Source organism: Harpegnathos saltator, unplaced genomic scaffold, assembly GCF_003227715.2.
Source record: "Harpegnathos saltator strain DR-91 unplaced genomic scaffold, Hsal_v8.6 scaffold179, whole genome shotgun sequence".
Taxonomy (NCBI): Eukaryota; Metazoa; Arthropoda; class Insecta; order Hymenoptera; family Formicidae; genus Harpegnathos; species Harpegnathos saltator.
This window is the reverse complement of record NW_020229960.1, coordinates 65867-137955: the sequence shown is the minus strand read 5'-3', so window position 1 is coordinate 137955 and position 72089 is coordinate 65867. Positions and strand designations below refer to the sequence as shown.

General features: G+C 47.4%; 2 protein-coding genes and 2 pseudogenes across 3 annotated transcripts; 3 read left to right on the top strand and 1 right to left on the bottom strand.

Annotated features, from left to right (window-relative positions):
* Window positions 1–2256: 2256 nt before the first annotated feature.
* Window positions 2257–3767, top strand: LOC112588250 (uncharacterized). 2 transcript variants are annotated; one of them, XM_025297485.1, is made up of 4 exons: window positions 2257–2384; window positions 2608–2781; window positions 2879–3064; window positions 3169–3767. In XM_025297485.1, the coding sequence occupies exons 3-4, from the start codon at window positions 2960–2962 to the stop codon at window positions 3397–3399; spliced, it is 336 nt and encodes a 111-aa protein (XP_025153270.1). In that variant the 5' UTR covers window positions 2257–2384; window positions 2608–2781; window positions 2879–2959; the 3' UTR covers window positions 3400–3767. The 2 variants fall into 2 exon arrangements, with proteins under 2 accessions (XP_025153270.1, XP_025153269.1); XM_025297484.1 differs by having other exon boundaries at window positions 2257–2781.
* Window positions 3768–16052: 12285 nt separating this feature from the next.
* Window positions 16053–16691, top strand: LOC112588247 (uncharacterized). The gene has a single exon (XM_025297478.1). The coding sequence runs from the start codon at window positions 16169–16171 to the stop codon at window positions 16574–16576; it is 408 nt and encodes a 135-aa protein (XP_025153263.1). The 5' UTR covers window positions 16053–16168; the 3' UTR covers window positions 16577–16691.
* A 28346-nt stretch (window positions 16692–45037) lies between these two features.
* On the top strand, window positions 45038–46059 carry LOC112588243 (uncharacterized; annotated as a pseudogene).
* Window positions 46060–46226: 167 nt separating this feature from the next.
* On the bottom strand, window positions 46227–50105 carry LOC105187051 (Kv channel-interacting protein 2-like; annotated as a pseudogene).
* Window positions 50106–72089: the final 21984 nt, after the last annotated feature.

Sequence of the window (72089 nt, the reverse complement as noted above, 5' to 3'; positions counted from 1 at the left end):
TAAAAAGTAAATTACGCAGACAGCACTAATGTCCAAAACTGGGACATAAGACATCTTTCAGATCTTTTTAAGATATCTAGTCGTAAGATGTCTAAAAGATGTCTTATTCCCGTTTCAGACATTCTGTCTGAGTATTTTCTTTCCAACCTATATCACATATAAGTTATCTAAACTTTTCTGCAAACCAAACTTAAAGACAATCAAAATTTTTATTATAATACTTACTTTCCATGGAAGTAAATATTTCCGAAACTCTGAATTGGTCTATTAAACTGTATGTTATTTGTCGTGATATGCGGAAGTGCATTATAAAATCCATATCATTGTAATTATGTACAATATTTTCGTACAATCGTTAATTATGTACATAATTAACAATTTTAATATGTGCAATTCGTTGAATTATACCTAAAATTGGGTGTAATATTAATATATTTTGATCTACAAATTTAATATAAGTTATAGTTAATTTTTAGTTTTTTCTTGAAATTTATAATATAAATTAATAATATAATAAAATTTATTGTATATTTAATATTACCGTATATTTCATATTACCGTCATCATTTTCATCTACGATAGGTTGTAACGGTGGTATTATCATAAAATCTTCATCTGAAGAATCAAATAATAATGCGTAATGCGCCATATTGCTTACTGCACTTTAATGTTCTTTTATCATTGGTGCCACTTCTGCACTGATGTAAACCAGTGTTATATTTGATTGCCCCAGTCTGTCCTAGTTCAGTTCAGTACAGATCTAGTGCAGTTTACGTGCTTTGAAAAAGAACAAACCTTCTACCAGACTGTCGTACTGTAAGGCCTCTTGCACAATGCCAGGCAACAAGCAATAAGAATAAAAATAGACCAATCACAATCGACTATTACAAGAATAATCTATTATGATTGGTCTATTTTTATTTTTATTGCCTGTTGCCTGGCATTGTGCAAAGGGCTTAAGAGTTGCGAGATAAATCAATTGTACATGCGATTATAATTTGGCGATCTGTCGAGAACAGCGTTGGAATCAATGCGTCGAGGGAAGGAGGTCTGGCGGGAGATATATAATTTCCGAAACCAGAAAAAGGGAGGACTTTTGTCGTAAAGAACGTGGATAGAAAGATCGTCGTGCGAACATATAAAGGATATCGTTGTCGCTATTCTTGTCGAACTTTAGTTTAAGTGCGTTGTACGATATTAGTACCATTGTGTTATCAATATATCTTTATTATTATTGTACATATGTATTTTGCTCATTTCTTTATTGACACACCTAACCGCGAGAAGAGTCGGAGTAAAAACAGGACTTACAGTACTTTTCGTCGAGAAAGAATTACTTTTGTCTTGATCAAGTCAGAAGATCCGTCTGCGTGTAAAGCCAGCGGCACACGGTGCTTGTTTTCGTGCTGGATTGCTTGCTGGATGAAAATATTGCGTTGTGATTGGTACATTTCCGAAGATGGATGGAAATGCACCAATCAGAACGCAGTATTTTCATCCAGCAAGCAATTCAGCACGAAGACAAGCACCGTGTGCCGCTGGCTTAAGATCACTTCGTAATTATTAGTACTGTAAGAATTAGCAGAGGGCAGCACCGCCTTGGAGCACGGTACGAAGGCGTAATCCGGGAGCGTAAGGCGGGAAGGAGAAAAACAAAGGATAAAAAGAAGAGATCTCCGGTCTAAAGAGAGAGAGTTTTGTCATTAGGAAAAGAGAGAGCTTTGTCGTTAGGAAAAGAGAAAGCTTTGTCGATAGGCCGAGAGTGAGCTGAGAGTCGGAATAGAGACAAGACGTCGCGAATCGAACATAGTAGAGGTAGATAGAAAGATAGTCGAGAGAGATCTTCTTCTTCTTCACAATTGGCCCGGAGCTAGATGTTCCATTAGCCAGTCTTATTGGTGAGATTTCTTATATTATATCTTTTTCCCTATGCTGTCTAGAAAATTTTCCAGAATAAAAAATGCTCTGGGGCCCTATTCTTGAATTCATGCGATAATTATCGCATGCGGAAAATATCGCACGGTCAGTATCGTATGCGACTTCAGAATGGTATTCTCAGCTATCATGCGATATGAGGTGTGCGATAAATTTCATATGCGATAAAAGCTGTGTTCCGAAAGTCACTGCGTACTGAACATCTATAGTTTATGTCGCGTATTTTCTTGAATATTGGTAGCGAATTTCGGAACTCATCCTAAATCTAAACAACGTAGCTCAACTCTTTACAAAAATTTCTGTGATATATTTTATTTGAAGTGCAAATTTGGTTATAGTTAAAAAAATATTAATAGTCAACATTGATTTAAAATGACATTGGCGTCAAATGAAGTAAAGAAACTATGTACATATGTTAATGAAGAACAGAAAAGTTTGCTGGTTGATAAGTATTATTTTCAATATATAAGTCTAATGAAATTTGCTTTAAACTATCAGTCAACTCAGCTTATTTATATTAAATTGAGCTTATTATATTAAACTGAGCTTATTTATATTAAAAATTTGCAACTTGTATTTAAAGACATTTAATGGGTCAACAAATAATGAGTAATAGCTGTTTGACAGACTGATAGTAACTATTATTTATTAATCTTTCAGTACTCTTTTTAGTGCTCTATAATATATATTTGAAGTGCAGAATTTATGCATAAACATCCAGAACTACATAGTGGAAAGTTTTCTGCAATGTTTACTTATAAACATGCTCAAAAATTATGGGAAAAAATAACAGCAGAATTACATGAGATACCTGGTGCACAAAAAGAGTGGAAACAATGGTGAAAGGTATGTATTATATTGACAAATACCTAGATTTCTTTGTACAGAAAAAAGATTATATACTTTAAATAATCTGATTGTCTACTTTGTGTCCATATCATAGACTTGGCAAGACATACGAAGTTCTATTAAAGCCAAAAATATTTTGATCAAGAATCATGCAAAAGCAACTGGTGGAGGACCTATGTCAAGTCAGGTTTTAACCGAAATGGATCAAAATGTCCTGGCAATTATGGGTACAACGGTCGTGGGAGAATATAAGACAGTACAAGAATCCAATGTGCAAATTGTAAGCATCTTTGTTGTATTGTATTATAATATCAGAAATATATTAAGAAATTATAATATTAAATATTAACAGAAAGTATGCGCATACATTGATATTTTTTGCAGGAGTGGATAGATGATTCAATTTTATGTGAAATCGATGATGATGAAAATAGGGACAATTTTCCCATAAAATACAAAAGTCAAGAGATAACGCAGCAATCTGTGTCACAACAGTCATTATCTTCTCAAGATTATTACAGTATATTGGAAGAAAATTCACCAGAAGAAAACTTAAACAATGATAATGACAATAACAATAGGAAATCTTTAAAAAAATGGAAACAACTGCACTAGAAACACCATTAGTGTAGTCAACAACATATCAGATATTTCTGTAACACCAACTTCAAAATCGAGTGGCATACAAAGAGGTGTTAAAAGAATTTTTGCTGCACAAAGATATGATAAATCAATTGAACAAACTGAAAAGTTAGCGAAAATTTCGCAAGAAGATAGCGAGATACGAAAATCGTATTACGCACAAAAATTAAAACTTTATTAGAAGAAAATAGCTCTGAAAGAAAAAGATATCTATCAAAGAATATATATGCACATTGCTGGAGCAATTAGTAAAAAAAAGCAATTAAAGAGTTACAGATATAAGAGGCTGTGAAAATGACATTAGTGTATTCACAAAGAAATAAATGTTCCTATAAGCTGTTGATGTGTACAAATTGTTACATAAGTTAAAAAACTAAGATAAGAGATTTATTTTATGTTCATTTTGTGTATTTGCTATTATAAAAGAAAAACTTAAAGATAAGACATTTATTTTATGTTCATTTTATATGTTTGTTATTATAAAGAACATTGCCAAAACAAATAAAGCAAATGTTTACAAAAATATTATTTTTTGCCAAAACTTGTTACAATAATAAAATACAAATATGTGCATATATAATACATGTATAAAAAGTACAAAATATTGTCAGGAGAAATACTGTCTTATTAGATTATTGCGAATTTTTCGTTCAGCTATCAGTTCGTTATTTCTATTTAACATATTTAATATATCTATCCCGGGTTCATTTACACCATCTATAACATTCATACCAAAATCCAATACTTCATGATCTGCTTCGGGTGAAGGCACGTTGTCGTGAATGCACATATTATGTAACACGGTACAAGCATTGATAATTTTCGAGCATACATCTGGTAATGTAAAATTCTATGTTTCAACAAGCAACGAAATCTCATCTTCAAGACACCATTGCAACGTTCAATAAGTGATCTAGTGCTCTTTTGCCGATCATTGTATCTTCTTGTTCCAATATTAGGATTATTGTCCATTATTGGAGTCATCATCCAAGGTCTAAGAGCATAACCAGAATCACCTGTAAAGTAATATAATGTTATATATTGTAACTAAAAACAATATTGAATAATCACTTTGACGATTATATATTACCTAATAAAAAAAAGCTGTGTCCACGATTGTAAATATCTTGCATAATAGGAAAAACATTACTATTATTCCAGATATACGAATCGTGAGTACTTCCAGAATATCTGGCATTAACATTCATTATCCTAAGATCAGAATCACATATCTGCAAAGAAAGCTATATTTGTATTATTTGTATAATAATATATCTAATTGAATTGTGTTAATGTACAATCTTACCAATTGTACATTAATAGAATGATATCCTTTTCTATTTATATATACAGGGTGTTTGATAGCTGATCATGCAGACGAAAGTTGGAGATAGATTGGGTGTAGCCGAGAAGAAAAGTCATGTACCATAATGTCAAATTGGCAATAGTTATCGAGTTATTAATTAAAACATATGAGCCAACGAGCGCGTAGAGAGCGGAGGGCGACCGCAGTAAGCACGTAGACATTTGATACAGGCGGAGTCAGCGAGTGGCGATAGGCGAGCGCGCGGCGAGGGTAAACGACAAGAGGCGAACGCGCGCGACGAGGAGCGAGAGAGCGCGAACGACGAGGAGCGAGCGAGTGCAAGCGACAAGAGGCAAGCGAGCGCGACGAAGAGCGAGCGAGCGCGAACGACGAGGAGCGAGCGAGCTATAAGGAAAAAGCTATAAAGGAAAAGCTCGCTCGCTCGCGATCGCTCCTCGTCGCGCGCGATCGCCTTTTGTCGCTTACGTTGCCCCTCGCCGCGCGCGCTTGCCTATCGCCACTCGCTGACTCCGCTGTATCAAATGTCTACGTGCTTACTGCCGCCGCCCTCCGCTCTCTACGCGCTCGTTGGCTCATATGTTTTAATTAATAACTCGATAACTATTGGCAATTTGACATTATGGTACATGACTTTTCTTCTCGGCTACACCCAATCTATCTCCAACTTTCGTCTGCATGATCAGCTATCAAACACCCTGTATATATATATATATATGTTCAGGATAATTCTCTCATCTTCTTTAGGAGGTGAAACAATTGCAACATCCGTGTCTATACAATCAATCGCTCCAGGGAAACGATGATTAATCCAAAATCTATATATATGTACACTGTCCGTCATTAATTCGTTTCGTTCCCCTAGCAAATTTCTATAGAATGTGTTACACATCCTATATACATTCACTAAGGGAATGGAATAAATTAATGACGGGTACTGTGCATATAACATAATCTATATATACATATAATATAAATAATATACATAAGTAAATACGTATGATTATATTATAAATGTATATAAATATACACAATGGGTGCTTTCCATTTAGCGACACAAATCAACACAAATATCATTCTATCTTTTTCTCATAAAATGTAGAACAAAGATAAAATGATGTTTGAGTCAACTTGTGTCGCTAAATGGAAAGTACCCAATGTCATAAGTCCGCATTCTGAGCTCTCTTTTTTATCGCTAAAAATGCCTCTAAAAGTGGCTTATAGCCAATCACAAGCGTTATATGCCACTTTTAGAGGCGCTTTTATCAATAAAAGGGAGCTCAGAATACAGGTCATAGAGTCTATCAGACAGACCATAATTATATACACATTATCCTATTTAATTTTTCTGAATATATACTAACTTGTTACGTAGTTGTTGCAGCTTCTGAAGGGTGTTAGGAAAACACACCTTTTTTTTTTGTAAACGCAGAGGAAACCCTTCATGAGTACCCTCTGCCCCCTGGGAGGGGCAGAGGATTATGAGAGACTCTTATTCACTAAAACCTCTGCGGGATGTCTACCAGTCGGACCGAGATGGGGGGAGTCAGGGGAACTGCGCCAGCATTCCCTCCCCGGTACCCCGGCCAGGGCTCGTTGTCGAGCCCCACGCCCACGTGCTGCGCCCCCTTCTCCCTAAGGACAAGGTTCAGGGCGTAGCGCCCCGGTCGGCTAGACCGACCGGGTTGGCCTTCTGGTTACGATTACGGGAGAGAGGGAACACTCACACTCCCTCCCCGCCCTCTCCCGTTCGGAGTTCCCACTCCGGAGAGGGCGGAAGAGTGAAGCCCTTCCCCAGAGGGCCTCGCTCCCCCCTTTCCTACCTCTACCGACACGCGAGGGAGTGTGGGCGGGGTTCACACCCCCCTCCCAACGTCCCTCCCCCGCGCGTCCGAAGCCGGCCCCGAGGCGGCCGAAGGGGCGGTCTCCGGATAACCGGTCGCCGCCTCACCTCGGTCGGCGCCACCTCGGGGTCGCTGCCATCTCCCGGGGAGCGCCGCCTTCCTGCGGTCGGGGTTGGGCCGGCGCTTCTACTCGGCGGCCTCTTTCTGGGACATGACGTCTTTGCAGAAGGAGGCCGCCGCCCCCCATACTTCCTCGCTCCCGCACATGGCCCGAACCATGCGCGGGAGCGAGATATCCTCCGTATTGCATCTCATTACCCGGGCCAGGACTCGGCGCTCCTGGCTCCACGCCTCGCATTCCACGAGGGTGTGCCGTGTCGAGTCCTCCGGCTCCGGGCAGTGATGACACTCGGTGGTATTCTTCTTCCCTATTCGGTGCAGGTACCTCCCAAAGCATCCGTGCCCGGTCAGCACCTGCACCATGTGGAAGGAGAGTCCGCGCCCCCTCCTGCCCACCATTTCCGGTAGGCAGGGGCGGACAGCTTCGGCCGTTTGGCGACCGAATCCTCGCGGATCAGCCAGTTCGGCCGACCACTTGTCGAGGATCCAGTCACTGGCCTGGGTCTTCAGGGCCCTCAGGTCCCTGGCCGATGGTCCTTCCCCCCTTTCGCGGAGCTCCTTTATTCGCCAATACAGGAGATACTTCTCCTTGGCGAGGAGCTCCACTGGGGGGAGCCAGCCAGGGTGGCGGCCGCCATATGTGAGACGGTAGCGTACTCCCGGATCGCCCTCACTAGCACCGGCCGCGTGGCCTGCCGAAGCAGGTCCCGGTTGCGGCGGATTGCCAGGAGTCGGGGCGCCCATATAGGCGCCCCGTATAGGGCGACCGAGAGTACGACGCCCACGTATAGGCGGCGAGCCCGCCATCCAGGGCCCCCCTGGATGGTCTGCATAAGGCCGGCCAATGCCGTGCCTACCTTGCGGACCCGGGGGGCTAGGCGCCTGAAGTGGGCCCCGAAATTCCACCGGTTGTCCAGCGTCAAGCCCAGATATTTCATCGTGGACTCGACGCGGATGCGGACACCGTCCACCAGGACCCGGGCCCGTCGCGGCCTCCCCTGACCCTGTCCATGGAAAAGCATGGCTTGGGTCTTCTGGGGGGCCACTTTGAGCCCGAGGTCACTGATGGTTCCCACCACCGAGTGTAGAGCTGCCTCCACTCTGAGGCGAGCCTCCCCCCAATCCTCCCCCTCGGCCAGCACCAACGTGTTGTCTGCGTAACAGACCACGTGGCAGCCGGGGAGGAGGGGAGTTCGCAGCACCCGGTCGAACGCGATGTTCCATAGCAGAGGGCCCAGCATGGATCCCTGCGGAACACCGCGTTCCATTTGCCGCCGGCCTTCAACCCCGCCTCTTCCCGTGTAGGCGAGGTCTCTGTCCCTGAAATAAGCCGCCAGGATACGCTGGAGATAGGCGGGAACACCGTGCTCCAACGCCCGTCCTATCTCCGGCCAGGGCAGGGTGTTGAACGCGTTAGTGATATCCAACGATACCGCGAGCAACACCCCGCCCCCCTCCTCCACGACGGTACGGGTCAGGTCCCGGACGCACTGGAGCGCATCCAGCGTCAATCGTCCGGGCCTGAACCCGTACTGGTTGTTGTGGAGGTCTGGCCCTTCCAGGGACAGGTACTGGACGAGGCGGTCCGCGATAATGCGTTCCAGTATCTTGCCCGCCTCGTCCAGTAGGCAAATCGGCCTGTAGGTCGGCGGCCCACCGGGCACCTTACTCTCCTTGGGGAGGAGGACCAACTTGGCCCTCCTCTATTCTTGGGGGAAGACTCCCTCCCTGAGGCACCCTTCTAATGCCTCCCGTGTGGTGGCGGGTAGATTTTCGTCGCTGAGGGCGAGAGCCCAGGCGCGGCCTGGAATTCCGTTGGGGCTAAGGGCTTTGCCCTTGGCCCCGAGCTTCTTCCTGGGCCTGGTGAACTCCTCCGGCGAGATCCCCAGGTCCTCGTCCCAGTCCCCGTCCTGAACCTCAGGAACGGGGATTCTGGGGGGGGCCCTCTGCCCTCGGAAAGAGGGTATCGAGGAGCCCCCTGAGGTCCTGGGGATCCATGGACTCCGTCGGCGGGGGCGTCCACGGACGTATCTTCCCGACAGTCCGCTTGTACGGGCGCCCCCACGGGTCCTCGTCCAGGGAGTCCACCAAACGCTCCCAGGCTCTCTCCTTAGCCTCGACAATGGCGGCCTTGAGGGCCTCCCTCGTACGGGTGTAGCCCTCTCTTGTCCCCGCGGTGTCCCCGCCTCTGCGCTGGGCCCGGGTAAATGCCCGTCTGGCTTGGACACAGGAGTCGCGGAGTTCCGCGAGCTCCTGCGTCCACCAGTACGCTGCTCGGCGCCGGCGGGGGTGGGACCGGGGCATCGCGACGTCGCAGGCCGACGTCACGATGCCCACTGCCTCCCAGCCCCTCCAGGGGGGGGGCGGGATGTCCCGTACACCTGGCTCCTGATCAAGGTGCCAGGTTGCCGCGAGGACGGCCGCCTGAAACCTATCCGCGTCGAGTTGACCGAGGGCCCACCTCTTGGGGAGGGGAAAGTCCCCTCCCCAAGGGCGATGGTCCAGCCTCCGGTGGGGGGTGGGGAGTCGGAGAGTCCAAGCCACATATCGATGGTCTGACAATGACTCTCTCTCCTTCTCTATCACCCACCCCCGGAATCCCCGCGCGGCCGAGGGGGAAGCCCACGTCAGGTTTATGACCGACTCGCCCCCCTCCACCCGGCCGCACGTAGGTGCTGGTGGACCGTGTTCATCAACATCCCGCCCAATCCCGCCGCCCAATCGGCCACGGCCTCGCCCCGAGAGTCCCTTTGCCAGGGACCACAGGAAAACACACCCAATCGTTGAATATTTCTGGTAAATTAAGAATGTTAGACACATTTCGAACACATCTGCTAACTGAAGGTTGACTAATAGCCATGTGAATATTTTTTCCTATGCAATTCTGATAGCTGCCTGATCCATAAAAGTGTAATGCAACTAAAACCTAATAATTTTTTAAACCTAATAATAATTTTATTAAATATTTATATCAAATAAATAATTTATATTCTGCATGTGTTGTACGCACTTGAACAGTCGCGTCTAAAGCTGAAAATCGTGATGGTTCTACAAAATTGTCTTCCACAATATTAATAAGTCTGTTTGCTGTTTCTTTTTTCAATCGAAAAAGATTTATGAACTGTCGTTCTGATAATTCAAATGGATCATCCCTTATATGAAAATGCGGTCTTTCATTATAACCGAAAATATTTTCCAATTGTTCAGCGATATGAAGTTGTACAGCATTTTGATATGCCATATTCATTGCAAAATAATTAATTTAATTCACCTCACTAACATTGTACAACCTCACTTTTGTCGAAAACAGCGCTTTTATTACTAGATTTATCGTATGCGACTTGCATATCGCATGGGTTATACCACTCGATATAAATCGTTCGATATTTTCTCGCATGCGAGGCATCTCATTCATTCAAGAATATCATTTCTGCTATCGTATGCGATATCGCATGCGATATCTAGGATCCTCGTTTCAGGAATAGACCTCCTGGTGTTGTTTGAGAAGGCAATGGCCGCGTTCAGCAGACTCAACAGTTGGACAACATTATTAGATTTACCACTGAATCTCGCTCCTGATTGCTAAATATTTCTGGGTCTATGAAGAATCTAAAAGAATGCTCCAATCACAGACAATAATCACTAAGCGCTATCTGATCATTTTGTTTTACTGAACGCGGCCAATGGCCAATAATAAAGAATAACATTTTCAAAGAAATTATTAATTTGGAGATGTGGTTCTCTTAAATGCGTTATTTCCTAATCGTTATAATTATTTCCGTCATCATTGAAAAAACATCCCATAATAAAAATATATCCATTTTGTATTTTCTGCAAAGATATATATTATTTTCTTACAGTAACAAATAATTACAGATTACATATTTACACGCATTCTTAAATTATTACATAGAAAACATATATCAAATGCATTTTGTACATACAATTATAGAAACTATGACAATCAGAAGAAAGTATTTATTTTCATATTACTAATTTTAATTAAGAAAATTAAAAGTTAATTAACTTTAAAAATTTAATTGTTATTGTTAATTATTGCTACATATGTACATAGAATTTTTTTTTATTTTCAGGATTATTTTCTGTAAATTAATATTGCTTATGGATATAAAAATTAACAATTAACATAAAATAGTGAGGTTAAGTCTTATTTATTTTTTGTTTTCCAGAAAACAAATCTTATATCACCAAAATACATTTATTTATCAATATATATTTTATAAAGAGAAATATTGATTAATTAGCGGAATAATAAAGTACCTTCTACATTGTTTTATGAATATTTTTCATATTGATTCTACGAAGCACCTCGATTCCTTTCGATCACTGCTAATCTGAATCCCTAAACACAATGCCACGTGTTTGGGATGCAGGCGCGAGCGCTATCCTAAGCATGCAATGTTGTCGTCGCGCGATCTCGGGACCGGTCGCAATAACAACCGAAAAATTCAAATACACAGAGCTCTCTAACAATGTATCAACAGCACGGTCACCGAACGTTCTCGAAGCGTGCTCTTATTGTTTTCTCGATGGCAGCATGCGATATGCTCGTGTCATAGCGGTCGTCGGAAGCAGTGGCAAATCAAGCGATGACAGCCGATGCGAAAAAACGCCCGATACGGACCAATCATCTAATACCAGCGCATTCAAACTCGGTTAACAACAGCTAACCGAGATGATAAACGATATCTCGGTGACGCATCAGGGCAGAGAACAAGTTAATCCAATCGACGAGCAGACGTACATTCGCAACGAACACATTGAATACACTTGGCACTCAAACGGATCCTTGTCCTCTCTTCTCCATTCCTCAACCTCGGCTTTCGCATTAGACCTTCTTCATCGTCTTCTTCTAAACTTTCGACCTGGCATCCGTTTGACTTCTCTTCTTTCAAAATCTCCTCGACTTTGCAAGTCTTTCATTCCTTCTCATTCTCCTTGCTTTATTGCGTGGTTCGGGCCAAGCGTACACTTTCGCTCACGGTAGATCAAATTGTGCGGTGCCGACCTTCGCGATTGGTAATTCTGCGCGGGAACTCGACTTTCCCTTTGGTTTTTTTGTGTATTATTGCGTTAATCCATTTGGATAACCGTGTAACGTTAGTTTTGTTAAATTCCATTAAACTCCTGTCAAACCTACCACAGCGCAGTCATTTTGCTATTGACCATATCCACCGCGCTCTCTCTGAGCGGATCCGGTACATTTGTGCGATCGCCGAACTATTTGGCGACAACACCGCACACGCAACGAAACACCAGGCAACAGGCAATAAGAATAAAAATAGACCAATCACAATAGATTATTCTTGTAATAATCGCAATACATAAAATAGCAGTTGACATTTTAACATTATAAAATAAATTAACATCAGTCTTTGATTTAATGCATGAGTACACGTAAAACAATAATTGCACATCAGTCTGCAAAATATAATATTTGACAAACATAAATATTTAACTTTATAATCATATTTTCACTTTTATATACTTAAATTATTAATACTTATATTATTGATATACGCGTTTCATTAATGTTAATAGTAGTAATAGTAATAGTTAATAATGTTACAAGTTATAAAATATACATAATACATAACTTGTATGATACAAGTTATGTATACATATACATAACTTGTAACAGTTATATGACAAACTATATGATTGTGCTGACATTACACATCTATTTTATTACTGATACATAAATACTCTGGATTGCTGGGGAATAAGGGGTTACATAACATATTTATGAAATGACATATTTATTATATTGTATACTTATAAAAATTCTACACTTTAAATGAATAACTTTTTGTATTATATGATATAAAGTAACATTTTAATTATTATTAATTAATGTACCTGTTTCTTGTTTCTTTGATGATACATTTAACGAAAATAAATATTGCATATCAGATTTCATCACATTTTTTATAACTAAACAATTTTTGTCTTTGGTCAACCTTTTTTTTGTTCACGCAGGGGAAATCCATCATGGATACCCCCACCCCTTGGGGGGGATGGGGGTTATGTCGGACTCCTACCGACTAAAACCCCTGCGGGATGTCTACATGTCGGGCCGTTGTGAGGAGAGTTAGGGGAAATGCTCCCGCATTCCCTCCCCAACACCCCGGCCCCAGGGCTCTCAACGAAGAGCCCCACGCCCCGTGTACCGCACCTCCTTCCCTTTCGGGGAATTAGTGGGAGGGCGCGGTCCCCGGCGGGTTGCCCTGCCGGTTGGCCTTCTGGTGTCACCTAGGAGGAAGAGGACATCCACCCTTCCTCCTTATCCTCCCTCTCCCTGTAAATCCCAGGGAGAGGAGAGAATCGGGGAGGTGGGCCCAGCCTCAACTGGGTGATCCACCTCCCCTTTTCCTTACCTATCCGATCAGTCGGAGGAGGAGGATGGGCCCGACCCATCACCCCCCCCCCCGACTGACGGAGTCGGGCCCGAGGCGGCCGAGGGAGGCGCCGACCCGTATCTACTCCTGTGGACGCCACCTTGTCGTGGTGGAGTGGCTTACGGGTCCCAATGAAGTGTAAAGCTATGCCGGCGGAAGCTTCGGCTCCTGGCAGGTCTTACCTTGCCGGATTGGTCTACACCGAGGGATCCAACTAAGAGCGTCCGCCCCCCGGGACGGGCAGCTGCCTCCCGGGGGGTATTACGGGGCCGGAGTCCAACGGCCACCACAGCGCGGGCAGGTCGGGCTCGTTAGCCTGTGTGGCAGCCGACCTAGGGGAAGGAAAAACCCCGAGATTGCCGGTCTCGTAATCGCGGCATTTATGGATTGAATGAGGAATATAGGAAGGAAGGCTATTCTGGGATTCGGACTCAGACAACGGCGCGGTGTGGTTATTGTCTCGGACTCCCCCGTGTCGTCATCCTGCAGCGGGCTGGAGGAGGAGTTGAAGGCGGGCTTCCTCTTCCTCCAATAGGACTACCGCCTATGCGGAGAGGGTGGTGGAGGTCGGCGCCAGCATGGATCGCTGGCTGCCCGACATGGAAATCGTGAGGGTACTCCAAGAGGAGAAAATATATACGATATTGGGGCAGAGGAACTTGCTGTTGACGAGGTGGTTACCTGCGGTGGAGACTTTGGCGTGTGTGTACGATATTACTCCGCTGCAGGTGATCAATGCGATTGGAGACTTCACAGATTCGGAGTTGGCCTACCCAGGTACTCGGGCGGACCATTCCGATCACATTGATAGTTCATCTGAGGAGGGTTCCTATTTCTCTCGAGGCAAACGGGCGAGGGGGAGATTTGCCAGGGTTAAGAGAAATAGGAGGAGGAGGTGGGAGAGAATGGAAGAAGAAAAGAGGAGGGATAGGAAGTTTCGGCGAAGGAAAAAGGAATTTTTGAGAAAGGAAGGGAAAGAAGTCTTATCCTCAGACGAGTCATGGTCAGATGTGGATGAGGCTGAGGATGAGGCGTCGGAGGATGAGGAAGAAGAGATGGGTGGTAGCAGCTGTTCGGGGGTACACCGATGTCAGTGGAGAAAAGGCAGCGATCGGTTGTGACGGAGAAACTGGAGGGTTCTGGCATTAGTGCGGGTGTAGATGTGCAGCAGGTGATGGATCACTGTCCGGAGGCAATTGGCGCTCGCTCAAATGGATTGAACGAGGCGGGTTCGACTGTGGGACGGATAATGACCACTGCGGAATATGCGGCTGATAGTGATTGGGTGGATGCGGCTGATGGCGGAGTGGAGTGGGTTACGGTTGACGGCGGGTCTCACCCAGATGAAGGTAGTAGTGTTAAGGTGGGCCCGTTCAAATTCGAAATTGCGGCTTAGGAGTCTCGCATGAGAGACAGACTGGAGGAATTGGAAACTATTGGTTCACAGCTATGGGAGACCCTAAAGATCTTGGGATCTTATGTGGATTCCATGGTGCAGAACTCCAGAGGAAGAGAGATAAGATAAGATAAGGAGCTGATAAGAAGGAAAGGGCGAATATGGCTGAAGTGGGTATGCAAGCTTCCACAGATGTGGCCAGCGTGGCTTCTATGACGGTTGTGGATGAGCCAGCCGTGTCCGAGATGGGAACACAGGTCTCCCCGGATATGATCAGTGTGGCTTCCATGATGGGCGTGGATGACTGCGCGACCAGGAACATCGGGGGAGATGCCTGCATGGAAGGAAAGGAGAAGGATGTAGTACGAATGGAGGAGGAGTTTCGCTTGGATGAGGAGAAGGATGATGTGGTCGGTGCGAAGGAGCCCCTTGACCTGAGTTGTGGGATCCGGTCGGAGTTGAGCCCCTTGGATCAAGGAATGGTGGTTGGAGAAGAAGAAGAAGATGAGGATGTGGAAGATGAAGAGGAGGGGAAAGAATCAGGAATGAGTCTCGTTAAGAAAAGGAAGATGAAGAGGATTGAGGAAAATGGAAACGAGAGAAAGGGTGTTTTAAGGGAAACACGGAAAGTGGAGGAGCGGAAGGAAGCTCGAGCGTGCTATGGATCGGGGTGCCATTTGTGTGTTGGCCATGCAGGGTCACACCTTTCGGTGTCATTACCTGGGCAGGGGCCAATCGAGATTGGAGCCCTTGAATCGGGGAGCTCGGGTTCTGGTCTGGATACAGGAGTAAGGGATAGGAGTCATAGGGAAAGGAGAAAGAGGTTTCGGAAGAGAAGGAGGAAGAAGGAAGGACGTGATGACGGCGGAAGGATTGTCTGCCCTGACTGCCGTGGGTCTGGTCGAGCTGTAGTACAGAGTAGGGATTGTGTCCTTGATAGTCGTGTTAAGCGAGCATCGGCGGCGGTGGGTGATCGTCCTCGGGCGAGTAACGTGTTTGCCCCGGCTAGTGGTAGCTGTCAATGGCCCGAGACTCCCGTGGGTACTTCGCGAGGGTATAAGGTGTGGGATGGTGTTGATAGGGATGGAGGAGCAGACACGATGAAGAAGGATACTCTGTCTCTAGGAAGGAATGGGAATGGGATCAGGAATAGAAATAGGGACTTTGGAATCGCGACCTTCGCCTCGATTCTGGGCAGAGGGCCGAGGGGATCGAGTGATGTTGAGGAGCAGGGACCAGTTGGGAACAAGTATGGGTTTAGGATGAGGAATAGATTAGATAGGGAAGGTTACGGTAGTGGTAGTTGTAGAAGATATTGGTGTAAGAGTAGGAGTAATAGATACGAGGGCAGTTTGATAAGTTAATGACTGTTTGAATTTTCCGCGCAGTAACTTTAAATGCAGCACTGCTTCCGTCAACTGCCATCTATTAATAGACTACTGTACAAGTTTGGGCAAGCTGCGCCATTTAGTTAATGTTTGACAGCCATTGAAAGCAGACAACCTCGTGAATTTTAACGAAAATGGGAAAATGTGAATTTCGTGTGCTGATTAAGCATTATTTTTTGCGTAAAAAAACCATCACCGAAACCAAGGCAAAGCTTGATAAATACTATGGGGACTCTGCACCATCAATTTCAATGGTTAAGAAGTGGTTTACTGAGTTCCGTTGTGGTCGTACCAGCACAAGTGACGCCGAACGTTCAGGTCGCCCAAAAAAGGTCGTCACGCCAGAAATCGTCGATAAAATCCATGGAATGATATTGGATGATCGGAGAATGAAAGTGCGTGAAGTGGCTGAGGCTGTAGGCATCTCAACTGAGCGGGTACATCACATTTTACATGAATATTTGGACATGAAAAAGCTATCCGCGCGATGGGTGCCGCGATTGCTTACACTCGACCATAAGCGCAACCGTGTGACCATTTCAAAGGAGTGTTTGGCGATGTTCAGCCGCAATCCGAACAAGTTTTTGCGCCGTTTCGTTACCGTAGACGAAACATGGATCCATCACACCACACCAGAGACCAAGGATCGATCAAGATAGTGGGTTTCTTCGGGTGAACGTGCACCAAAGAAGGCCAAGGTGGGTCTGTCGGCCAACAAGGTCATGGCCACAGTTTTTTGGGATGCATGCGGTATCATTCACATCGATTACCTTGAAAAGGGTAAAACGACCACCGGCGAATATTATTCAGAGCTTTTGGACAGATTCGATATTGATTTGAAGCAAAAACGACCGCATTTGACGAAGAAAAAAGTGGTGTTCCATCAGGATAATGCACGGGTGCACACGTGTGTAGTCACCATGGCAAAAATCCATAAATTGGGCTACAAACTGCTACCCCATGCAGCATATTCACCAGATTTAGCCCCCTGCGACTATTTCCTGTTTCCAAACCTGAAGAAATGGCTGAGCGGTAAGAGATTTGGGTCGAATGAAGAGGTCATCACTGAAACAAACGCCTATTTTGAGGGCCTTGAGAAAACCTATTATTTGGAAGGAATAAAAAAATTGGAAAAACGGTGGACTAAATGTATCGAGTTAAAAGGAGACTACGTTGAGAAATAAAACGCTCATTTGCCGAAAAAAATATCTTTTATTAAAAAAGTCACTGACTTATTAAACTACCCTCGTATGAGGAAGAGGAGGGCAGTACGCACGGACGGGTTGCGGAAAGGAAGGTGAAAGTCATAGTGGAGGTCGAGGATTAAATAAGGATGGGATAAGATATTGGATAGGATTGGGACATGACAATCTCCCTTCGGATAGAAGATGGGAGACCCGTTGTCGAAGTGGCCGCGGTTCTGGGCATCGACAAGAATGGTCGAGGGGATTCGGGATTCGGGACTGTGAGATGCCATCGATATTGGGAGATTGGGCATATCAGGAGAAAATGCGAGTCACCTGCAGACCGTAGCAGAACTTGCTACAGGTGCGGTGACGTTGGGCATTTCGCAAGAGTGTGCCACGCGAGAACAGTCGGATGCGACCTTTGTAGGTCTGCTAGCCTCGCGTGGCGTCACAGGTTGGGTGGGCGTTGGTGCGAAGGGTGCACTTCGTCCACGGAAAGAGGGGGGATTGGATGTCGACCGTAGAGTGGAATCCGATACCGGCTTCGCTGGCGTTTGGGGGTTAGTCCTGCGTATGATGTCGGTCCATTTGGACCTTGGGGCTTGTTGGTCCGGGCCCGTCTGACCGCGGTCTTGTACCGCCTGGCCAGGCTGGGCCTGTTTGACCGGTTAAGGCATGGGGGAAGGGGTGCGCAGACCCCAGTATTGAAGGCCAAGGCATGAATGCCACGGGGGTGACGGAGGGATTCGGACGTTAAAGAGTAAGACTTCGGTCGTGCTATTCCCGGATCCCTCTGTCATGAGCCACGTGGTTAGGCTGGGGGATGTTTTAGTGGGTGCGAGTCCCACACTACCCTGCAGTTCTGCGTGGCTGTAGGATGTGCGTAAGCATTTCCTCCTTTGTAACAAAAAAAAGGCGCCGACCCGTATAGGTCAGCGGCCTCTCCTCGGTTGATGCCACCTCGGGCCCGCTGTGGACTCCCTCCCCGGGAGCGCCGGCCTCGTCGTCTTCTACGACGACGTACACCGGGCCGACGTTCCCACTCGGCGGCCTCCTTCCGGGACATCACGTCCTTGCTGAAGGAGGCCGCCGCTTCCCAGGCTTCCTCGCTCCCGCACATAGCTTTCACTAGCTGCGGGAGCGAGAGCTCCCCCTCTCGGCAATTCACCGCCCCGGCCAGGATACGGCGCTGCCCCTCCCATGCTGCGCAGGCGGCCGGGGTATGCTGCGCCGTGTCCATAGGCTCGGGGCAGTGGTGGCACCGAGCGGTGGGCTCCTTCCTTATTTGGTGCAGATACCTCCCGAAGCAACTATGCCCGGTCAGTATCTGCACCAGATGAAAGGACATTCCACGTCCCCGCTTGCCTGACACTTCGGCCAGGCAGGGGCGAACAGCCTCGGCCGTTGTGAGCCCGGACCCTCGGGGGTCGGCTAAAACGCCTTCCCACCGCTCCAGGGTCCGAGCTCTAGCCTGGGTCTTCAGGACCTTCAGGCCCATGGTCGTCAGCTCCCCCGCCGCGCGGAGCTCCTTCACCCTCCAGTAGAGGATGCGCCGCTCCTCGGCTAGGAACTCCACAGGCGGGGAGCCGGCCAGGGTGGTCGCCGCCATGTACGACACGGTGCGGAACACTCGAATCGCCCTGATCATCAGCGGCCTTAGGGCCTGCCGCAACAGGCATCTGGCTGCGGAATTAGCCTGCAGCTGAGGCGCCCATATGGGCGCCCCGTACAGGGCGATCCAGAGAACCGCACCGACTTACAGGCGGCGAGCCCGCCATCCTGGGCAACCTTAGGCGCGCATCAGGCTGGCTACAGCCAGCCCAGCCTTGCGCACCTTAGAGGCCAACTGCCTGAAATAAGGCCCGAATCCCCATCGGCTGTCTAACGTCAGGCCGAGATACTTGATCGTGGGCCCGACGCGGACTTGGACACCATTGACTAGGACCCGGGTCTTCGGCGGCGCCCCCGACTGCCGTCGTGGAAAAACATGGCTTCAGTCTTGGAGGGCGACACCTTGAGGAACCCAGGTCTCCGATGGTTCTCACCACCGATGCCACTGCCACCTCCGCTCGGAGGCGGGCTTCCCCCCAGTTCTCCCCTTCGGCCACCACTAACGTGTCGTCTGCGTAACAGATGATGTGGCAGCCGTCGAGGAGCGGAGTGCGAAGCACCCGGTCGAACGCGATGTCTCATAGCAGAGGGCCGAGAACCGACCCCTGCGGGACACCGCACTCCATCGTGCACCAGCCCTGGACCCCGCCCTCTTTGGTGAAGGCGAGGTCCCTGCCCCCGAAGTAGGCCGACAGGATCCGCCGGAGATAGACGGGCACCCCGTGATGGGCGAGGATCCGTCCGATCTCCGGCCAGGGCAGGGTGTTGAAGACGTTTTTATGTCTAGCGACACCGCCAGCAACACTCCGCCCCTCCTCTCCACGACCGCCCGGGTCAGGTCCCGGACCCACTGGATGGCATCCAGCGTGGACAGTCTAGGCCTGAACCCGTATTGGCGGTCGTGGAGGTTCGGCCCCTCCGAGGGCAGGTGCTGGACGAGGCGGTCGGCAATGATGCGTTCAAGCACCTTGCCCGCCTCGTCCAGCAGGCATATCGGCCTGTAGGCCGACGCACTCCCGTGCGCTTTGCCCTCCTTAAGGAGGAGGACCAATTTGGCCCTCCTCCACTCTGGGGGGAATACCCCCTCCCTGAGGCACCCGGTCATGACCCTGCACATGGCCGTGGACAGGTCTTCTTCGGCCAAAACGAGAGCCCAGGTGCGGCCAGGAGTTGCATCGGGGCCAGGGGCTTTCCCCCTGCCACCGTGCTTCTTCCTGGCCCTGGTGAGCTCCTTTGGAGAGACCTCCAGGCCCTCATCCCAGTCTCCCTCCCCGAGTTCAGAGGTAGGGATCACGGGAGGGCTTCCTTCCGCCCTCGGAAAGAGGGCGTCCAGGAGCCCATCGAGGGCCTGGGAGTTCATGGTCTCCGTCGGTGGGGGCGCTCATGGACGAAACTTCCTCATCGTCCTCTTGTACGGGCGCCCGCACGGATCCTCATCGAGGGAGCTCACCAGTTGCTCCTAGGCTACTCGCTTGGACTCCTTTATGGCCTTCCGGAGGACTTTTCTCGCCGCGAGATAGTCCCCCTTTGCTCTTGTGGCATCCCCGTCGCGTCGCCGGGCCCGGACGTAAGCCCGCCTGGCACGGCAGGAGGCATCGCGAAGTCTCGCGATGTCCTCCGACCACCAGTAAGCGGCCCGACGCCGACGGGGGTGGGATCTGGGTATCGCAGCGTCGCACGCCGACGCCACGATACCCGTTATTTCCCCAGCCCCTTCAAGGGGGCTGGGGTCCCACTCACTTGGCTCCATATCCATGTGCCAGGAGGCCACAAGGACAGCGGTCCGAAACCTGTCCACGTCTAATCGATTGAGGGCCCATCTTTTGGAGAGGGGAAAGTTCCCCTCCCCGGGGCAGCGGGCTGGCACCTGTCTTAGTTTGGGGAGGTGGAGGGCCCAGACCACGTATCTGTGATCAGATAGCGTCTCGCCATCCACCTCCACCTTCCACTCGGACACCATCCGAGCAGTCGAGAGGGAGGCCCATGTTAAGTCAATGACCGAGGACCCCCTTCCCGGCCTCACACAGGTACCGGTGGACCCTCTGTTTAACAGCAGAAGGTCCAATCCCGCCGCCCAGCCGCTGACGACCTCGCCCCTAGGATCCCGCTGCCGGGGACCGCAGCCCCACTCCTCGGAATGAGCGTTGAAGTCCCCGGCAACCACGACGGGTCGGGGATGGCACTTGCGCATCAACTCCCCGACCCTGTCTAGGATCCCTTTGATGTGGGCGGGGTCGCCAAGTCCGGCTTTGTTTCTGCGGTGGGGGAAATACATCCCACCACAGTAATGGACCCCCAGTCGACCGCCACGTACGCGGACCCCTTTTCCCTTAGAACACAGGGAGGAGTCCCCGCGGCAGGGTCAGCCACCATGGCCACCGAGCCGTCCGGGCTACCGAATCAGCATTCACTGCTGATCGGCACCCAGTGCAGCTCGATGGCCACCCCTAGCCCGGCGCCCATTTCTCGGATCCTGTGTACCCACAGGTCCTGGGCCTGGGCGCCGCGGCCGAGGTTAGCCTGCAGCACCCGGAGTGGCGTGAAGGCGATGCCTTTCACGCCTCCTCCGGGCTGCCTGCATTCGCCCCCTCTTGGGAGATCTCTGGCGGCGGTGCCGCCTCAATCTCCTCAGAGGGAGCTTCAGCCTTGGTGGCTACAACCTCAGACATCTCCGCCGAGAGCGATTGCTTATGGGGACTCTACCTGAACATTTTCCTCCTCTCGGGGGTACGAGGGGGAATCGTCAACCACTACCAGGGGGGGCAGGGGTGGCACGCCCACTGTCCTTTCTGCTCCTAGGGCAGGTGGGGGAGAGTCCGAGGACTGCACCCTCCTTACCTTAGTCGTTGGATCCTCCTCCGATGATCCGCTGACTCCATCCGTCCTTTGCGTCTTCCGCTCCGTCCCTCGTCGTTTTCTTTGCGACAACGGCGACTCTGTCTCCATCGGGACCGGTGTGGTCCCGATGTCCGGTCCGGTCCTGGTCCCCACGATACTAGGGAGGAGTCCCTCTCCTCCGGGTCCCTCCCTTGGAGGTCCTCCTGTTCCCTCGTTGTGGAGAGGGCTGGATTCGCCTCCTCCATTAGTAGGATCCGGTCCTCCGGGTCCTTAGAAGGGGTTCGGGCCTCCCCCTCTTCGGTCCCTTCGACCACGGATGGTAGCGTCTCCGCCTTCTCCTTCCCCTGCTCACCTCCCTTGCCCTTCCTCGCCTTACCTCCCTTCTTCTTCCTAGAGGAAGGCTTGCAGGCAGGCCCTCCGATCTTATTATCCGATGGCCTGCCCGCCCCGGCGCAGACCGGGTAGCGAGCCGCCCCTTTGCACTCTTTGGCGCGGTGGCCGGGGTTACCGCAGCGGTAGCATAATCCGCTGCGGTCGACGGCGCTGACGCACCGCTCACGCACATGTCCCGGTTCCAAGTACCGGAAACATAGCTTTGAGAGGGCGGCCAGCGCCGTCACCGCAGCGCGAGCCCACCCAATCAGGACTCGCTCCGCGGCGGCAACCTTCGCGACTGCCGCTAGCGGACACCGCACCACAACCGACCCAGTCCCCCACCGGGAGACGCCCACCTCACCGGAGGAGACCTCCTCCGGTTTGCATCCCCCGGCGCGGGCCACAACGACCGCCACCTCATCGGCCCCGGTCGTCGCGTCCAGACCAGAGATTCGCAATGCGGCGACCTTCACCGGCCTTTGGACGCGAAAACCAGGGCCTTTTTCCGCCGCCAGCTCGCGGAGCTTTTCCGCTAGCCGGTCGGCGGCTGCCCCCGCACTGAGGCCAGGTACCTCCACAAGCATGGCCCCGTTCAGGCCTGACTGACCTTCAAGGAACCTTGAATTCCTAGGTCAGTCGGCTTGATTCGGCACCTGGCCTCGACCGTAAACTCTCGGTATCGGTCCGGGGGACAGGTGATGGTGACGGCCGCTGACCGCGGCGGCTTCGGCTTGCCCGGCCTCGCCCCCCTCACTCCCTTCTTGACTCCTACCTGGTTGGAGGGAGGGGAAGGAGTGGGAGTCTTTTTCTCTTCCTCCTTCCCCTTCCTCCTCTCCTTCCTTCCAACCACTTGGGACCAAGTCTCCTGTTTCTTCTCTTTGGCCCCAAGCGCCCACTCCAGTCCAGCCCGGAATGATCCCAACCTCACGAGGTCCCTGGCCGGGATACCTACTGTTCCTCCTCCCTGGGCTTGCTCCCGCTCCATCCTCTTTCGGAGCTTCGCCCTAGCTTTTCTCCTTTTCTTCCCATCCTTAGCTCTCTCCTTCTTCCCTTCCCCTTTCTTCCTTCTGGGGGCCGCCAATGTACCCGTAGTCTGGGACTGGATCTGCCTCCTGAAACAATCCGTACCCTCCTCCCTTCCCTTGCCGGTTTGAGTCGGTGCAGAGGTCCCAGCCTCCCGGGCGGCTCGGATCTCGTCCCATCTGGCGACGAGATGAGCCATCTGGCGAACCAGACCCTGCTCCTCCTCGCCGCCGGATGCACGAGCCGTGGCCGCCAGAGAGGCGTCAAGGGCCCTCTGCACCTCCCCCAGCTCAGACTTCCCTGTAGGAGGGGGAGCCTCTTCCGGAAGTTTGTTGTCCAGGACAGGAATACAGACCATCGGGGGCACCCCCTCTCCCCCTACTTCCCTTAACCTGGAGGAAGAAGAGGAGGCGTGATCTCTCACCCTCCTCTTCCTCCTCTTCCTTCTCTCCTTCCTTCTTTCCGGCTTCGTCTCCTCTTTTGACGAGGTGGACGCTCCGCTAGTCACCTCCGCGTATGTCCTCCTCTTCCTGGAAGGCGGGAGGAAGGGGGCCGGGGTGGGAACAGCCAAGGCCTTATTGGCCTGGAGCTCCTCCTGGAGCCTCCTGTTTTCCACCCTCTGCTCCCTCATCTCCTCACGGAGTTCTTCCGCCTCCCTCCTTACCTCCGGCATCTCTCCTCTTCTCTCTTCCAGCTCTGCCGTCCTCGCAAGCAAGGTCGCCAGAGCTGCCTGAGAGGTGGCCACCGCCCGGTGTATTAAGCTCACGAACGTCCCTTTCAGGGTGTTCGATCGCTTCGCCACCAGCTTGATTGCTCCTAGGGCTTGGCCCACCTCTGCCGCCAGCTCCGGCGACCTCGCCTCCCTTAGGAGGTTCAAGGAGGAGGCGTCTCGGAATACTTCCTCGGCAGGGCGCTTATCTTCCAAGTTATGGAAGAGCCCCCTGTCGAGGAGCCCCCAGCCTCCTCCTCCAACCTCCTACTCTGCTCCTCTTTCTTCTCCAGTCTCTCCTTCTCCCGCTTCTCCTTCAGGCCCACTCCCTTTCCGGTCGTGGTAGGCCTCCCCTACTTTTTCTTCTCCGGGATCAGGGCCGAGACCTTCGCCACTTCCGCTGCCGAAGATCCGCTACTAGTGGGCGCCCTAGCCCTCTTCGTCCCGACGATCATGATGCCGGCCTTCTTCCTTTCGCCATCGCTGACTTTGGTGGTCTTTGCTGCCTGCTTCAGCGCTGCTCCACGGACCTCTATCCTTGACCCTTGAGAGAGGAGGATGTCAGAACGGATGACCGGACCATCAGTCCTCCGCTCCGACATCCCCTCCCTCTTCCCGGTCCCCGCCACCTTCCTTCCCGGGTTGGCCCTAAGTGCCCCTATGTTCTTGTTGGGGGCAGACTCCCTCTGCTCTTTCTTGGAGCAAAGGGGGCCGGGCTTGTTGGCCCCTGGTACCGGGGAAACCCCGGAACCCAGGGACTTTGGAATCCCGTGTTGGGTGGCCGCCCGTAATTGCCTGTCCGACGGGCTCACCGTACCTTTAACCCTGCGGTCAGGGCGGTACTCCTGGCTGCTGTCGCCAGCAGCCGTTGAGGGGGATGGACTACTCTCGATAGATGACCCCTCGGAGGCTAGTCCTTCGAGGTCCATCAGCACTCTCTCCCCGGGGGATGGGGAGATAGCATCCGCCGGCTGATCTCTGCCCATCCTTACACCTCCACTCTCTTTCTCTTGCAAAAAATCACCTGCCAAAGCAGGTGGTGAGTCCTTAGGCGAGTTGCTGCACCCACTTGTACGGGACTCTGAGCCCGAAGACTCGGAGTTGGTTTTTAAAGAAAATTTGGAAATCATCATTCTGGTCCCACGAGTTCGGCGGGAAGTGGGCGTCGACCCCGGGTAGAGTCCCCGCATTACCCAGGGTAAGGCTAGCATGTCCCTGAGGTTCACCAGGTACCTCAGATGAGGAACCACTAGCGACAGGTCACGCACCTGCCATTCATCTCATAAGCGTGGCATGCCTCAACCGTAGGATTACGTGGTGTTTTATAGAGGACCCGCCTCGCGGTCCGGCCAATTAAGGCAAGACCCCCGGCCCCAGAAACATGACCTAGGGTTACGGTGTGATAGGCTAGGGTCTGCCGGGGTTCACCTGGATCCCCCGTACCAGGATGCCGAAGCACCCTGGCCCCTCGCAATTGTGTAAGGTTGTACGTCCTCACAAGTACGGGTTTGCAATCAGGGTTTTTCTTCTCCTAGATCGGTTGCCTTTACCAGGCTAACGAGCCCGATTTGCCCGCGCTGTAAAGACTTTTGGGCCGCACCGAAGTGTGACCCTCCAGTCCCTAGTAAAACCTGGAGGCAGCTGCCCATCCAGGAGTATTATGGAAGCTCTTAGTCCAGTCCCTCCACTCGGACCTCCCCGGCATGGTAGAACCTTCCAGGGGTCGAAACCCCACCCGGTACAGCTCCTCGCTTCATCGGGACCTTTAAGCTCCCCTACCACGACAAGATGGCGTCCACGGGGGAATCTTTGGTCAACTTATGTTAAATTCTAATATATTATAAAACGTAATATTAACCTTATGTGATGAACACCTTAATATAACAGAACAATGTAACATAATTAATTTCTATTTGTTTTTTTACTATGCCTTGTTTCCCTCTATATATTTTTCAAATAATGTTAAAAATCTGTTTTGTACGTTTAGATTTTCTTTGTAATAATGCTTACGTTGCTTATAAAATTTTTTATTCCAATTTGCACTACGTACTAATTTATGTTACATAATGCTGGGTTATTTTCGATGTCGCAATTCTCCATTTCTACTACATTTGGACTTGGCTGTCTGATTCGAAAACCATGCGTACTACTAGCTGATATAGATTCAATTTCTGGTAAAACATTTAGGAAGCTGTCGATAATTTCGTAATATTCCCAAGACTCTTTACTTTGACCAGTTCTGTTGTTGTTATCATTCACAGACTTTTTTTTCTGTTTTAAATTCTTCCACTTCGTTGAACATTGTTCGTCTGTAATATATCCTTTTCCGTGAAAATTATTTGCTATTTTCTTCCATATCTTTTTGCAAATAATTTTTATTATGAATCGACGACAAATTACTTCGAACCTCTTCCAATAATAATTTCGTTGTTTGTAAAGTCCAATGAAATTTTTCTGTAAAAAAAATCATTAAAACATTTAATAATATTGTAATATTTCTTATATTTCAAACATAGTAAAAATTTCTTAATAAAACTAAAAATCAATGTTCAATAAGTTATTTATATATCGGAAAATTTTGATTAAAAGATTGACTAATTGAAAAAATAACTGATATAAATACACGTAGAAAAATTAGTGGATTTATTAGCAATAACAATCAAAATATTTTAAAAGAGAATTTATGTAATATAGATTTTTAGTTGTAATTTGACATTTTAAACTTAATGTTTACAATATAATGTTTAAACGGAGTTTAAAGCAAGTTGTGGAACTGGGTTTTAAGGTGCTTGTTTTCGTGCTAAATTTAATGATATACTACAAATTGTTCTGATTTGTAGATTTCTAGAATATCACGGGACCCAGCAAGAAAACAAGCACTGTCTGAGTTCTAGATTGCACCAATGGATTTTAGATTGCATTTAAATTGTTGAATTAAAAATTGTAATATTGATATAAATGATGCTCACAAATTTATTGAAATATATATGGCATAATGAACACAGTAAAAAAAATGATTTACAATTTTGTATTATACTTATCTACATTTTGTTCCATTAAATTCTCTTCACTCATTGTAGTGATTAGTATACAAGTTATTTCTAAAAAAAATGTAATATTAATAATGAATTAGACAAATGCTAATATTAACATAGTAAAATTAAGACAAACTAAAACAGATGTTTAAAACAGAAACATTACCTTGACAGTTGATCCGCATTCAAAAGCTAACTCATCAGTGCTAATACCAACTGTGACAGTTGGATAAATCTTTTTATGAAGATTCAGAATAACTGGAAAAATTAGAAACAATTCTACAAGGTAGAGACCAAGCGGATACTTAGTAGTAGTAGAGAATATCATTTCTACAAAGAACATATCAAGCAATGTTTGATTTGTAGTGAAAGAGTTGAAGAATTCTATCGGATAATGTTAAGTAGCACATATATTGATTTTAAAAATATATTCTTAAGATAAATATTTTAATTTTAATGACCTGGAATTTTTCAAAGAAAAAATAACTTTTATCTGGTTGTTTATAGTCAACATTAACCAATGATAATATTACATCAATATGCATATAATAACACTCCGCTTAAAAATGTTAATTTCACAGACCATATATTGCTTTTATTTTGTTAAATACGAAATTATAACATTGATGCAATATTATTGTTGGTTAATGCTTAATACGGCGGGTACTAATACTTTCTTTTTGTTAAATTTAATATCAGTAAAAGTCAAACAGATAAATTATTAATATATTCGTGAGAAACATGATACGCACTAATCATTAGAATAATAATTACGTACCTACCAACTTTTTTCTTTTCACACTTTGCTTTTAATTCATGAGAATATACGTACAATCTTACGACATTTATATGGATCTTATCCGATATAATCCGATCACTGCTGAGACAGCTTTTACTAGAATCCGATTAAGCTAGGGAATTTTAAAAAATGGGTACATTAAGCACCACTGATCGGTCGGATTGGAGATCCGATTGCGCGTCGTAAACACCCTCTAGTCAGAGAGAAGCCTGAGAGCAGGCATGGCTGCATTTACAGCGTTATCGAAAAGTTGGCTGATTCGAAGCGCCAACTGGGTCCATTTTTCATGGATATGACCTAATAAGCCAATGTCCACGATTTGTTGATACTATTCCATGCTATGTCCATAATTATTTGGTCCTGTTCTGTGCTATGTTCACGAGCGAGCTAGATTAGTTAGATAAAAACGAAGAATCGGTCTTTGTCTCATCACCAGCGAGTAGACAATCGCGACGAAGCGAGCCAGCAGCGATGTTATCGTAAGGCAGACGTCGCCGTCTCCCCTTTAACCCCGCCCTTGTTTTCCTTTCCATATTGTTTTATATTCATAATTCGGAAAGAAAATAATTTCGAGAGTTCGGACGATTTCTAGCAATGACGCGACAGAGATAACGCGCGGCCATATTAATTTGTCATGACTTTTATATTACTTATAATTACATAAACGCCCATATATGCAAATTAAAGATAATTATTGCGCGTATGTTTTAATATTGTACAATATGGTATATAATAACAACAACTTCATTTCTTGCAGTAATTTTTTTAAGATCTTCGTTGAGGCCGTGAATTAATTTCTTTTTCATCAATCAGTTTTCTGCAAAAATTAAGATTTTTTAAATAAAATATAAAATGTTTCTCTTCTCTTCTCTCCGAAGAGTTAATTAAAAAATAAAATACTCTACAGAGTCAACTAAAAAATGTGTAGTCAGAAGAGTCAATTTAAAAGTGTACTCCGAAAAGTCAATTTAATAGCGTATTCCGAAGAATCAATTTGAAAGCGTACTCTGAAAAATCAAATTAATATTGTAATCCGAAAAGTCAATTTATAATAGAATATTTACTTCGATGATTCAGCTAAAGAAAAAAAACATTTATTTATTATTATATTCAGAGAATAATATTTAATTTATTATTTATACTTATCTTACTTATGCTTACCCTACATATGCTTCTTTGAATGAGAAATTTAATTTGTTGACTGATTCAGATTCAGATTTGTTAAAATATCTCTTATGCGCAACTCTTGAACAGGTAGGTAGTAAAATAATTTTTTTTCTTTACGAATTTTATAAACTTTTCACGAACATAAAAATTGAAAGATTCTCAGAGGACAAATAACTTTTTTTGAACATTTAAACCAAAAGAAAATCTTTTCCCATTAATAAAAAATGAATAATTAATATCTCACACAAGAGGAATCTTGATCCTTGAAATCACCGTGCGATTTTGCTTTTAGAAAAGTATAATATTGATGTAATGATAACAAATGCTATCCAAAAACGGTGCAAATCTTAAATGTTTCTGAGAAATGTAGTTCGAAGTTTAGTCTTTTCTGTTAATGTCGTTATAGCAGAAGAATTACCAATTTGCTTCAGTAGCGCAGTGGATCAGGCTTTGTGATATAAGCGTAGAGGTTGTTCAAGTGTGTTATTTTTACTATCACAGGGAGAACTATGTAGAATGTATAATAATACGCAGACAAATTTTTTACATAATCATACTTATTTCTTTTAGCATGAATAAAAATGATCAATGCTAACGTGATAAGTGTATATCGCAATTGTACGTGTACGCAATTGTACACATACACACACATGTACACACGTATATCAATGATGTCAAAACCGAACAATTCGTGAAAATTTTTTATTGATCGTAATTGTACGCAAAGACGAAAGAGAAGTACACGGGTCTCCGCGGGTATCTCGTCATGTTAATTGTCTATGAACTGATAAACAATTGATCTCCGGTATTTACAAGTTACGCTTGTCCGCAGCTTGTTCGGTTTTGATATCATTGGTATCAGTGATGCGAATTTGGTGACAGGCTTGCACGAGAATTCTGCCCTCCCCCCCCCCATATACGCACTCAGCCAGCTCGGTCAATCCGCGTGAGCCACGCGATCGGCAATTGTCGACGCGCCGAGCGAGCGAGAGAGAGAGAATATCATTCCCTCCTTGTCGCTCTCGTTCTCGCTCAGCGAGCAAGCTTAATTCTTTCTTATCCATAATCTGAATCGCGGGCGCGACTTCTCTCTCTCTCTCCTTTCCTCTCTATGACAATACTGAAAAGTTTTGTCTACTCGGCGCACCGAAATTATTACAAATAATATTTTATTATTAATAATATTATTATTTGTAATATTATTATTTGTAATTTTATTGGTAATTGTATAATAATGTTACAAATAATACAAATTTTTACAAATTTTATTTGTAAAAATTTATATCATTTGTAATATTATTTGTAATAGTATTAATAATATTCGGCGCCAAGAAAATGAAATATATTTTATTAATTATTTTGCGGAGTCGGGCAGGTTCACAGGTTTGATTATTGAAGTGTTTAATAATATTTTAAGAATAATTTTAAGTTATACAAGGATGTAGTATGAAATATAAAAGAATATTGTATTATAGATATATAACAGAACATAATCAGAATCTGATAATGCTCTTATATAAATTGAGACTTTCCGTTCGGAAGCCCATCGCAAATTATCCGACTAACGACTAACATCTTACCGTTTGTGCGTTTTGTCGAAATGTGTATGCGTTTTACGGGTCGATCCGTGATATCGATCCACGGATATCGCGCCGCGCGACTCGCGGCTGATTGCGTGGGTGTCGACGCCGAGAGACATGCCGAGAGAGTAACTGATCTGTAACGGCGACTATGAGCGAGAGCGTCGTCCCTTCGTCCCGTCGTGCCGTTGGAATGACAAAGGTAACGGCATCCATCAGCTTAGGGAGAGTAAAGATGGGAGAGTCCTCGATCGGAAGGAATATTCGACGAGGGAAGGTCGAAGTGAAGGACTCCGGAAGAAAGCTTCGGAAATTACGGAGGCCCGCGTAATCGATGGCTGGCTTCTCGATTGTGTCCATTGTCGTCCGCGGGACGATTTGTTTTTCCTGTGTATATCTTTTTTATGCCGTCGCTCGATCATATTTCGACGACGACACGTCGCGTTTTACGGCGCTTTATGGCACTTTACGGCACTCGATAGCGGGCTCGATGTCGTCGTCGTCGTCGTCTAAATTCCCGTCGACCGGATCGTCGCTAATTTCGATAACCAAGTTCATTTCGGCGCGACGCGTCGGTGACAGGGCGTTAAAGCTGCGCGCTCCCTTTCGATTCCCCTGCTTTGGCTGGAACTTTAATTAATATGTCTATGGGGAAAATTTAAGCTGGCGTAAAAGCGATGGAGCGTAACCGAAAGATGACTCGCTTGTTTCAGTGCCTTCTATCTTTGCCTCTCGTATCATTCCTATTCTTGTTTGACTAACCGTCGTCGCTGTCGCTGCGTTCCGCGCGCGCGCGCGCGCGCGTGTGTGTGTGTGTGTGTGCACACTAAGATAAAATTTAAAGAACAAAGTATTTATTCGATGACATATTTACTCATATTACATGTGCGTGTTCTCACGTCGGGGAAAATTCAAGTTCAAGTAGAGAGATGTGCATTTTTTCAGAACCATAGCTCTTCATAGTGAAAAAAGAAAAGCCGTGTTTGTGTTTATTCGAATTAAATGAAAGAATTTTTCAGTGTTAGATGTATGATATTAGTACTCGCCGAGTAAATATTTTTCACTTCCTAGAAATTTGTTCCCCCAATATGTCACTCTTCGCGTTCTGAATTTTCTCACGAGGACGCCGCTGCTGTTTTCCGCAGAGTGCTTTTTCCTCTTCCTTCCCTCTCTCTCTCTCTCTCTCTCGTACGTCGGACGATTCTCGCATCTGCACGATCAAACTGGCCCATTCGTCAAATCGCGGCACGCCGCGATCTCCATGCGGACAAAAGCGCATTAACGCGCTACGTGCACGCGGGTCGCTCCTCTCACTTCGCGTCGCTTCGTCGTCGGTCCGCCGCGCGCGCGCGCACGCGCGTTCCCTGTTGCAACTTTCGTCCCGGCCGAATCGAGTTGGATTAATGTCAAACTTCGTCCCTATTAACTTTACCCTCGAACTCATCCTTGATTTATGAGCGTCGAAGCGCGGAGATGTGCCAAGGGTGGCGCGCGCGGCTCTCACCCCCGCGGGTTTGCGGGGCCGCGGATTGAAGCTGGGATTTACGAGAGAGATTCGTATTCGGAGAAGAAAGGAAGAGAGGGGGGAGAGAGAGGGAGAGAGAGAGAGAGAGAGAGAATAAGCCGTGGCACTCCGCTAACAAGACTTACGGCTTCTCGCAACCGGCGTAGATTCCGTTTGCCTATTCCGATTCCTGTAGAACTCGCGAAGAACCATGTCGTCGTCGTCGTCGTCGTCGTCGTCGTCGTCGTCGTCATCGTCGTCGTCGTCGTCGATGAAGAGACGAAGACAACGTTGACGTGTCAATCGATAAGTTTTCAATAAACGCAGCTGCAGCGGGAAGGGGATGTGACTGGTGGCGCAGGGTGAAAAGGGTAGCTTTTACCGCTCGCGGGGCTCGGCATGCCGCATCCCCCCCTCCTACTCGATATTTCGAGGTCGCGTTCGCGAGACTTTTATCCGGCGTTTTATGTCGTCGCGCTCGTTACGCGCTCGCGTATCGCGTATCGCACAATTATCGGCGACGTTGCATGTACGAGACGTAACGCGAAACGTAACACGCGACGAGAAACCGCGTCAGATCGGCGGACAATTTGCCGGGCCGGGCCGGCCTCGCTCGCTCGCTCGTTCGCGGGGCTCCCCTACTACGAGCGACGGGCGCGTTGACAAATGGCGCGTTAATTATGCATTAATATCGCCAACGGGCGGCTGTCGGCCTGTTCCCGCTGAAAGGCCGTTTCCTGAACGCGCGCCGGCGGTATAGATCGCGCGGCTCTTCGTTGCGCACGCTAGGCGCTAACGAGAATACGACGGAAGTGATCGCGACGATCCATCGAGGGTATCGAGGATCCGCAGAAAGCAACGACGCGATGGACGAGTCATGCAGAGATTCTCTTCGCCGATATCCAGGGGCGTAAAAATTCGTAAACGCGCCGACTCTCAAGCGCGTCTCTGACGTTCTCGAGGGAACGCGCGAAGGAACCACCGCCAGTCGTGCGAAGGATTCGTCGACTCCGTTGACTCGTCCGATCGGACGCGAATCGTTCGAGCTTTCCTCGAGGACCGCGGTGTTCCCGATTGCTCTCCTCCTCCCCCCACCCCACCCCCTGCGAAGAACGGGAAGCGCGCGCTTCCGTCGAGACGCAGTTTCGTGCCGATAAACGTAAACGGTTACACATCGTTACTCGGCTGTAAATCTAACGGCGACATAAGAAAAGGCGATATTAAACGCCGATCCTTTCTCCCTGTTTTTTCTCGTACTCGATGCCGCGTAAGTCGTTTGTTTTTTTATCGCCGGATACGAGCGGGATCTCGCGTTCGACAGATACGCGCTGGGAAAGGCGACCGCGCGGATGAGAGGGGCAACGAGGAAAGTACGATTTTTCTCGCGAAGAGGGAGGGAGGGAGGAGCCAGCCCCTTTCTCTCTCTCTCTCTCTCTCTCTCTCTCTCTCTCTCCGTAAATAATTGATCCGGGTGTTGTCCCATGGGAAAACTTAACGTATCAAGCGGACGGGTGCATCCGACGGTGCAAGGAGGGGATTGCAATGAGGATGGACTTAGACTTTGAATGGTTGGAATGAATTTTATACGTCATCGAGCGGTCTCGGGAGTCGTCAATAAGCAAGAGCCGCCAGTGAGATTGAGCGTGTTAATAAATAACTCGAGGCGCGCCGCGCTCCTCCGAACGCTAAGTCCTTCCGAGAGACCGACGTATTAACCTAATTACTGCCGCTTAGCGGATACGCGTCTTCCAATTGGACAGGACGGCTGCTGCTCGACGACGGAGCCGAGTCTTGGATACGTGTCGAGCGTGTACATCCTCTTTACCTCGTCGACACATTTCGCTACGACGATGGAGTTTGCGATTCGCGAGCTGTCGAGCGAAGCGCGACGTCGGCATATCACACGGTGTGGCACGAGAGAGCGAGTATGTGTGTGTGTATATATGTGTATGTATGTGTGTGTATATGTGTATGTATGTGGGGGGGGGTATACATGAGAAATTTAAGAAAGTCGCAGAGACGTCGCTTCGAAGATATCGTGGCGCACATGGTGCGCCCACGCGACCGCTCACGTCTCTCTTCAAGATGCGCGATCCTTTAACCCTTTAACGCCTACTGGTAACTATAATTACCAGAAACGCATTTAAGAATCCATAACTTAGTTAAAGAACAATAACAGAATCAAGAAGTACGTAATGAAACCTCTTTGCTTTCATTACAATATCCTGTAAGTTAATAAATATTTTTCATACAGTATTAAATAATTTCTAAAAACAATTACATCCGTGAAATTTTCTATCTGCGCGAAAAAAAATTCGTAAAATATATTTGTTTCGTCGCTCTAAATGAGAAAACTCTCATAATAATGTCATAGTTGTTCAGTGCACTACTCAATAAAAATATAATAATACTATGTTTGTATGTGTGAAGAATATTTGTTAACTTACAGGATATTGTAATAAAAGCAAGGAGGTTTTATTTCGTACTTCTAAGGCCAAGACTTATTAACGGCTTAAGACATATTCGAATCGATCTTGCCTTAATTGATCGGATCAGTGATCGGTTTTGCCTTAACTTCCAAGCCTCATAACTCGGAAAATACTCAATGAAATGTAACTTTGGTAGAGTGTTTTGGAAAGCCCTCGAGATAAGCTACAAGAATATGTAATAAAAAGTTGTAGTTTCTATTTAAAAAAACATTAATGACCTTGGCCTGATTTTGACAAGGTCACTCAAGGTCAAATCCACATTTCCGTCATGTGTCGTCCTTCAAGCCATGCAACTTTCGTTGGAAAAATTTTTTAATAAAATTATCGATAATGGGCCATATCACTTTAGTTAGAAAAGTCTGGAAACGGTCAAATATCTCGAAAACGAAACATTTTTAAGAAAAATGTTTCCAACTAAAGTTGTAGGGTTTTAAAAGTTCTATTGAATGATCATATCCGGTTGACCTTGAGTGGAGGAGTCAAGGCGAGCTCAATGCCAACATGATATTTTTAAATGGAACATCCCATTTTTTATCACACAGTGTTAAAGATGACGTTAAAGTGAGACGTATCCAAAACACTACTTAATGACCTACTTTTGTTGAGAATTGTCTGAGTTATGAGCTTTAGAATTTACGGTACCGCCAGCATTAGTATTATTCAGGATGTACCGCGTGGAGGTTGCATGGTCGGACTTTACACCCCTCTGTGTGTGTGTGTGTGTGTGTGTGTGGGTGTGTGTGTCAGCAGAGATAAGGACTATGCAGTAGTGGTGTGTCAATTTTTAACTGATACTTTCCCAAACCGATGGATAACAAGATGTGGAGAAATAGAGTGGCCCTTTGGATCACCAGATCTTTCTCCATTGGACTACTTCTTATGGGGATATGTTAAAAACAATGTATACGGGACGAAACCTGCTAACTTGGCAGACCTTAGGGAACGCATACTGCATCAAGTAAATCTTATTTCACCAGAAATGAGACGAAACGTTTTAAATGAATTTCACCTACGATAAGGTAATTGTCAAGCAGCAGACGGAAGACAATTTGAACACTTAATTCAATAACAACCCGTCTACATACACGCGCGCGCGCACACACATACACACATACACACACAGATAGCAGAGAGGATTTGGAGTCATTAAGGGGGGAACCTGGTTTATAGGGCCAAGATTTTCGAATTTTTTTTTTTTGCTTAATCGATAGTTAAACTATTCAAGAATATATTCCTAAAGTTTCAGAACCCAATTTAAAGTATTTTAAAAGTTATAGAATACATAGTGAGTCAGCGTTGCGCAAGTATACAAGCGCTCGGCCGGAGAGGACCGCGCGCTCACCCGATACAGATACATGCTATATGCCGGCACGATATTTGATTACACATTCCTATAGATTGTCATGTAGGTGTATGAGTGTCTATAGGTGCGTATGTGTATAGTTTATAGTTTCAACGATCAGTCTTGCTCTGATTCTCGACGAGTAAAGAGTTTCTATTTAGCAAAAGTCGTTTGACAGTTTTAAATATGTATCCAAAAGGCTCAAGAAGTACTTCGCAGCGCATTTCGAAACCGCCGAAAAGAAGATTTCGTGGCAACCAGCATTCCAAGAATGAAAGTGATAATTTAGACGAGAGCATCAGTGCGAAAATATTAAGTACAGCAAGTACTGATAATATTATTGTGAATCCATTACATTATTATAGAATCATAGAAAAAAAAACTTATAAGTCCATTTTGACTTTAAATCCGTATGGCGAAGATTGCCCCGTAAAAAAAGTGCGTCGGACACGTTCAGAAGCGGATGAGGACGCGGCTTCGAAATATAAAAAAAAAAGGAGAGACTTGGCGGCAAGGGGAGATTGACCGATCTCGTCATAAAAAAAATTAACCACTTACTACGGTTTAGCCATAAGACGAAATGTAGATTCTGTGGGTGATATGAAAAAAAGCATAATGGCAACACTCTACCACTATTGCTCGACCGATGAAAAGCCGAAACATGGAAATTGCCCCGCAGGCGCCGACAGTTGGTGCGAGTGGCGCAAAGCTGAAGCCGCCGGTCAACTCGTAAACTATAAACATCCTGCTCCAGTTATAAAGCCTGATATTGAGAAACACTTTACTTCGATCTATGAAGATCTTTCCAATGAAGAACTTTTGACTAGATGTTTAGGCGGGCACACACAAAATTCCAACGAATCCTTCAATTCGACTATGTGGCGTACCGCTCCCAAACACCTCAATTCGGGCTCTTAAATTGTTCAAATCGCTGCATATTTGGTTACTGGCATCTTTAATGAAGGCTACACTGCCATTTTATTAACAATGCAATTATTAAAAATCAATATCGGCCAGCAATGCAAAATGTTCGCTGATAATTACGATGCGCAGCGGGTTACGAGAGGGGAGCGGCGCCGAAGCAGCACGACCAAGGAAGCTCGCACAGCTCGTAGACTGGAGCAAATGCAATGAAACGAGTTTTATGAAGAAGCTGAAGGCTTGCAGTATAGCCCTGGTATAGCTGATTAGCATAAGATTGCGGTAAGTCTCCAATAAATGATATTTTTTTGTACCACAAACTTTAAACGCGTTTTTCTCGAAATATAATTTTCGTACTTTCTTAAAATCTGCGGGAAAGATAGAGAAAAAACTAATTGATCAATCGACTTGATTCAAAGTGCATTAGCTAGAGAATGAACAACCATTCTATATGAACCTCAAACATTGGTAAAAACATTAATTTAAATAATTGTTATTGCATAAAAACGGAGGAAATTTTTTCTCAAAAATGTCATTTTTTTGTTCAAGTGCTAAAAAGTTTTGTATTTTACGGTTTTTTAACCATGTTGTTGGTTCACATAGAATAAAAATATATGAAAATTAATAATCTTTTTGGTTTTTTTTGTTTCAGATCAAAATTGCAGGCTACATTTTTCCCGCAGATTGGCAACTCGGTTGGCGAGGCGCTCTGGTTAGAGATACACCATGACGCCATTTTGCAATTATTTTACAATATAAAATTTTTTTTTACATCTTCAAATAGGTAGTTAAATATTATAAAATTTTTAGGAACCTCAACTGCATCATTATCAATAAAAAAAATTCATAAAAATCTCCTTTTTTTAGCCTCTTAAACCAGGTTCCCCCTTAAATACTGCGGTAGTGACGAACCGCGGAGGGACGAACCTTATTTTTGCTGACATACATACGCGCACACACACACACACACACAAGAGGTGTAAATCCGATCGTGCAACCTTCACGTGGTACACCTTGGGTAATGCTAATGCCGACGGTACTGTAACTTTGAAGCTTCATAACTCGGGATGTACTTAACAAAAAAATACTTTATTGTAGTGTTTTGGAAAGCTCTTGAAATACGTTATAAGAATATGCCAAAAAAAGTAGGGCATTCCATTTGAAAAGTTCAAGGTGACTTTGCCTTGACCTTGTTGACGCTAGCCAAGATCAAACTGATAAGATCAGTAAATAGATCATTTTAAACCTTACAACATTTGCCTGGAACATTTTTTCCAAAAACTGATTGTTTTCGAGATATTTTATCGTTCGAAGACTTTTTGAGTACCCTGTATATGTATAAACAAATTTACTCTGCGTGCTGTCCCAACAACTAAAGTATCAGTAGCAGGACAGTTGTATAAAGTAATGAATACCATATTTCATCATGGATCGTGCATTGCAAGCGGTCATTACGCAAGTATATGTAGAGAAGGTAAATCTGATTGGATTGAAACTGATGATATGCAAATAAAAACACTGGCCCAGAGGCGCTACAAATGTTTGTATTATTTTCATGGCAAAAATTTAACACGTTTAGTAATAGTATCCAATATTTAAGAAAAATACCTTTTTAAAAGTTATTATTATTCATGAAAAACCTAACGACAAAGAATGTACGTAACATAAGTTTTTACATGTAAAATTTATTATAAAACTTACCTTTTTAAACAAAAGGTAAAAAAAGGCGCCAAGTACAAGCGCAACATGAATTGTGTTATTTTTAGAAATTTCATATTCATATTTTTTTTAAAGGTGTATATGTGTACATAACAGGTTTTTACAAGTAAAACTTAAAGATAATACATAAGATTTTACAAGTAAAACTAATATAAAACTTACCTTTTTAAACAAAAAGGTAAAAAAAAGGCACCAAGTACAAGCGCAACACATATTGTATTATTTTTAGAAGTATCAAACTCAAATTATTTTTTTTAATGTATATATGTGTACATAAGTTTTTACAAGTAAAACTTATAACTATAATAAAATTCTGCAACACTATTCTACTGTACAAAAGAAGTGATATATTAGAACAGTAGCGCCAACTGAGAAACCTAACATATATATATTATTATTGTATACTTAACTTAATATTTTTAGAAATCTCAAATCCAAATTATTTTCTTTTTTAAGATATATGTTATAATATATATATTTTTTTTGGTAACGCAGAGGAAATCCTTCATGGATACCCCCGACCCTTGGGAGGGTCGGGGGTTATGTCGGACTCTTATCGACTAAAACCCCTGCGGGATGTCTACCTGACGGACCGGTAATGTGGGGAGCCAGGCGAACTACTCCTGTATTCTCTCCCCGACACCCCGGCCCCAGGGCTCCCTTTCTGGAACCCCTCGCCACCTATGTACCGCGCCCTGTTCCGCAAAGGGAATCCAGGGCGCGGTCCCCGGTCGGTTTACCGACCAGTTGGCCTTCTGGTGTCACCTATGTAGGAGAGAGGGGACATCCACCCTCCCTCCTTACCCCCTCCCTGTTTATCAGGAAGGGCGGATTTTGGAGGGGTAAGCCCGTCCCCAAACGGGTTGCCACTCCCCCTTATCCTTCCCTGTCCGACGCGCAGGGGGGACCGAGATCCATCTACGTGGACTCCCCGGATCCCCTCTGCGGCCGGAGACGGGCCCGAGGCGGCCGAGGAGGAGGACCTGTCCCCCTGCTATTCAAGGGTCCTTCCTTCCCCTCAACCGACGTCACCTCGGGCCCGCTACCCAGACCTCCCCCCGGGGAGCGACGACCGCCACGCCTCCTCCGGCGGGTTCCCGGTCGTAGCTCCCTCTCGGCGGCCTCCTTCTTGGACATAACGTTCCTGCAGATGGAGGCCACCGCTTCCCATACCCTCTCGCTCCCGCACATGGCTTCGACCAAGTGCGGGAGCGAGACTTCCTCCTCGCGACACCCCACCGCCCCGGCCAGGACACGGCGCTCCTCCACCCAGGCCGTACATGCAGCCAGGGTGTGGTGCACTGTGTCCATCAGCACGGAGCAGTGGTGGCATCGGGTGGTGAGCTCCTTCCCTATCCGGTGCAAGTACTTCCCGAAGCTTCCGTGCCCGGTCAGCACCTGCACCAGATGGTAGGACAATCCGCACCCCCTCCTGCCCGCCAGCTCTGACAGGCAGGGGCGGACAGCCTCAGCCATGTGTCGCCCGTACCCCCGTGGGTCGGACAATTCGTCCTCCCACAACCCTAGGGTACGGGCCACGGCCTGGGACCTCAGAGCCTTCAGGCCCCTAACCGTCAACTCCCCTCCTTCGCGGAGCTCCTTTATCCTCCAATAAAGGACTCTCCTCGGCGAGGAGCTTCACGGGAGGGGAACCGGCCAGGATGGTCGCCGCCATATATGAGAGCGTCCTGTACCCCCGAATCGGCCTTATGTACATCGGCTTGAGGACCTGCCGCAAACGACGCTTTCCGTCACGGCTTGCCCTCAGCTGCGAGGCCCATATGGGCGCCCCGTACAATGCGATCGAGAGTACGGCGCTCACATACAGGCGACGAGCCCTCCATCCTGGACCTCCAAGTTTGCGCAGAAGACTGGCCACCGCCAGTCCGGCTCCGCGCACCCTGAGGGCCAATTGCCTGAAGTGAGGTTCGAAGCCCCATCGGCTGTCCAACGTCAGGCCGAGATACTTGATCGTCGGCTCGATGCGGATGCGGACGCCATCGACTAGGACCTGTGTCTCCGGTGGCGCCCCTCGACTACCGTCGTGAAAAAACACGGCTTCTGTCTTCTGGGGCGCCACCTTAAGACCTAGGCCCGCGATGGTTCTCACCACCGATGCCACCGCTGTCTCCGCTTTGAGGCGGGCTTCCCCCCAGTTCTCCGCCACGGCCGCCACTAGGGTGTCATCCGCAAAGCAGACGACGTGGCAGCCCGGGGGGAGCGGAGTGCGCAACACTCGGTCGAACACGATGTTCCATAAGGGGGCCGAGAACCGACCCCTGCGGAACACCGCGCTCCATGATGCGCCGGCCTTGGACCCTGCCCTCCTGCGGGAAGGCGAGGTCTCTGTCCCCGAAGTAGACCGACAGAATCTGTTGGAGATAGACGGGCACCCCGTGGTGTTTGAGGGCCTGCCCAATCTCCGGCCAAAGCAGGGTGTTGAAGGCATTCTTGATGTCCAGGGACACCGCCAGCAACACCCCGCTCTCCCTCTCCACGACCGTCCCGGTCAGGTCCCGGAGGTACTGGATCGCGTCCAGTGTCGACCTTCCGGGCCTGAATCCGTATTGACGGTCGTGGAGGTCCGGCCCCTCCGAGGACAGATGTTGGACGAAGCGGTCGGCAATGATGCGTTCGAGCATCTTACCCGCCTCGTCCAGCAGACATATCGGCCTGTAGGCCGACGCACTCCCGGGTGTTTTACCCTCCTTGGGGAGGAGGACCAGTTTGGTCCTCCTCCACACTGGGGGGAACACCCCCTCTTTGAGGCACTCGCTAAAAACCCCGCGTAAGGCCATGGACAGGTTTCCCTCGCCGAGGGCGAGGGCCCAGGCGCGGCCAAGAATTCTGTCGGGGCCAGGGGCTTTCCCCTTGGCTCTGAGCTTCTTTTTCACCCTAACGAGCTACCTAGGGTAACGGCCCCGCTCCTTCAGTTCCTTTGCCGGGATCCCCAAGCCCGGCTTCTTTTCTCTCATCTGGGCTCCTCCACTCCCAGTCTGGGAAGCTAGAACCAGATCTATTCCACCACCATTCAGGGCCCGTTCCAGCTTCTCCTTCCTCCATTTTTCCATCTTCCTCTTCTTCTTCTTCCTTGTTTTTCCTTTCCTTCCCCCTCCCTTCTCCGCTGCTGCCTCCAGTTCCGCTGGTGGCGGCGGGGCCTGAGTCCTTCCCGGAGTGGTCATCGCTTTCCTCCTAGGAGCCGGAGTCGGTGCCGGGGCCCCCGCCACCTCAGGCACACGGCTACCCCTTCTCTCGACGTCAAGGCGAGCCGCTACAGCCCTCAGGCTGCCAAGCTCCGCCCCGACGCCGCTCGAAGGGACCGTAGCGGCCAAGGCAACGTCAAGGGCCCCTCTCGCCCCCTCCGGTCTCCGCCCTGGGGGAGGGATCTCCTCCGGGAGGTTGTCGTTGTACGACGGTACCTCCTCCGAGGAAACCCCTCTCCCCTCTTTCATCTCCTCCTCTCTAGGGGGGAAGACGAGTAGGGTTTTCTCGTCTTCCTCTTCTTTCTTCTCTTCCTCTCCAGGGTTCGGGCGTCCCTCAGTTCCTCCTCCGTCGAAGTTGAGCCTCCGGCTGCATCCGCGTAAGTCTTCCTGGAACCAACTGGGAGAGGGGAGAAATCGCGGAGGTCAGGGACCGAGACGGCGGAGGCTTTAAGAGCCCTCCGCTCCTCCTACAGCCGCCTCGTCTCCACCCTCAATCTCTTATTGTCTTCCCTCAGCCCCTCCATCTCCCTCCTTATTCCGGTGGTTTCATCCTCCCTCTCATCCTGCTCCGCCGTCCTGGCGATCAGTGTGGCCATCACGGCCTCAGTGGTGGCCACGGCACGGTTTATTAGTCCCACAAAGGTCCACTTCAGAGTTCGGGACTTCTTTGCGACCAACTTAACCGCGCCCAACGCGCGGCCAGCCTCCGAGGCCAGCTCGGCGGTCCTAGCCCCCCTTAGGAGCTCGGCGGAGGCAGGGTCCCGATAGACCTCCTCGGCCGGGCGTGTGTCCTCCAATGAACGAAATAAGCCCTGGCCGAGGAGGTCCCAGGCCTCTATCTCCATTTCTCTCTTTGTCGCCTTGTCCTTCTCCCTCCTCTCCCTGATACCCACCCCTTTTCCCGTGGTAGTGGGTCTCCCCCGCTTTTTCAGGACGTGTATCAGGGAGGGGAGGGGTACCTCCGTTATAGACGAGCCGCCGCCACTGCTGGTGGTGCCTGTCCTAGCCCTCTTCCTACCGCCGCTGTTTTTGGCGGCTTCTCCTTCCGTCGTCCTCAACCTTGACGCCACATCTGCCACGCTGGTGTCCGCTGCCTTCATTGTTGCTGCCCGGGAGGTCCTCAGGATCGAAGCCCGGTTGGGCCTAACAGCCCCACCTGTCGTCCCCGAGGTTGCAGCTCGAACCGCTTCACTCGCATCGTTCGCTGTCCTAGACATCGAGGGCCGCACAGTCCCCGATGTCAGGACCTGGGCGACCCTCCTGGCCTGGTACCTTGGATTGGGATCCTGGAACCTTGCGAGAGTATTACGTCAGAGCGGACATCGGACCCCAGGTCCTCCGCCCCGACCCCGTAACCCCCTTCTCGGTTCTTATATCCCCCTTCCCTGGTCTCTTCTTTTCTTCCCCCCCTTCAAGGATCTCCTCCCGTGTCCCCCGGATGTCGATGGGGGCGGTCTCCCTCTTTACTTTTGTAAAGAGGGGGCCCGGCCTGTTGGTCCCTGGTACCGGGGCCTTGATCACGGACCCCAGGGACTTCATGGTCCCACGTTGAGTGGCCACCCTTTGCCTATCCGAAGGGCTCACCGCTCTACCCCCGCGGTCGGAGAAGAACCGCCGGCTACGCGCCGGCGAGGACAGTGGTCGGTCCTCTGTACATGGCCCCTCGGAAGCAAGCCCTCCGAGGTCCATGGCCTTACCCTCCTCGGGGAGTGAGGAGGAGGCACCCGCCATTTGGATCCCTACCACCTCTTCTCCCTAACTGACATCATCAGAAAAATCACCCCCTACCGGGGGTGGTAATCTCTGGGACGGGCTGCTACGCCTGTAGCATTCCGTGCGGAGCTTTGAGACCGAAGGCTCTGAGCCCGAAAGCTCGGAGTTTGTATTTAAAATTTCGAGATCCATATAGAGTCCCATGAATACGGCGGGAAAGGGGCGTCGATCCCGGGTAGTGCTCCCGCATTACCTGGGATAAGGCTACCGTGTCCCCATGGTGCGCCAGGTTCCACGGGTGAGGAACCACTAGCGACAGGTCACGCACCTGCCATTCATCCCATAGGGGTGGCATTCCTTAACCGTAGGATTACGTGGTGTTTTATAGAGGTCCGGCAGTCCGGCCGATTAAGGCAACACCCCCGGCTCCAGAGACATGACCTAGGGTTACGGTGTGATAGGCTAGGGTCTTCCGGGATTCGCCTGATTCCCCCGTACCAGAATGCCAAGCACTCTGGCTCCTCGTAAAGTGTAGGGTTATACGTGCCCCACAACTAGGGGTTTGATTTCGGGGTTTTCCTTCCCCTAGACCGGCTGCCTTCACCAGGCTAACGAACCCGCGCTGTAGACCTTTGGGCTGCACAAGTGCGACCCTCCAGTCCCTGAGTAAAACCTGGAGGCAGCTGCCCATCCAGGAGTATTATGGACGCTCTTAGTCTGGTCCCTCCGTATAGGCTACCCCGGCATGGTAGAACCTGCCAGGGGTCGAAACCCCCGCCGGTACAGCCCTGTACGTCATCGGGACACGCAAGCTCCTCCACCACGGCAAGGTGGCGTCCACGGGAGAGATATATTATAATATATGTACATAAACTTTTAAAAGTAAAAATTATGTCGTGTTATAAAAATTTAACACGTTTGTTAATAGTGTTCAATATTTAAAAGAAATATATATTTTAAAGGTTATGTTATTCAAAATATTCAAGAAAACCTAGCTTACAAATAAAATTTATCATTCTTTATTAGAAGACTGAGTTATATGGTTACTTAACTTGTTATTATAACAAATTAATTATTATAACAATGCAATAAGAAATATTTAATACAAAAAATCTTGGCGCGGCTGCACCAAAAACTATATTGAACTAAACCTTGTTTAATACATATATGACATATTCTCCACATCTTGTTATCCATCGGTTTGGGAAAGTATCAGTTAAAAATTGACGCACTACTACTGCATAGTCCTTATCTCTGCTGACACACACACACACACACACACACACACAGAGGGGTGTAAAGTCCGACCATGCAACCTCCACGCGGTACATCCTGAATAATACTAATGCTGGCGGCACCGTAAATTCTAAAGCTCATAACTCAGACAATTCTCAACAAAAGTAGGTCATTAAGTAGTGTTTTGGATACGTCTCGCTTTAACGTCATCTTTAACACTGTGTGATAAAAAATGGGATGTTCCATTTAAAAATATCATATTGGCATTGAGCTCGCCTTGACTCCTCCACTCAAGGTCAACCGGATATGATCATTCAATAGAACTTTTAAAACCCTACAACTTTAGTTGGAAACATTTTTCTTAAAAATGTTTCGTTTTCGAGATATTTGACCGTTTCCAGACTTTTCTAACTAAAGTGATATGGTCCATTATCGATGATTTTATTAAAAAATTTTTCCAACGAAAGTTGCATGGCTTGAAGGACGACACATGACGGAAATGTGGATTTGACCTTGAGTGACCTTGTCAAAATCAGGCCAAGGTCATTAATGCTTTTCTAAATAGAAACTACAACTTTTTATTACATATTCTTGTAGCTTATCTCGAGGGCTTTCCAAAACACTCTACCAAAGTTACATTTCATTGAGAGCTATAAGGAGCAATTAAATATGTTCTTGGTGATCTTTCGCAAGGCTAGTGTCGTTAGCACTTGCGTCATAGATAAATTAGCTAGAGTGAATCTGCTCTCCTTGCCAGAGGAGTGGCAAAATGCTCTTCGTAAACGACGAGACAAATAAAGTTTGATAGATTCTTCTAGCCAAATCACAGACAAATTATTCAGCATCGTAAGGCATCTAGCTGAGACAACTCAGAGAAGTGCTGATATATTGGACATATTGTACGTACTATATTTTTGAATTATTTCATAAAAATATTGAATTTATTAGATATCATGCAGAATAAAGCAGCTATTATCCTATCTTGAATATTTTGAACATATGAGATATGAGAATAGAAAAATATTTAACAGAAAATACATGGTACTGAAACAATTGTCTTATAGTAGTAAAGTTTTATTTTCTAAGTAAACTAAGCTTTAAAAATCTAAATCCTTTATCATTTTTTCCTAAGTTATTTTTTAAATAAAATGTTTTAATATAATAAAATTTATTAAAATGTTTTTTTGTATCATAACTGATTTTGAATCATTCTTTATTGTAGGTTATTGTATTTCTTCTAATAACTGTTATCGAAAAATAAATTCAGAAACAGCATTCCATTAAAAAAATCCAAAGGTGACCTTCAAATCTTGAGAATCACCTGAAAAAAAGCGTTACTGCCGCAAGGATTACTTTTGCACCATGTAATTTCTCTCTTTGTTAGATAAATTATTATTTATTATTATCGTCTCACTATACATATATTGTCTGTTTAAGAATAATTATTACGATTTTACCGATTTTGCTGTTATTTCAGTAACATCCTCTGACAAGGTTGATAACACGAGAAACGAGCTGGAGCATCAACAGCAAGTGATAGTGTGATCGGGAAAGCTCTTAGGAAAATATGGTAAATGCGAAGTCACTGATAAAGTATTACTTGCACTGGCCTTCGCGTTTTTCCTCGCCTGCGTGTTTTACATTTCACAAAAGAGACTGTTCTGAAAGCCTTTGTATGTGATATTAATGAAATGGACTGATCATTTACGGTGATATCGTGACTATAACATATTGCGCAGGAATTCTCACGATAAGTGACATAGAGAATGTATGTACTATTTAAGAGGAGAAATCGGGTGAGTTTTTATAAGTATTTTACGCGTGTGTAAATAAATTGCTCGTTAATCTCTGAAGGACGTTTCATTCGGTCACCAAATCTTATTAAATAAACTCAACTGGTTGTATATAATGGTATCCTGTAAGAAGATAAAATATTTATTAAATTTCAAAATGTATACACGTTTCTACTATTCATTATCACTAAAATAACGATGTCATATCGCGAGACGCTATGGAAACTAATTGCTCGTACATTTTTACAACCGCTTATGAATTCCTCCCTGGTGACTATTCCGTCTCTGTCTACGTCCATCTTCTTGAAGAACTTGTCCACTTCTTTTGGATGTTAACTGCGGGCTGGATGGTCTGCGCGTCCTGCTCCATCTCCATCTCATAAATCGCGAATATTATGACCGACATTTCTTGCTTCGTGATGCAACCGTCTCTATCAAAATCGTAGAATCTGATGAAAACTAGGTCCAGAGAGTATTTCGCATGTTATGATCTTCGAGATTATTGACTTCAATAAGTATTAGTGATCAAATATTTAATAAATATCCAATAATCAAGTAAAATTTCTATTGCGACTAATATTAATATATTTAAATATCACTTTTTAACTTTGAATATTATTCCGAGGAAAAATGATTATATATATAAATTTTCTCTGCACAGCCATCATTAAACAGCAAGAAAAAAGTACAAAGTGGTCAGTCTGTGCCCGAAGAAGTTACAGAAAATCAAACCGAGCTTTTTAACTGACACGAAATAAAAATCTTTCAGGTTACGCTCGAAAATGAACCTGGAATCAGACAGTCCGTTACTAACAGCAATTACTGCTCATCCAAATATCCAAGAGAGCTGATCGACCATGCCGTTCACGATCGATGCTGTGAAAGACAAAGTTCGCTGAAGCTGACGAAATCGTCACCGTCCTTATCGAAACTGTGGAAGACGATTTGCGTGTATCTAGTTGAGTCGCCCAATGGGAACAGTTTTTGGCGTATGCGGGTTTCAAATCGCCAGGCGTCACACTGTTTGCGCAGCATCTCCGCCGGCGGATCGTATCGTCGTCAGTCCCGAAAAGACGGGACTCTTAGCTGAAAATATTTAAGCGAACGTTAATTTAGAACGCGATGTCGTGAACTTCTCGCGAAGAAATGGGAAAGAGATCTTTCCTTCTAAGTATTCTCTTGACGCGTGAAAAATTAGTCGCAAGTTTTGATACTTTTTTTGTAATCTTTTCTCTTCTTCTTATTCTTGTAGTATGTAACGATTACCGTGCGCGTGTTAGCTCGTTTCATGTAGTGAAAAGTAAAAATAAGAATTCTGAATAGTTTTGTATACTAATATTTCTTTCGTAGTCATAACATAAAAACTTATGCAATGTGATTTAACCCTTTCGTGTCTGACTTTTTTCTAGAAATAATCTGCGTCTAATTCACGTCTTACTAAAGGTTTTTAGAATTACTGATTATGAATTTGTAGTCAAAATTTCAAAATTCAGAATAGTACCTATAGTTGTAAAATATTTATATAGAAATTATATAGAATACACAGTCAATATGTCCCACCGCATATATTTCATTTCTCACCTTTCGTTTATATGTAAATAACGATAATTACGAATATTGTGATCTTATATATATATATATATATTTATATAATAAATTATACAGTCTGTTTTGTCAAATATTTATTTCTATATACACCTTTCCCTTTTTAAATGCAAAATTGCAATTAAAATTTAACAATATACAGGTTAGGAGTCATTTAAAACCCAACGTACATCGCCACCATCTCGATCAGCTGATTGAGTGCAAGGCTTGCTGTGGATTTGCTGCCAATTTGCTCTCGTGTCTTGTGCGCAAGTGTTGCTCGGTGTTTGGTGCCTATTTGGTGCTAAGTTATGCGCTACAAAACTTGCGCGGTTTTTGTTGCAAATTTATCGCAAGTTGCCCCGCATCAAGCCTTGACGTCAAAACAATCCTAAAGAGGACACAGTTGCATATGGGTTTGGCATCAAGTTTTGATCGAATTTGCTGCCAATTTGCGCTCAATTTGCACTCATTTTGCTCATTGGGATGTGCTATAATTATAGAAAAGATAAAATTTATTAAAAAATATAAACTTTCAAGCTTATTATCTAATTTTGAAGCTGAACTTGTAGCAATTTTGCAAGCATTGAGAATTATATCTGAAAAAAATATTAAGAAAGCTATTATAGCATCAGATTCCAAGAGCGCTATTGCAGCTATAATAAGTATTCCAGTTAAAAGAGATACTCACCTATGGATTCCTCTGGCAAAGGAGTTAATATATCAAATAGAAAAAGAAAAAGCTGAAGTCATACTTTTATGGGTACTAGGCCACTGCGGCATTAAAGGAAATGAATTGGTGGATATCTTAGCTAAGGAAGCAACGGACAAACCTACGTCTATAATGAACCATCATAAGCAAATATACTCTTGTTTAAACATTTATAGAATCCTTTTTTATAGAATATATATATTATAGAATAGATTTATAGAAGGAGAAGATAACGTTGGAAGAGGCATCTCTTTTTCTTAGACGTTCTGCAATAAAAAAAGGCTTTAGATACTTCCACCGCACTAGAGAAAAACTCCAGGCCCTTGGTACAGGGAATTCTCACATCTCTCTCGGAGCACACTGACCCTGATAGGACGATTAAGATCTCATCATATTGCAGTAAATTTACACCTTTTTGAAAAGGGTATTGTAAGCTCACCTTTGTGTCCATGTGACAAGGCGCCAATGAGTATGGAACATGTATTCTTCGAATGTTGCCGGTTTCCAAAGGAAATAGACCTATTTAAAATACAGTTATTTAACGCAGGAACGTTGGCTCTGCTGAAAAAATTGCCGACATTATCTTCATGAACAACCCAAAGATTTTCTTAATACTGGAAAGATTCGTCCGCAGCCTAAATCTTAACATTTAAGTCTGGACATCAACCTTTTGTTATGATTAATTATCGCCAGGCTTAACACTCCATTTGGCGGACGAAATATCTTGGAACATTTTATATCTAGGTAGTGGACAAAGGAGTAGTAACTCCAGGACCAGATTTTATCCATCCATCCATCAGGCTTCTCTCTGTTGTAGTTTATATAGTGGAAGAACAGGTGCTCCAAACTCTGAACCGGTGCTCCACAGGAGCATGACGAATCCTCTATGATGTTTTTGTCAGCGAGATGTTCATTGGTCATGATGTGGTGGGATCTTAGGGCGGGATTACGATGGACTTAACGTAACGGGACGCGACGGGACGTGAAGTGACACAAAACCTAAAACACAATGCTGCGTTCAGAAGAACAAAATGATCAGTGAGCGCTTAATGATTCTCGCTCCTGATTGGCGAATACTTCTGGGTCTATGAAGAATCTAAAAGAATGCTCCAGTCGCAGATAATAATCACTAAGCGCTCACTGATCATTTTGTTCTGCTGAACGCGGCCATTGTTTTATATGCGGCTAGTTACGATCGACTTTACGTAACGTGACGTGAAATATCGGAAGTTAACACGACGTAAAGCTTGCCAATGTCAAGTTTAGATGTTGCATTCCGTCAAGTCGAACTGTTCATGTGACACTTTCAAAAACGGAGTTCTTCCATCAGGTTATGCCCGTCGCCAAACTGAATTCTTCTTACACTCTCTCACACACTATCTCTCACACTAATATAACCTCAAACATCAAATCCACGTAACGTCGCTTCACGTCTCGTCGCGTCCCGTTACGTAAAGTTCATCGTAATCCCGCCCTTAGTCTTGCAATCATACTTAGGATGTTCCTAGGGAGGAACGAAAGGTTTGAACCAAGGAGCCGTGAGTTTAATCCTTGTACGGTGAAAGTATCTGCGACCTTTGAAGACTGCTGACTCTTGAAGAGATGCGATTGCTTGTGTAGTGGCCTCTTCATAGAAGGTATTAGTCATGTTTTCCGCTAGTATAATATTGATATGATTCACATTATTATTGTTGTTACTATTAACATTATTTTTTCCATTGCTAATTGCCGCTTCTTTGGCCAAGCTGTCTGCCGTCTCGTTTCCAAGAATGTTTATATGGCTAGGAATCCAAATGAGTCTTGTGTCATATCCTTCCTGAGCGAGATTAATCATCATGTCTTTGATGAAATAAATCCAAATACTTTTTTTCCCTTTTTGTCTGTTGAGGTCAAGGCTGTGAGAACACTTAGTGAGTCTGAGGCCACAAGTGATTTTTTGATCTTGTACTCCCTAATGTTTTTCAGAGAGTTTATTATTGCCATGGCTTCTGCATCAAAGATGGACATGCTGTCATCGATTTTGCATTTTATGGAAAGTCCAGGATCTTTATAATACACTGCAAAGCCTGTGCCCTTGTCTGATATCTTTGAGCCATCGGTATAAAGTATCTTGTGTTGATGTAATCCTAGTTTTTATATCATATCCATAAACTTGTTATTAATCTCGTTTGTTTTGTATTTGTATCAGGACTTGAACTTTGGGCCATGTCAGTTGAGAATGGAGAGGAGGTGGAACAGGCAACAGGATTAGGATCATGGTTGTTTTGTCATGGGATGCTTAGTTTTTTATATTTTTTAAGATTGTCACAACTATCCGTAAGGATGTTTGGTACGTAAAATCTTGTAATGTATTGAAAATTTAAACTACAAGGAAGACTTGTTTAATGTAAGTGTGGAAGTAACGTTTTGTATAAGGTGCAAGTTAAATAAAAAAACTCATCTTTAATTAGTTTTATGTTAGAGAGTTTCTCAGGATCTTGTGTTAGGTTCTTACCCAGTTCCACTATAGGGTGATGAGGGGCCGAAAGGGCTTTGGCGATATATTTTTTTGCTAGAAAGGACCTACGTACAGGAAGTAGGAGTTCCCCAGAGAGATCTAAAATCACGTTTGTTGGAGTAGTTTTCATGAGACCCAGGATAATTCTAAGGGTAGCAAACTGGAGACGATCCAGCGTTTGGGCCTTCCTCTCTTGTAGGTCTAAATAGGCCTGGCAACCCCAGTCCAGGACCGACCTGATCAAATTCTTATATACGGATAGCATGATTGCAGGATGGGCTCCCCAACTGATTCCCATAATGGATTTCAGAATGTTAATTCTGGGAATGGTTTTAGTTTTAAGTTTTGCAATATGGAATTTCCAAGTTAGTGCGTGGTCAAGGGTGATACCTAGGAATTTGGCCCTATTAGAGAGATTAATCTCTGTACCGTTGCACTTTATTCTAAGATTGAATTTTTTGACGTGATTTGAAATGTTGGAAAATTATTTTTTTGAAAAGATGCAGAATTGAGATTTGAAGAAGTGGTATCAAGTCTTATATCCTGCAGGGAATTTGAGATGGCTAGAGTTGCCTCGTTTAAATATCTATATATTAGGCCCAGGCTTTGAGAAGAGATAAAGACTACTAAATCATCTGCGTACATAAGAGTTTTTACTTTATTTGGAAGGTTTCTGAGGATAGAGGATATATATATATATATATACGAGGGCGGTCCGATAAGTACTTAGCCTCACCGCCCGATGGCGCCATTATCGCAAGAGAAATTTACTATCGTGTAGTACATTCTCGTAGACGGCTACTGTCGAAATTTCAGCCGAATCGGACTCGTAGTTTTGTTTTGACCGCGTGTGGAAGCGGGCGTGTCCGCGGATTTTAGAAAAATGGAAAAAGAGCAATATCGGTCGGTGATTCGATTCTTGTTTTTGGAAGGGAAATCGCGCAGCGAAATCAAAGAGCGCTTGGATGCTATGTACGGTGACTCTTCTCCTTCGATGGCGACCGTCAAAAATTGGTTTAACGAGTTTCAACGTGGTCGCACTTCGGTTTTTGATGAGCCACGCCCAGGTGCCCCGAAAACGGCTACCACGGAGGATAACATGACAAAAATCCACGATCTCGTATTGGCAGACCGCCGATTGAAGGTGCGCGAGATAGCTGAGACAGTAGGCATCTCAAAAGACCGCGTGGGTCATATCCTGCATGAAATTTTGGGCATGAGAAAGCTGTCGGCGCGATGGGTGCCGCGTTTGCTCACTCCGGACAACAAGCGCAACCGTGAGACCACTTCAGAGCAGTGTTTGGCGCTGTTTAAGCGCAATCTGAAGGAGTTTCTGCGTCGTTTCGTGACCGTCGACGAAACATCCACTGGTACACACCAGAGACCAAGGAACAGTCGAAACAGTGGACTTCACCCGGCGAACGTGCTCCGAAGAAGGCGAAGACTGTCCTATCGGCCGGAAAGGTGATGGCCACCGTTTTCTGGGATTCACAAGGTGTGATCTACATCGACTACCTGGAGAAGGATAAAACGATCACAGGGCTGTACTATGCCGAATTATTGGGCCGATTCGACGCCGAATTGCAGAAAAAACGGCCCCATTTGGCGAAGAAAAAAGTGCTCTTCCACCATGACAACGCACCGGCTCACACCTCCGCCCTCGCCACGGTCAAATTGGTCGAATTGGGCTACGAACTGCTGCCCCATCCACCGTATTCTCCAGATTTGGCCCCGTGCGACTTCTTTTTGTTTCCAAACTTGAAAAAGTCATTCGCCGGGCAGAAATTTGAGTCGAATGAGGAGGTCATCGTCGCCACGGAGGCCTACTTTGCAGACCTCGAGAAAACGTATTTTTCAGACGGGTTAAAGAAGTTGGAGCATCGCTGGGTCAAGTGTATCGAGCTAAAAGGAGACTATGTTGAGAAACAAATCGCCACTTTTCCAAAATTTTCGTTTTTCTTTTGTAGGCTAAGTACTTATCGGACCACCCTCGTATTAAAGAGAATGGGGTTTAGTACAGAGCCTTGTGGGAGGCCTACTTTAGTAGTACGGTTACCAAGTGATGTTCCATCTACAAAGCCTTCAACTGTTCTACAGGAAATAGTATGATTAATGAAGGAAATAATTTTGGGATGAAGTCCGGCTTTAGTTAGGATATCGTTGAGAATCTTCGGATTTACTTTGTCAAAGGTGCTATTTATGCCAAGAAAGACAGCCCCCGTATACATGTAACAAGAAAAAGCTTTTTTAATTTCACTGACCAGGATAACAATATTGTCTAAGCACGATTTAGCCTTTCTAAAGCCGAACTGGGTATCCGGAAGAATCCCATTCGTCTCCGCCCACCATTCAAGTCTGTATTGAATGATTTTTTCAAAGAGTTTCTGTAAATTGTTAGCTAACGATATGGGTCTATAAGAATTTTTTCCTGTTTTAGGGACAAAAATCATATTATAACTCCCCCAATTCATTGGATAAATGAAAGAATTAAACATTTTATTATATATCTTCCTCTGGCAGTCTAAATTGGATTGGGGGAGGTTGAGGATAATCTTATTGGATATTAGATCTGGGCCATGAGCCGATTTAAGTTTTAGTGAGGACCAAGCAGTGTGGAATTCAGATTTGGAGATGGGTTTTATAATTCGATCGTTTGACTCTTTGAGTTTGGCTTCCCTGATGAATGTTTCTTCCGGAGACTGAATGTTCTTTAAAGGATTAGAACAAATGGACAGGGAACTGAAGGGATTGCAGGAGGATGTGTTTGGGGTGGAGGTAGAGACCGCCTTATGAAAGGTATTTGTAACTATTATTTTTTGAGCAGGAGAGTCTGCAACCTTATAAATAGGTTGATTTTTGCCTTTGAATGATCTAATTATTTTCCATACATGACCTATATCCGAGTTGGGGGTAAGGCTGTCACAGAATTTTACAAAATTTTGTTTCCGAATAAGACGGAGCTCCTTTTTAATTTCTTTGCTTCTTATTTCATATTTACGGAGGTTGTCAAAACTAGGCATTCCTAAGAGTGTTTTAAATAGATTTCTTTTTTCTTTCATTAGATCTGAGCATGATTTATCCCACCAAATGGTGGGAAGTTTGCTTCTGAGAGAAGTATGTGATTGTTTTACACCCCCAGACTTACAGATACTTTCTTCTATGTGTTCGACAAATTTGGTGTACACTGTATTGCATCGATTCGTTCCGCGAGAGGGGAAATGGAGGTCCTCCTCTCTGGCATGCTATTGTGCGCCAGCTCTCGGCGGCCGGCCGCCCGAGCGCTCAACTTATCGACGACTTTGCCGACACTGCAATGGTAACATGAGCAGCGAAAGAATAGTTGTTGCGTCGATAAACACATGTATGTGAGAAAGTGGGAGAATATAAAGTCTGCCACTTTTATTTGGAGAACTTTTGTCACAATGTAAATCGTGTTATTTTTGACATAATAATATTAAATAGATAAACATAGAAAAAAATTGTATACCGTCACACATACGCGATATTGGATCTAAGTGAGAGATTGGTGCGGTGCATATATGTGACGTTGATTGCAAGCAAATTGAATTTTTGATTAATCAAATAATTATGCGCACATACGGAAGTGTTCCTTTGTTAATATTCGGGTGGCTCTGAAAAGAGCCGTTTGATGTTTGGTTCTGAAAAGAACCGTTTTAATAATCTGTCCAATGCCCTTGGCGTGCAACAACTTGTTGGAGACGTGCGTCGATGGAATTGTGCAAATTCCAAAAAAATTGAGGCTCCCGTCTAAGACCCTCCCATGCGTTCCTCGCGTGTGCAATTAGAGCAGCTCTTATTCTCTCATGACCAGGATCCCATGAATTTACAATTATTGTCCAAACATTTTCTATTAAATTAAGATCTGGGGATTTCGTTGGCCAGTTGAGAACTTCAAGCTCTGGGTGTTGTGCAAACCACTCTTGAACGATACGAGAGGTATGAACAGCGCTATTGTCCTGAACTAGACGAATTGTCGGCATATCCTCTTCTGCGTAGATTCTGCGAACGCTAGGGAGTAAAACGTTCTCCAGAATATCTACGTATTCGAGGGCATCCATATGCGGCGATACTTTGACTAGTTCACCTGGGCCGTGTGCACTAATCCAACCCCACATACCACAAGTGATACGTCCACTCCGATCGCGAGGAACAACATATTTTGGATTTAGACGGAGAGAATCAAACGGTCTCCATACGAACTGCTGTCGATCCACCGATGAACAAAATACCTTTTCGTCCGTCCAAATAGCTCCCAATCTTCTGGCAAAACGGTGTTTATTTGCTCTAGAGCAAATGCTACACGATTATCGCGATGTGCTTCGGTCAGTGGTATCTTCCGGGCAGGACGATAACAATATATGTCGGCGTCATTTAGTCGACGTCGCGCAGTGTATGCCGAAAACGGCAAATCCAGTTGATGTACACTTTTTTTTTTCTTTTGGTGACCCTGGTGAAACCCTTATGGGTACCCACAGGTCATTGGGGGTGACCCGTGGGTTATGTCGGACTCGCACCGACTAAAACACCAGGGGGGTATCTTCCTGGGGGTAGCGATAGGCGGCCGTAGGTACTAGCTTCCTATACCTTCTACTGAACCGCCACCCCCGTTAGCTCCGCTTTCGCAGAGCCCCAAGCCATCTAGGGTCCCCCGCGCACCACTGGACTTATGGGGGGGATGGGAGGGGGAGCCGCGTGGTTAGACACGAGGGCAAAGCCCTCGTGCCGCCCATGCGACTGCCGAACCTCCGCTCCCTTTTATCCCCCCCAGCCCAGGAAGGGGGAGCGGGTAGAGACAGCCCTAAGGCTGTTTGCCCGCTCAAATCACCGTTCCTGGGATAGGGAGCGCCGTCCAATCAAGGGGTGCGCGGGGTGAACCGGGGCCAGGCATTGACTCTCTCCCCCCGACACGTGGAGGGAGAGATGCCTGACCCCGTCCGGCCGTGCTGCTGGGCCGGCGAGGGAGGGGGGCACCCACCCCCTCCCTCAACCCCACCTCTGGTGTTCGAGGTGGGGTAAGGAACCGTGCCCGGTCCCCCACCCGGGACGCGGTTCCTCTTCTCCCCCCTCTCCCCCCGACCCACACCGGTCAAGAGGGGGAAAGGAGGGAGGACTCCTAAGCTGGTTCCTAAGATCCGGCAGGAGTGGGACCTTTAAACCGGGTCGCGCAGCTTCGCCTAGGTCCCCCGTGGTATAAGGGGGTCGGCTCCCCTCTACGTGAGGGAAGCCGGATCTTCCCCCCCCCCACGGCCCAGGACCGCCGGCGACCCCTCTGGTCCTACACCTCGCCGCCACCACTTCGGCGAGCACACCCTGCGGACGATAGCACTTCCGTGCACGTCCGCTTTTACCGCCGCTAACAGCGGCTCCCTTCCCCCCCTACTTCGGTAGCGATGAACGTGCCATTGCACCCATCCTCCCGAATCCCTCGTTGGAGGGGCGGTTCCCGCGTCTTCCGCGTCCACCGCCCCCCTTGAGGACCAGCCAGCAGGCTGGGCCGGCCATTCGATGGCCAGCCTCCCTCCCGCCCTCCCGGCACACCGCGCACTCCAGAGAGTTGGTACACTTTCGCGCGGTGTGCCCGCCTCGGCCACACCTGAAGTATGACCCGCTGCGATTGACCGCAGCGGTACACTGCTCCCTCTTGTGGCCGAGGCTCCAGCACTTAAAGCACTGGGATGGCCGAGCAGGCAGCAGCCACGCTGACTGTCGACCGCCCCAGTGCGAAGGTCCTCTCCCGTGCCGCCTTCACCGCGGCGGCTAGCGGGAGACGGGACCATGCTGTCCCTCTTCCTCTCGGTCTCCACCTAAGGGGTCCGAGTTGAACGTCCCCCTCTGCGCATCCTGCGCAATTCGCGAGGGACTTTGCCAACTCCACTGGGGAGGCCGCCTCATTAAAATCTGTGAGGCGGACCTCCCCTCTTTGTACCGGGCGACCAATGGCCGCCTCCGGCAACAGCTCTTTCAGCCTTTCGGCCAAAACGTCCGCCCTCGATCCCTCGGGGCCCGGATCCCGGACGCGGACTATCATGGCGCCATTGGCGCTTCGTCCCACATCCACGTCCGGGATCTGCAGGTCCCCAAGGGATATTTCTTCCGTAGCTTTCTTAAGGGGGCCTCTTATGCGGAGGCCTGGGGGCCTCTGCATAAAAGGCCCCCAGGGACAACTTAATCGTCACGGCGGCTGTCCCCGTGATCCGTGGCCATCTTGTCCTTCCCTCTTGAGGAGGCGTAGGCCGGGGCCGGGGGGAGGCTTACTCCCCCACCTCCCCTATTTCTCCCTTCCCTTCTTCCTCCTGTTATAGCAGGGGGGCGGTCCGGACGATGGTTGGACCCTCGTCCCCACCCTCTCCCCCTGCTTCCCTCCCTGGACTGCTGGGGGGCAATGGTTCTGGCCTTACTTGCCCCCCTACAGTCGCCCTCTTCTTCCTTTCCCTCTTTCTTCCTTTTCTTCTTCCTGTGGTCCACGGTCGCCCAAGACCCTTCCTCTCGGGGGGCGACCGGGAGGTCTCCGACCACAGGATCTCTACCTGGGGCCGGAGGGGGAGGGGTCTCGTCGGTTTGGGTGGAGGCGACACTCGTCGATCTCTCCACCCCCCAGATCCCCCACTCTGAAGTCCCCTATTCCTCCGTTGTCTGAGTTGAGGACTCCACTCGAGTCCTCAACTCAGTTCCCATCTCCATATTCTCGGTTTGTACCGAGGCTTCTCTCTTTTCTTCCTCCTTCGCCTTCATTTCCTCATCCCTTTCCCGGAGTTTCCGTCTCCACTCTCCTCTCTCCTTCTCCATTCTCATCTCCTTCCTCTGCGTCTCCTTACGGAGTGACAGGATTTCTGACGCTTTTGACTCTAGTGCCTCACATAGGCCTTTTCGGCACTCTTAACTAATGTCAAGCTTCCTTTCTAATTCACAGTTCCTATCCTCCAGCCTCTTTGAGGCCACGAACAGCTCATCCATGAACTCCAGGCTCTTTTCGAAGATCTCCTGGAGTTTGCTCCTCTTGCGTAAACCCAGAGTTCTGTTATTGCCCCATATTTGCCCTCGGAGGAATTCGCCCCATTCCTCAAATCTGGAGGCTAGGGGTTCGTGGTCTTCCTCTCCTTCCTCCATCTCTTCCTCCCCTTCTTCCATGGCATGTGCCGCTTCCCATTCGCTAGAGTCCCTCTCCTCCTTGTCCTCCCCTCCTTCCTCTTGTTTTTCTTCCTCATCCGAGGAAGTCCCCGACTTGAAAAAGTCAGGTAACCTCTCTCGGATCTCCTCCTCTCCCTTCCTCGTACTCCTCACTGTCTCCTCCGCGGCGCGAAGCGTCTTCCCGTCGTGCGGTTCGACTCCGCTCGACGCTCCGGACGCTTCCACCCGGGCACTCCCCTCTGATGCTCCAGAGGAGCTCTTCTCCCTCTTCCTCTTCCTCTTCTTCTTATTATTGATGGTGTCAGCCATGGTCGTTTTAAACCCTCAACTCCTGACGGCTCGACCGACCGGGCATGCCCGCACCACGGAGGGACTCCGTGGTGTCCCCGAGTTCCCCCGGGGAGCCGGTCTATGTCACGGGCCCGGGGAAGAGGTCATCCCGGGCACTGGACTCCAGGCCCCCTACTCCCACCCCACTCCCATCGTTGGGGGTGAGCCGGTTTCAGGGGTCCCCGGCCTCCGACCTCCGGGGCACCGTCAGGAGCGCCGCCACGCGGGGGGTCCCGTGGAAGGAGTTAGGTCACCGGTGTCGCACCCCATCGCGACCGCTCCCCCACGACAGCCAGCAAAACTTCTCCGCCCAGGGGATGGGTTTAGGGATGATGCGATCCCCATCCCCTGGGCTCTCCCCGGGGGGCCCCGGCTCCGACCTCGGAATACGTCCGAGCGGTCCGGAGCCCCCCGCCACCCCGAGTACCGTGAGGGTACCCAAGCCTCACGGTGTGCAGACCCGAGTGTGGCCCGTCCCTTCGGGCTGCCGGTGCACCGGCGTGCAATGCCCTAGGGGACGGTACCTCCCACAGGATGGGGTCCTGTCCCTCCGACTGCCGGAACACCAGCGTGCAATGCCGGAGGAACGGTGTCCCCATCCTTCTTCCCTAAAAAATGGTCGAGGATGACCAGCTGGTCATCCCGCCGTAACTACCCTGGGTGCTCTTAGTCCAGTCCCTCAGTGCAGACCACTCCGGCATGGTAGAACCTGCCAGGGGCCGAAGGCCCCGCCGGCACAGCTCTGCACATCACTGGGACCTTCAAGCTTCCCCACCACGATAAGGTGGCATCCGCGGGGAGGAAAGGTGTGTGGAGGTCCCAACGGGATCCCCCCCTCGGTGAGGAACCGAGGGGGACCCTACAACACCTGCCCCTCGCGGGGGGCAGGTCTTCCCTTCCCGGGGATCCCTCCACCGCTGTTTCATGTGATCAGCGATGGGGGTTTCACCCCGGGTCGGGGCTGTTCTCTCCTAGCACGGGTGGGGATGTTCTCTCGAGAGGGTCGGCCCACTCCCACCCGCTCCTGCCTGGCCCATGGGTCCCGGTGCGGGGGCCTCTAGCATCATGAAGCCACTACCGCACCGGCAGATCCCATGGGCCTGGGGTGAGGGAGTGTGTGAGGAGAGCTACCCTTGCTCATTACCCCCTACTCCTCCCACCCCTCCTCCGCTAGGAGAGAAACTGAGGCCTCAACCTCCATTGTGAGTTCCGCCTCGGAGACCTCCTCCGGCCTAACCGCCGGAGGAGGGTCCGGAGTTAATGTACACTTTGCGACAAAGAAAGAAAAGGATTGTTGTTCGCCTCTGCCAACAAAAGTGCGTCTTCCTCCTCGGTTGATACACGAACTCCCCTATTATATTTTCTTCTGTCGACAAGGCCCTCCTTTCCTTCTGCTTGTCACCGTCCAATGCACTTCCGCACTGTTCTTTCGGAACATGGAATGCGACTTGCGATCTCTTCATTTGTTGCACTACACTCCTACATCCCAATAATGCGTCCACGGTCGACTTCAGTAAATATATGTTCCATGATCATATATAAAGATACGCAATAGGACATGACTGTTGGAAGAAACAGCAATGATAAAAACAAATGCATCTCGGCAATTCCTTTGCAGTCCTATATATCTTTGCTCTTCTTTTGTTTTTGAAAGAGCGCGAAATATAGTGACGCGAAACAAGCACGTCGGCGTAGCGAGATAAAAGATGTTGCCGATACGTTACTGCGTCCGCAGAATCTATGCAGACGACAATATGCCGACAATTCGATTATTTCAAGATAACAGTGCATGAAGTTCTCAATTGGCCAGTGAAATCTGCGGATCTCAATTAAATAGAAAACATACGGGGAAAAATTGTAAAATCCTGTTCATGAGAGCTCATGAGAGAAATATAACAACTTTGGTTGCACACGCGAGGAACGCATGAGAAGATCTTAGACGGGAGCCTCAATTTTTTTGGAATTTGCACAATTCCATCGACGCACGTCTCCAACAAGTTGTTGCACGCCAAGGGCATTGGACAGATTATTAAAACGGTTCTTTTCAGAACCAAACATCAAACGGCTCTTTTCAGAGCCACCCGAATATTAACAAAGGAACACTTCCGTATGTGCGCATAATTATTTGATTAATCAAAAATTCAATTTGCTTGCAATCAACGTCACATATATGCACCGCACTAATCTCTCACTTAGATCCAATATCGCGTATGTGTGACGGTATACAATTTTTTTCTATGTTTATCTATTTAATATTATTACGTAAAAAATAACATGATTTACATTGTGACAAAAGTTCTCCAAATAAAAGTGGCAGACTTTATATTCTCCCGCTTTCTCACATACATGTCTTTATCGACGCAACAACTATTTTTTCGCTGCTCGTGTTACCATTGCAGTGTCGGTAAAGTCGTCGATAAGTTGAGCGCTCGGACGGCCGGCCGCCGAGAGCTGGCGCACAATAGCATGCCAGAGAGGAGGACCTCCATTTCCCCTCTCGCGGAACGAATCGATGCAATACAGTGTACGCGTTAGTTGAATTGAGAGACAGGATTTCTTTAGAGTTGATATCTTCGGCTAAAATTTTAAAAGTGTCCCAGTTCATATCCCGAAAATTGTACGTCGGTCTACAAGGGGATATTTTGACAAGGATATCCAAAGATTTAATCAGGATTGGGAAATGGTCACTACCATATTTGTCGTCGGAGACATACCATTCTAAGTTGAATTTTAAGTTAGCAGAGACCAGTGTGAGATCAATAGCACTCATTTTGCTTAAGTCTTGAGAGGCCTAAGTATTAAAACCGTCATTAAGGCAAATTAAGTCAGATTCTGTGACAGCCAAATCAATTTTCTTCCCTTCGGAGTTGTACTTAATGGCAGAGTTGGACCATGTTGGACTATGTCCATTAAAGTCCTCACATGTTAATATTACCCAGAGCGGAGCAAAGGAGAAAGAGATTTTCCCAGAAATCCGGTTCGGTGGGATTTTGAGAATTACGTGGTGGACTCTATATAGAGATTATATGCAAAGGTTTGTGGACCTGATTTTAACTATAACTATATCCACTTGATTCCTTAAACAAAGAGTGTTAATATATTCTAAATCTACCCGTTGGTATTGTATGGATTGTCTAGTTAGAATTCCAAATCCACCCCCGGGACGATCCCTGGATTTAATCGTTTGAGTCCCAAGCAGCGCGATCGCGCTGTTCAGATTTTATGTCGAGAAAACCCAGTACATTTCGATCATTGTGGACAACTGACGGTGCGTTACCGATTGTCGAAGTCGCGCGCTCAGATTTACTGAAGCAAGTATATCACACCGATCCTTTTAATGTAAATAGTACATTTTATAATAGGTAGAATAATACTATAATAATGCAATAATACATTACAAAATAAAAATTTTTATTTCATTGTTATCTTCTCAATAATTTTTATCGAACAAAACTTGAAATATTTATAAATTTACAGTACGCATATGTAATAATACAGATGTGTTTTATAAAATAACGAATTACAAATTAACAATATTTTTGTGTTATGAACAAATAATTTAAATGGAGAGTAACAATTATAATTTGTAACATCGGTGTTTATCAAAACATGTTGGATGGATTCCTTTTGCTTCGTTGCTCCGTTGCTTCGTCTAATCATTTTGAAACACACAATTATTAACAATGAGAAACACTTACGCAAGAATACGTCCGATCGCTTTGCAAACTACAATAAATGTGACAGAGCGATGAGAAAAAGACGAGAATCGCGTTACCTAACAAATACAAGAAGCGGTATTGGTCCGATTGGGATTCATCGATGTAAAATAAACAAAGCGCTATCGCGCTGCTTGGGTCTTTTCATACTCATTTATAGAAAGCGCGGTTGCGCTGTTTGGGATTCTTCGACAGTGTTTTTTCAATACCCCCTGGGACTCAAACGGTTAAATATCGGATGAAAATTATTGAATTTTATAGTAGATCTATGATCCAATATTGTTTCTTGCAAGCAAGTGAACTTTTTCTCTATCGAAGTGAACTTTTTCTCTATCTAGGATGTCACATATTTCAGAGTATCTAGCCTTAACAGATCTGACGTTCTACTGGATGAGTTTTAATGTTGCCATACTGAATGTATATTCTTTCTTGCTTACCCTTTTTTTTCCCTTTTTTTATGTTATGATTGAGTTGAGGAAAATACTGATAATGTTCAGGCTTAGATCCTCAATTTTTTTATGAATTCTACATTGGTTTCCTCCAAGGGTTTGCTGTCTTTAGAATTAAACAGTGGAGAATCTATGATTAACTTAAAAAGTTGAGATTTAATTTCTTTTCGTGGAATAGAGTTATGAGCACTATTTAAATTGTAAGGAGTATCAGTAAGATTAGGGGAGACAGAAGGTTCAAGTCTTTGTATTTGAGTTATCTTATTTATATTGAACGCGGATTGGCCTTTGTCTATTGAATGAGTTTGGACTTGAGGAAGGGAATCTGGATTTGAATGTAAGAGGTTGGCAGCTTGGCTGCTCGATCCCACGTGAGGCACATCTGTCAAGATTTTAGACATAAATAGAGGAGGGTCTGAGGGTTTTGCGTTTTTTCTCTTTCCCGAGGGTGCCGTTTTTGGGTTTGGAAGGTGTTTTTTAGGTATTGGAGAAGGGGAGGGGGATATAATGGAAGGGGAGGAAGAAGGCAGGTTGAAGGGAATTTTCCCCAAAGGCTGGTTTTTTTGGAGCTATTTTAGGAATAGAGGAAGGCAGGAAATCCTTAAGAGTAGGGAGGGGGGACCGTTGGGGAGGTTCCACCCCCTTCGAACTCCACGTGACATGCCAGTAGAACTAGTCATGTTTTCATCTTTGATAAATTCAATAGCCTCTTTTGGAGAAAGGCAGCACGAGGTTATGACTTCTTTTATTTTTTTTTGTTCTAGATATACCGGGCATCTAGAGTCCGACGCCTTGTGGGTCGGGTTATTTATTTTTTTCCTAATGCAGTTGATGCATTGATTGGTTGAGGAGGTGCAATTTGTATTTTCATGACCGTTTTGGCTACATTTCCCGCACGTGGGAGGAAGGTTGTAGTTTTTACATATTTTGTTTGTGTGGCCAAAACGCTGACAATGATCATACCTTTGTAACGAGGAGTTTTTTTTACCCCCGTTACTATCGTGTGACGGCGACCACCGATCATCACACGATCGTGAGAAATCATCGTCAAGCGCCCGGCAACACCTATGCCGCGGCAACCCGCCAGACCGCCGGAAAAAGCCGAATTCTGCGAAGCGGTCGGGGAAGATTGGCCCCCCCAGAAAGGGGTAATTCGCGAAAATCGCATGCGCGACTTTCCGGGAAATCGGGGGGAACTAATCCCCCGATTATCGGCCACCGATCGTCGAGAGGAATTTAGGGTATAAAACCCGCTCTCGACGAGAAATCGAGGCAGACCGTGAGAGACAGTGAGTCCACCAGATTGTAACGACACATACCGGCAAATATGTCGTTACGCTGACTGCCGCTGAACATCACGCGGCAGTCAGCTGAGCGCACGCCCCCCGACCCGCGCTGTCACCGCGCCATTCAACGCGCTTACCCGAGGCTGGCCGAAGACCCGGCAGCAACGCTCGGGAATGATCGGCCACCGAGCCGAACTCGCGGCGCCGCCAAAACGATCCTCGGCAGACGTCGCATACTCACGATTACTCTCGATCTAATTCGGATTAATCAACGAAAGAAACCGAAGACAGAAAATGACGGATATATAAACCCGACAGTTCTTGTCTTTGGGACAGTCGAGTTTTGGACAGGCTTCAAGCAGTCTTGGGAGAGTCTTCGGAGAGTCTGAAGCGATCCACCGTCTAGGAAAACTCGTCAACGAATCTGCAGAGTGCCTCCAGAAGATCGAAAGTTCCGAGTAAGTAATCTACCAGGCCGCAGCCGTCGGCATCCGCGATTGCTTCCGTTCTTTGCGATATTTTGTGCCGTCTTGGCGATATAAAGATCGGACGGCGAGTTTGCCGTCGCTCCGGTGTGTTCACCGGAACGATCTTATTTTGTGCCGTCTTCGCGATATAAAGATCGGACAGCGAGTTTGCCGTCGCTCCGGTGTGTTCACCGGAACGATCTTATTTTGTGCCGTCTTCGCGATATAAAGATCGGACGGCGAGTTTGCCGTCGCACTGGTGTGTTCACCGGAACGATCTTATTTTGTGCCGTCTTTGCGATATAAAGATCGGACGGCGAGTTTGCCGTCGCTCCGGTGTGTTCTCCGGAACGATCTTATTTTGTGCCGTCTTTGCGATATAAAGATCGAACGGCGAGTTTGCCGTTACTCCGGTGTGTTCTCCGGAACGATCTTATTTTGTGCCGTCTTTGCGATATTTCGTGCCGTCTTCGCGATATAAAGATCGGACGGCGAGTTTGCCGTCGCTCCGGTGTGTTCACCAGAACGATCTTATTTTGTGCCGTCTTTGCGATATAAAGATTGGATGGCGAGTTTACCGTCGCTCCGGTGTGTTCTCCGGAACGATCTTATTTTGTGCCGTCTATGCGATATAAAGATCGAACGGCGAGTTTGCCGTTACTTCGGTGTGTTCTCCGGAACGATCTTATTTTGTGCCGTCTTTGCGATATTTCGTGCCGTCTTCGCGATATAAAGATCGGACGGTGAGATTGCCGCCGCTCCGGTGTGTTCACCAGAACGATCTTATTTTGTGCCGTCTTTGCGATATAAAGATCGAACGGCGAGTTTGCCGTTACTCCGGTGTGTTCTCCAGAACGATCTTATTTTGTGCCATCTTTGCGATATTTCGTGCCGTCTTCGCGATATAAAGATCGGACGGCGAGTTTGCCGTCGCTCCGGTATGTTCACCAGAACGATCTTATTTTGTGCCGTTTTTGCGATATAAAGATCGAACGGCGAGTTTGCCGTTACTCCGGTGGGTTCTCCGGAACGATCTTATTTTGTACCGTCTTCGTGATTCAGAGATCGAACGGCGAGTTTGCCGTTACTCCGGTGTGTTCTCCGGAACGCTCTCATAAATATATTTCTTTTGTTTCTTCCTCTCTACTTTCTATAGGACTCAGAGTACGAAAGGACGCGAGGGCAGACAGAGTCGTCACCCACACCTACCGACTGGCCGGCGCTGCCGCCGGCCCGGCATAACTCCATCGACAAAGCGCATCGCGACCTCCAGACAAAAAGAAATCGCCTAACGCCCGCGACTCGTAGGACCAGGGGATCAAGCCGTAAGGCCTGGCGAACCTCTCCCGTCAACGAAAATCACGCGACGCGAAGCAAGTAATTTCGACGATTAACGGGAAAACAATCGCCAGTCTCACGCTCGACGAATGGCCTACCTATTGTGTACGCACCGCAAGCGATAACGCGGCCCGACGCGACGCGTTTTTGCGCGGGTTCTTATGTACAGCGAGCGTCAGACGAAACCAAGCATTTAAACCCGAGCATTTAAATCCGAGTAACGCCTGCAATAACGCCCGCACGAAATCGCTATTTCGGACACAGCCGCGAATTTTCTTATTTTCCATCCGCTGAACCTTCTGTATGTTAAAATAATTACTATTAACGAAGCGACAGTCACGCATCTAACCGAACTAGCACCGGAAATCACACGACCGTTCGCCGCAACGACGAGCCGAGGCGAAACATCACCGCGCATTGAAGCGGTACCCAAACATTGAGGGACCTCGCGAAAATAACACGAGGTCATTGCGTGCTGACACAATAGAAATAAAGCGTCTCTGTCAACCAAACCGATCGACTTTAATCATTCAACGAAAATCACCTTCTCCTAATAAAAACTTCTGCGCGCGATTCGCTAATGACGATCGCGACGCAGGGGCCGGATCGACGATAAAAGAAAACCGAACCCGGAGGCACCGGCGTTACATGGCGTGGCGATCCAGGCTCGTGGCGAGCCAGGATCCGGCAATTAGGAGTAGTTTCTGTTGTAAAAATTTCTGCAATTGTTTTGCCTCGGTCAAGTTTTGTGGTGTGCTGATCTTTTCGCACACTTCGATCGGTGGGTCCTTGGGCGCGACCAATAGTAGGGGTTTGAGCGTGAGGCCGAGGCGAGACCAAAGGTCTACTCCGATGATTAGCGGGGTCGTTAGGTGGGCCATCACTGTGAATGGATGGCTGAGTTGCTGGTCCCCTATCCAGAACATCAGGTGAGTGATTCCCCGGGTAGTTACTTTTGTTCTATTTGCCAGGATGATGTTCTTAACGTTGCCGCGAGGCTGGTCCTCGTCTCGTAGGTACCTGGCGTCGACCAGGGAAGTTTCGGCTCCAGAGTCAATTAGTGCCCGTAGAGGGCGGTTCTGATAGCGCAAGTTTATGAATGGGCGCGGGGTGTATTCTATTGGCGGGGCCGAGGAACGTCGGTTCTCTCCTTTCGGGGTTTCCCGGCGTTGGGTGGCAGTCCTTGGTGAGTACCCCATCTCTCCCGCAGCGGGAGCAGAATTTCTGGGCTGGTTGATCGCAGCCTCGCTGCTGATAACCGGGCTGTTTACAGCGCCAACAGCAAGCCTCACGGTCATAGGCCATCGTGGCCACGGTGGGGCCACTTAAACGGGGAGGCCTTCCTTGCGCACGCTGTTGCAGGATCAGCTCCTCGTATCGTCGTACCAAGCGGCCGAGTTCGACGATATTGGAGGCCTCATATGCCCCGAGGAACATTTTGTACCCGGGGTCCATATTTTCGTGTAATCGGCCGAGGGCATTATCTATTTCGTCACTATCCCCGCTGCGTCGGATCAGCGTGAGTAGAGCGTTTTCGTATTCTCGGTAGGTTTCGTGGGGCCGTTGCCGGCGCTCGGCGATTTGCCGCCGCATCTCGGCGCGATGCCGGGGCGGCAGATATTGTTCGCGAAAGGCCTGACAGAAATCCTCCCATATGTGCCAATTAGGCCGGTGATTACGGTACCATAACAGGGGATCTCCCCGAAGCATTTCGGGTATCCCCCAGAACAATTGTCGGGTCGAAAGCCCGTAGCATATCCGAAGTTCGTCGATACGCTCCAGGAAGTTGAGGGGATCTTTTCCCGTAAATTTGCAATCTCATTTGTGGATTTCATGGATGGCTTCGGCGTCGGTAGGTGCTTTCGTGGCCACGTCCCAGCCGGGGATATGCTCCTCCTCGGTACTGGCTGCACTTGGCACGCGGGGTGGGCTCAGCACCCGGCGCTCCGTGCTCCGGGTCACGAATAGGCCGGGGTTTTCGGTGACAAAACGGCGGAGGCGTCGCCGCAAGTCATCTATCGTGCCGCTCATATCTAGTCCATACTGGCCGAGCCGGTGGCTAATTTCTGCCTTATTCAATTCTTGTATCCAAGCTCGAGGTGCGGAATTCATTCTGGGTCCGGTGGTCTCTCGGTATAACCTCTATTCCTTCTCCTAATTGCCGGATCCTGGCAGGATCGCCATGTAACGCCGTTGCCTCCGGGTTCGGTTTTCTTTTATCGTCGATCCGGCCCCTGCGTCGCGATCGTCGTTAGCGAATCGCGCGCAGAAGTTTTTATTAGGAGAAGGTGATTTTCGTTGAATGATTAAAGTCGATCGGTTTGGTTGACAGAGACGCTTTATTTCTATTGTGTCAGCACGCAATGACCTTGTGTTATTTTCGCGAGGTCCCCCAATGTTTGGGTACCGCTTCAATGCGCGGTGATGTCGGTTCGCTTCGGCTCGTCGTTGCGGCGAACGGTCGTGTGATTTCCGGTGCTGGTTCGGTTAGATGCGTGACTGTCGCTTCGTTAATAGTAATTATTTTAACATACAGAAGGTTCAGCGGATGGGAAATAAGAAAATTCGCGGCTGTGTCCGAAATAGCGATTTCGTGCGGGCGTTATTGCAGGCGTTACTCGGATTTAAATGCTCGGGTTTAAATGCTTGGTTTAGTCTGACGCTCGCTGAACATAAGAACCCGCGCAAAAACGCGTCGCGTCGGGCCGCGTTATCGCTTGCGGTGCGTACACAATAGGTAGGCCATTCGTCGAGCGTGAGACTGGCGATTGTTTTCCCGTTAATCGTCGAAATTACTTGCTTCGCGTCGCGTGATTTTCGTTGACGGGAGAGGTTCGCCAGGCCTTACGGCTTGATCCCCTGGTCCTACGAGTCGCGGGCGTTAGGCGATTTCTTTTTGTCTGGAGGTCGCGATGCACTTTGTCGATGGAGTTATGCCGGGCCGGCGGCAGCGCCGGCCAGTCGGTAGGTGTGGGTGACGACTCTGTCTGCCCTCGCGTCCTTTCGTACTCTGAGTCCTATAGGAAGTAGAGAGGAAGAAACAAAAGAAATATATTTATGAGAGCGTTCCGGAGAACACACCGGAGTAACGGCAAACTCGCCGTTCGATCTCTGAATCACGAAGACGGTACAAAATAAGATCGTTCCGGAGAACCCACCGGAGTAACGGCAAACTCGCCGTTCGATCTCTGAATCACGAAGACGGTACAAAATAAGATCATTCCGGAGAACCTACCGGAGTAACGGCAAACTCGCCGTTCGATCTTTATATCGCAAAGACGGCACAAAATAAGATCGTTCCGAAAACACACCGGAGTAACGGCAAACTCGCCGTTCGATCTTTATATCGCAAAGACGGCACAAAATAAGATCGTTCCGGTGAACACACCGGAGCGACGGCAAACTCGCCGTCCGATCTTTATATCGCGAAGACGGCACGAAATATCGCAAAGACGGCACAAAATAAGATCGTTCCGGAGAACACACCGAAGTAACGGCAAACTCGCCGTTCGATCTTTATATCGCAAAGACGGCACAAAATAAGATCGTTCCGGAGAACACACCGGAGCGACGGTAAACTCGCCGTCCGATCTTTATATCGCAAAGACGGCACAAAATAAGATCGTTCTGGTGAACACACCGGAGCGACGGCAAACTCGCCGTCCGATCTTTATATCGCGAAGACGGCACGAAATATCGCAAAGACGGCACAAAATAAGATCGTTCCGGAGAACACACCGAAGTAACGGCAAACTCGCCGTTCGATCTTTATATCGCAAAGACGGCACAAAATAAGATCGTTCCGGAGAACACACCGAAGTAACGGCAAACTCGCCGTTCGATCTTTATATCGCAAAGACGGCACAAAATAAGATCGTTCCGGAGAACACACCGGAGCGACGGTAAACTCGCCGTCCGATCTTTATATCGCAAAGACGGCACAAAATAAGATCGTTCCGGAGAGCACACCGGAGTAACGGCAAACTCGCCGTTCGATCTTTATATCGCAAAGACGGCACAAAATAAGATCGTTCCGGAGAACACACCGGAGCGACGGTAAACTCGCCGTTCGATCTCTGAATCACGAAGACGGTACAAAATAAGATCATTCCGGAGAACTCACCGGAGTAACGGCAAACTCGCCGTTCGATCTTTATATCGCAAAGACGGCACAAAATAAGATCGTTCCGGTGAACACACCGGAGCGACGGCAAACTTGCCGTCCGATCTTTATATCGCGAAGACGGCACGAAATATCGCAAAGACGGCACAAAATAAGATCGTTCCGAAAACACACCGGAGTAACGGCAAACTCGCCGTTCGATCTTTATATCGCAAAGACGGCACAAAATAAGATCGTTCCGGTGAACACACCGGAGCGACGGCAAACTCGCCGTCCGATCTTTATATCGCGAAGACGGCACGAAATATCGCAAAGACGGCACAAAATAAGATCGTTCCGGAGAACACACCGAAGTAACGGCAAACTCGCCGTTCGATCTTTATATCGCATAGACGGCACAAAATAAGATCGTTCCGGAGAACACACCGGAGCGACGGTAAACTCGCCATCCAATCTTTATATCGCAAAGACGGCACAAAATAAGATCGTTCTGGTGAACACACCGGAGCGACGGCAAACTCGCCGTCCGATCTTTATATCGCGAAGACGGCACGAAATATCGCAAAGACGGCACAAAATAAGATCGTTCCGGAGAACACACCGGAGTAACGGCAAACTCGCCGTTCGATCTTTATATCGCAAAGACGGCACAAAATAAGATCGTTCCGGAGAACACACCGGAGCGACGGTAAACTGGCCGTCCGATCTTTATATCGCAAAGACGGCACAAAATAAGATCGTTCTGGTGAACACACCGGAGCGACGGCAAACTCGCCGTCCGATCTTTATATCGCGAAGGCGGCACGAAATATCGCAAAGACGGCACAAAATAAGATCGTTCCGGAGAACACACCGGAGTAACGGCAAACTCGCCGTTCGATCTATATATCGCAAAGACGGCACAAAATAAGATCGTTCCGGTGAACACACCGGTGCGACGGCAAACTCGCCGTCCGATCTTTATATCGCGAAGACGGCACAAAATAAGATCGTTCCGGTGAACACACCGGTGCGACGGCAAACTCGCCGTCCGATCTTTATATCGCAAAGACGGCACAAAATAAGATCGTTCCGGTGAACACACCGGAGCGACGGCAAACTCGCCGTCCGATCTTTATATCGCAAAGACGGCACAAAATAAGATCGTTCCGGTGAACACACCGGAGCGACGGCAAACTCGCCGTCCGATCTTTATATCGTGAAGACGGCACAAAATAAGATCGTTCCGGTGAACACACCGGAGCGACGGCAAACTTGCCGTCCGATCTTTACATCGCCAAGACGGCACAAAATATCGCAAAGAACGGAAACAATCGCAGATGCCGACGGCTGCGGCCTGGTAGATTACTTACTCGGAACTTTCGATCTTCTGGAGGCACTCTGCAGATTCGTTGACGAGTTTTCCTAGACGGTGGATCGCTTCAGACTCTCCGAAGACTCTCCCAAGACTGCTTGAAGCCTGTCCAAAACTCGACTGTCCCAAAGACAAGAACTGTCGGGTTTATATATCCGTCATTTTCTGTCTTCGGTTTCTTTCGTTGATTAATCCGAATTTGATCGAGAGTAATCGTGAGTATGCGACGTCCGCCGCGGATCGTTTTGGCGGCGCCGCGAGTTCGGCTGGGTGGCCGATCATTCCCGAGCGTTGCTGCCGGGTCTTCGGCCAGCCTCGGGTGAGCTCGTTGAATGGCGCGGTGACAGCGCGGGTCGGGGGGCGTGCGCTCAGCTGACTGCCACGTGATGTTCAGCGGCAGTCAGCGTAACGACATATTTGCTGGTATGTGTCGTTACAAGATCAGCTACCAAGGAGAGCTCCAGCGAGAATCGTGAAGAGAATTCGGCGAGAAGGCAAGGCATCCGCCGGTGAGTAAAGCTTCCACACCGTACCGAACCACCGGGAACTTTTACAAGACCCGGCAGCCGAGCCTCGTCGGCCGATCAGGCATCGCGACTTTACCGTACTTGTCCGTCTGTGTCGGCAGCAGTTAGCCACCGGCATAAAATATTTCTAAATCTCTGTTCGCGAATTTACCGTATTCGTCCGTCTGTGTCGGCAGCAGTTAGCCATCGGCACAGAATATTTCTAAGTATCTGTTCGCGAATTTACCGTATTCGTCCGTCTGTGTCGGCAGCAGTTAGCCACCGACACAGAATATTTCTAAGTATCTGTTCGCGAATTTACCGTATTCGTCCGTCTGTGTCGGCAGCAGTTAGCCACCGACACAGAATATTTCTAAGTTCCTGCGCGCGGATACCAGTGCTCGTCCGTCTGTGTCG

Excerpts from the sequence above, each read along its gene's own strand:
- LOC112588250 (XM_025297485.1), top strand. The coding sequence starts at position 2,960 with ATGTCAAGTCAGGTTTTAACCGAAATGGATCAAAATGTCCTGGCAATT. Across the intron at positions 3,065-3,168 it reads AAGAATCCAATGTGCAAATT|GAGTGGATAGATGATTCAAT; the intron begins GTAAGCATCTTT and ends TATTTTTTGCAG.
- LOC112588247 (XM_025297478.1), top strand. The coding sequence starts at position 16,169 with ATGGTTAAGAAGTGGTTTACTGAGTTCCGTTGTGGTCGTACCAGCACA.